The following is a 69355-nucleotide window of genomic DNA, read 5'->3' on the forward strand; positions in this document are numbered from 1 at the left end:
GTTCAGGAAGAGTCCGAAGGAGAAAGAGTTGCCATGTGGGTCCGAAGAGGGCGGAATGGCTGCCAAGCCACACTTTTTAAAGTCCAGATTTCAAAAAGTACCCGTGAGCTCCGCCCCCACCGGCAATTGCAAGAACAATTGGATTGCTGTCCTCCTCAGTGATAGCACAGTCTATTGAAAATCACAAACGGCTGAGACTGCCCTGCCCAGTATGAATGGGCCCCATCGATGTTCCTAATCACCTTACCCGGGGCTTACAGATTGCTTTCCCATCATGGAGATGGGTTCCTCCTTACTGCTGGATAGCCCCGTTATCGAGTCCATTGTTGGTATCGATTTTCCAATCTCGATGCGGGTCTGGTCTGGTGATGTCATCTGCTCCCTTTGTGTTTCGGTTAATCTAATCAGCAGCCTGCCTGGGCTCTTGACCATTTGTGGATTCGACTGGGGGGGCGGGGGGCCGCTGAGCCTGCTGGGAGAAACAGCCAGTTTTGTGCAGCCAAATATGGCCGCTTCTACCATTTAAAATGGCCAATGTACGTTTCACAGTCCTGATCGGTGTTGGTGTTGCCCGAGAAACTTGCAGCTCGCTGCGGGAACAGCTTTCACTCCCTCCTCTTTGCCTCCTTTGACCAATCACTTTAAACCCATGCACTTTCATTCTCAATCCTTTCGAACGGGGGGAACACCACTCCCCCCCCCCCCTCCCCCCACCCCCTCACCCCACCTTCCACTCCGGGCAGAAGTCCTTCCCTCCCCGCCCCCCCCCCCCCCCTGGCCCCCGAGGTTCGAATCACCTCGATCGAATCTGCTCTCGCCCTCCCCCTCTCCGAGGAAAACAGTCCTGACTTCCCCAGCTCACCTTTCTGACCGAATCTCCTCAGCCCCCGGAACCATATGAACGGTCTTTAGAATTCTGAAAGGCCTCGGTACAGATGGATAGCGAGAGAGAACGTTTGCCCTATTTCGGGGGGGGTAGGGGGGGGGGGGTGCATAACTAGGGGCTGTCGATATCACATAGATCCCCCCCCGACAAACCGCACAGGTCATCAGAAGAAGGAGGTGTCAGGGTTGTTAGCGCTGCTGCCTCACCGCGCCAGGGTCTCGGGTTCAATTCTGGCCTTGGGTCGCTGTCTGTGCGGAGTCTGCACGTGAGTTTCTGCTTGAGTGAGTTTCCTCCGGGTGCTCCGGTTTCCTCCCACAAGCCCAAAGAAGTGCGGGTTAGGTGGACTGGCCGTGATAAATTGCCCCCTTTGCTCTCCAGGGATGTGTAGACTGCGTGGAACTCGCCATCTCAGGAAGCTGCTGAGGCGATTTGTAGAGGTGGGTTTCAGGGGCTAGTAACCAAGCACTTGAGGGAAAGGGGAATGAATGTTCGGAAGGGGTGATTTCGTGGAAGCTGGATGGGTGCGCAAATGGACTTTCTGGGCGAAAGAGTCTCTTTCTGCACCATTTATTCTGTGTGACCCTAGCTTCTATTGTGGTTCATTGTTACCGTCCCAGATGCTGTTAGAACAGGTCAGGAAGGTCCCAGCTCTGGCTCTAAAGATCGGAACTTTTACTTCATCTTAAAGCATGGATGAACAGTCATAGGACTGCTAACAACAAAAACAATTATTAAACATCAAAAGTTTGAGTATCATACAATACCCCTTCACAAATGTTCTCAGATTTTAATGATAATACAGGTTACAAAATATAATTTCTGTCATAATGTTCACGGCCAACACACACAGTCCCTTTAAACCCATGGGTTGGCTGTAGTCAGAAGCACTCCACTTTGGAACCAGGTGGCAGATGTCACTCCATCGATCTTCCGTGGATTTCTCCTCTTCCTCCCAGACGGTCCCACGAGCGTCTCCAAATTCCACCCTCAAAAGAGTTGCTTTAAAATCTTATTTCAAACAATGCTTTCCCTCAGCTGCTTTCACCAAGGAACCACCTCCAGGTTTGCCAACTCTCCTTTCAAGCAAGGTTTTCTCCCAGTGGTTTTAGCAAGAATCCGCTTCTAGGTTTTCCAACTCTCCTTTTAGCATTCCCTTTCTCTTGAATCGCCCCAGCACCCGACCCTCTGCACAAAAGTCCAGGTACTCGGTCCCCAACAGAAGATTAATGTTTCCAAAAGCTGAAAATAAGGACACCAAACTCATGACTGCTTCGATCTCTGGCTTTTCTCTAGCCGATTTCACCCAGTTGGTCCTTTCTGGGTTTGTCTTTTGTCATGTGAGAGTACCTTTAAGAAATGGATGTTTATCAAATAGCTGCAGTGATGTCAGAGTGTGGGTGGAGCTGGGCTCGCTGTCTTCCACTTTTGTTTTCGATCAGGCAGCTACAGGGTGTGTTTTAGTTTCGTTTTGAGAGCGGGATAGCTGCAGGCAAAGCAAGAAGCTGCATACGGATCTCTGCAATCTAGGGGCTTTCCATAGCAACTTCATTGAAGCCTGCTTGTGACAATAAGCGATTATTATTATTAAAGTGTCTCCAGATCATTTGAGACCTGCTTCTGTAGAGAATTTAAACCTGCTGTCTTTCTGTAAAAAGGGTCCTTTGGTCTTATGGATGTTGCTCGGAAAGTTATGAAGGGTTACTAATAGAATATTGTATCTGAGGGGATTATTGGTGTTGATTGTTGCTAGGATGTTCACTGTAGGTTTATAAAGTGTTAACTGGATTCATAAATAAACATGGTTTTATTTAAAAGTACTTTAGATCTCTGCTGCATCGCACCTGTAAAGTGGACCGTGTGCTCCCCATAACCACAATCTATTAAAAGTCGTGGGTCAGATGAACTCCATGATACACTTTGGTGCTCTCTGAACCCTGCTCCATAACACTTTAACTTCAGCACCCTGTTCCAATGGTTGTTCCTCTTTGTTCCATTAACTTCCTGGTTTCTTTTCTTTTCCTGGGTTTCTAGAACCAACTGCCCTTTCGCCTCTCAGGAGCTTGCTTTCATGCACGATACTCCACTGTGTGGCCTTTCTTGCAACAAAGCTGCAAGAGATGTTCCCTTTTTCCCTACTAAGCTCCTTCTACCCTGGTTCCCAATTGAAAACTAAACTCAAAAGGGTATTTTCCCTTTTGCTAAGCAACATCCCATTCTGTCCCCAATCTCTGATTTACTTTCCCCACAGTAAACTCTCTCTGAGCATGATAGAAACCCCCATACAGGCAAAACACCCTTGTTTGGCATGAATTCAACACAATCTGAATAAAAAAAATTAAACCCACTCAAATATGTACATTATTTCTAATATTTTGCTGATATTATTACGTGAAGGCGCGTTGAGATGTGACAGATGTTTCTCTCTCTCTTTCTCTCTCTTCCGACTAGGAAGGTGTGTTGAGCCTTTGGTTGCGCTACAGTGACGGAACGACGTCGCCCCTCCAACGTCACAGCTCCGAGGACTACTCGCTGACGGTCCGGTCTCTGGATGAGCACGTTGTGTCTGTGCGCGGGCAGGGGGCCGCTGCTGAACCCGTGGCGGTGGTGGCGGAGGGCGGAGGTAGCGGCCAGCTGCTCCAGGTGAAAATGGCCGTCCCCACGGTCTGTCAGAAGGCCAAACGGAAAAGCGGCCTAGTTCTGGCGTCAGCGCAGGCCGGGGTTGACGTCCATTTTGAGCGGGAGGAGGAGGAGGAGGACGGCAGCCGGCAAGCTGAGGCCGAGGGCACGTGGATCTTCCCGGACTGGGAACACCATGACACCCGGATATCTGAGCGGGAGGAGGGTGCCGTCCGGGTGGAGAGCACAACCCGCCGGCTTCACCCCGAGAGGCGTGGCGGAAAGTGGGCCCCTCGGGATTCGGTGTTGGCTGCTCTCGATCCAAGGCTCCGTGACCACCCACCGAAGACGGAGGCCCCCACCCCCCCGGACCCCCTCCCGGGCTTCGGAGGGGAAGAGTTCTCGTTGACTTTCAAAGGCGTGACGGACTTGGAGATTGGCATGTACGCGCTGCTGGGGATCTTCTGCCTGGCCATTCTGGTCTTCTTCATCAACTGCGTCACCTTCGTGCTCAAGTACAGGCGGAAGGAGCTTCCACGCGCCGAGCCCGGCCTTCCACCCCACTGGGTGTGGTCGGGGAGCGAGCGGCATGGGCCGGCCCAGCAGGTAGACATCTCGCCCCACAGGAGGGAGCAGGCCTTCAGCTTGAGGGCCGGGTGCCATGGTAACGGGGCCTCGATCGAGGGGGGCAGTGAGCAGCCGGGCGACAGCTTGATCTCCCGGACCAATCTGCAGGGGTTCATCGAAGGGGTCTCTCTGTCCAATCAGCAGGGGTTAACTCAAGGGGTCTCCCTGTCCAATCAGCAGGGGTTCATCAAAGGGGTCTCCCTGTCCAATCAGCAGGGGTTAACTGAAGGGGTCTCCCTGTCCAATCAGCAGGGGTTAACTCAAGGGGTCTCCCTGGCCAATGAGCAGGAGTTCACTGAAGGGGTCTCCCTGGCCAATCAGCAGGGGTCCATTGAAGGGGTCTCCCGGGCCAATCTGCAGGGGTTTGATGAGGGGTTTTCCCTGCCCAATGTGCAGGGTTTCCATGAGGGGGTCACCCTGGACAATCCGCAGGGGTTCGCTGAGGGGGTCTCCATGGCCAACACGCAGGGGTTCACCGACACGGTCTCCCTGGCCAATGCGCAGGGGTTCAACGAGGGGGTCTTCCTAGCCAACGCGCAGGGGTTCACTCAAGGGGTCTCCCTGGCCAGCGCGCAGGGATTCACTCAAGGGGTCTCCCTGGCCAACGCGCAGGGGTTCACTCAAGGGGTCTCCCTGGCCAGCGCGCAGGGGTTCACTCAAGGGGTCTCCCTGGCCAGCGCGCAGGGTTTCACCGACAGGGTGTCAGAGCCGGATACAGGGAGGTGCCCGGACGGGGTTTCCCGGCCTGACCCTGGGGGGCGGCTCACGGGGCCAAACCTCCAGAAGCAGGGAGCCCCGGGGCAGCGCCGCGCTCTCGCCGGCGAATCACGAGCCGGTGGCGGCTGGTTGCACCAGACGGGCCAGGCGGGCCGCACGGCCTTGCAGGGTGGAGGGTCGGGGCCGGTCGATGACATGCGGGGGGCCGGGACCCGTGGCACGGCCAGGCGGCGGGGCGCCTCACCCCGCCCGGGCGGCGGAGGGGAGGGGAGCTGGGTGCCCCGCGCACGCGGGCAGGGCTTCATGGATGGGTACTGCACGATCCAGGGCTTTTCCCGCAGGCAGCGGCAGGAATTCCGGCCCGGAACGCTGCAGGACTTCAGGCCCAAGAGGGTACAGTTGTCCACTTTTGTGACGGCCGCCCCGGGGAAGCCAGTGCAGCCGCCATTGCCAGCCACGCAGTCCATCATCGTGGCCGACGAGGAGGACATCAGGTGGGTCTGCCAGGACATGGGGCTGCAGGACCCCGACGAACTGCGGAGCTACATGGAGAGGATCAGGGAGGCCTCTTAAAAAGGACAACACACCGGCCCTAACTGGTGGGGCCCACCTTGTGTGACATTTCTCCTTTAAGACATGATTTATACTTTTTTTCTATTATCTGATTGCACGCTCAGTGCACAGTGGGCTGGGTATTGACATAACATCAAGCTGCTGCTCCCTTGACCGTCAACACGTGAAGGAGATACCGAGGGGAGGAAATTTAAAGATAGGATAGCAGCAGGCTCAAGGGGCGGAACAGCCTACTCCTGTTCCTATTTCTCATGGTCTAGGGGTCGGCCACTCGGCCCCTCCAGCCTGCTGCTGCCCCATTCGATAAAATCGTGACCGATCAGATTGTGACCTGGACCCCCACATTCCTGCCGACCCCCCGATGACCTTTCACCCCCCCCCAACTCGTCAATCAGGAACCCATCTCCGCTCGGCCTTAAGAATATTTCGCGATTCTGCTCCCGCTGCCTTTTGAGGAAGAGAGTTCCAGAGACTCGGGACCCTCTGAGGGAAGAATTCTCCTCATCTCTGACCTCTCTGACCTTTCCTCGTAAGACAACCCGCCCCTTCCTGGTGTTAATCTGGTCTGAACTGCTTCCAATATGTTTACATCATTGAGGGAGGGAGAACATCTTACTCCTCCTCTACGGCTACCTCGCCAACAACTGTTTGCATTTGTATAGCCCCCACTGAACAGAGGAGAACATCCCAAAATCCGTCGCAGGAGCTGTTAATCGACGCCAGCTGGAAACAAGAGCTGGGGTTCGAGGCCTGCCCACTAGGCCGAGAGTTTCAGAAAGCAATGCCAGAGCGTGGGAGGCCCACGAAACTGAACGCAGCACCACCCACCAGGAACGGTACGCTCAAAAAGGGCAGAATTAGAGTAATTAAAGGAACACCGAGATTCCAGAGGGTGGAGGATGTTACATAGGGAGGGTTGTAGTGACTGGAGGAGGTTACAGAGATAGGGAGGGTTGTGGGGAGTGGAGGGGGTTACAGAGATAGGGAGGATTGTAGGGGACTGGAGGGGGTTACAGAGATAGGGAGGGTTGTAGGGGCTGGAGGAGGTTACAGAGATAGGGAGGGTTGTGGGGAGTGGAGGGGGTTACAGAGATAGGGAGGGTTGTAGGGGACTGGAGGGGGTTACAGAGATAGGGAGGGCTGTAGGGGCTGAAGGGGGTTACAGAGATAGGGCTGCAGGGGCTGGAGGAGGTTACAGAGATAGGGAGGGTTGTAGGGGCTGGAGGGGGTTACAGAGATAGGGAGGGTTGTAGGGGCTGGAGGAGGTTACAGAGATAGGGAGGGTTGTTGGGGCTGGAGGAGGTTACAGAGATAGGGAGGGTTGTAGTGACTGGAGGAGGTTACCGAGATAGGGAGGGTTGTGGGGAGTGGAGGGGGTTACAGAGATAGGGAGGGTTGTAGGGGACTGGAGGGGGTTACAGAGATAGGGAGGGCTGTAGGGGCTGAAGGGGGTTACAGAGATAGGGCTGCAGGGGCTGGAGGAGGTTACAGAGATAGGGAGGGTTGTAGGGGCTGGAGGGGGTTACAGAGATAGGGAGGGTTGTAGGGGCTGGAGGAGGTTAAAGAGATAGGGAGGGTTGTCGGGGCTGGAGGAGGTTGCAGAGATAGGGAGGGTTGAATGGGCAGGAGGAGGTTACAGAGATAGAGAGGGTTGTAGGGGCTGAAGGAGGTTGCAGAGATAGGGAGGGTTGTAGGGGACTGGAGGTTACAGAGAAAGGGAGGGTTGAAGGGGCTGGAGGAGGTTACAGAGATCGGGAGGATTGTCGGGGCTGGAGGTTACTGAGATGGGGAGGTATTTAGGGGCTGGAGGAAGTTACAGAGATAGGGAGGGTTGAAGGGTCTGGAGGACTTACAGAGATAGGGAGGGTTGTAGGGACTGGAGGAGGTTACAGATGTGGGGAGGTTGGTAGGATCTGGAGGAGGTTACAGAGATAGGGAGGGTTGTAGGGTCTGGAGGTTACAGAGATAGGGAGGGTTGTAGGTGCTGGAGGAGGTTACAGAGATAGGGAGGGTTGTAGGGCTGGATGAGGTTACAGAGATAGGGAGGGATGTAGGGCTGGAGGTGGTTACAGAGATAGGGAGGGTTGTCAGGGCTGGAGGAGGTTACAGAGATAGGGAGGGTTGTAGGGGAGTGGAGGAGGTTACAGAGAAATGGAGGATTGTAGGGGCTGGAGGAGGTTACGGAGATGGGGAGGGTTGTAGGGTCTGGAGGAGATACAGAGATGGGGAGGTTTGTAGGATCTGGAGGAGGTTACAGAGATAGGGAGGGTTGTAGGGGCTGGAGGAGGTTACAGAGATAGGGAGGGTTGTAGGGGACTGGTTACAGAAAAAGGGAGGGTTCAAGGAGCTGGAGGAGGTTACAGAGATGGGGAGGGTTGAAGGGGCTGGAGGAAGATACAGAGATGGGGAGGGTTGAAGGGTCTGGAGGACTTACAGAGATAGGGAGGGTCGTAGGGTCTGGAGGAGATACAGAGATGGGGAGGTTTGTAGGATCTGGAGGAGGTTACAGAGATAGGGAGGGTTGTAGGTCTGGAGGTTACAGAGATAGGGAGGGTTGTAGGTCTGGAGGTTACAGAGATAGGGAGGGTTGTAGGGCTGGAGGAGGTTACAGAGGTAGGAAGGGGTGTAGGGGCTGGAGGTTACAGAGATAGGGAGGGTTGTAGGTGCTGGAGGAGGTTACAGAGATAGGGAGGGTTGTAGGGCTGGAGGAGATTACAGAGATAGTGAGGGTTGCAGGGGCTGGAGGAGGTTACAGAGATAGGGAGGGCTGTAGTAGCTGCAGGAAGTTACGAGATAGGGATGGTTGTGGGGGCTGGAGGAGGTTACAGAGATAGGGAGGGTTGTAGGGGCTGGAGGAGGTTACAGAGATAGGGAGGGTTGTAGGGGCTGGAGGAGGTTACAGAGAACGGAGGGTTGTTGGGGCTGGAGGAGGTTACAGAGATAGGGAGGGTTGTCGGGGCTGGAGGAGGTTACAGAGAATGGATAGGGGATAATGGTAAAGGGAAACTTACACAGGATGGAGGATTTTCGCTGTCTGCAGTGTGTGGTGAATGTAACTAATAATTCACACTGTTTTTCCAATACCATTGTAAGCGTAGTAGCGTTATCCGACCACTAGGGAGAGTAGCTCTGGGAATGCTCAGGAGTTTGTACAGGCCTCCACCCTTGGCTCCGCCCACAACTCCTCCCCCTGGAGTGCTGTATGAATACCCTTGTCCAGAGCCAGCCTGCATTTCATCGAGAGTTCATCAACGGGTAACAGGCTGGCTCTGTAGTAAGTAGATTAAAACCAGTGTTCATATCTTAAAGCACGTGTCTAGTGAATTGATGGTTCCATCACAGTGTTGGACGACGAGCTGAGCGTCACAGACTGGTGTCCAGGGATATTGTTCCACGAGATATAGCTGCAATGTGCAAGCATCTGTCACTCCGGATACACTGCAAGAATAAAACTCAACTGTGGAAGCATTTCAATCATGCCTGATGCCCCCGCCTCTCCCAGGCCAGCATTCAGACACTTTGTAAACCATTCAATAAAACAGAATTTGTATCTTGTGTTCTCTCTCTTTCCTGTGATTGGTTGGAGCCTGGTGGCAGTGTACAGTGAGGGCAAGCTAGTCAGAGTCTGACTGAATTACAGAGGGACGTGCAGGGGGCTGACTGTAATAGGCTGGAGAAGGGGCTGAATGGCCTCCCTCAGCTTCTGCGATAGGCCCACGAGAGGCGCGTTCACAATCCAACGACTCCCCAACGTAAACCCAGTGTGAAACATGTACGTTCAGAAGCCCCTGGGACCAGTCCGCACTCATTTTCTAACTGGCTGCAAATGTCTGTCACGACGATTCCGATGCGGCTCTGGCGACTCCCAAGGGCCGGTACGCTCGGACTGGCCAGAGGATATCGCTCGGGGGTGATGCCCCTGTGGCCGATCAGCTGCCTCTTCCAGGTGCAGGCCAGGGTCTGGGCCGACTGCGACCCGGCGAGGGCTGACTTTGGCTTGGCTGCGAGGCGACGCCCCTCACAGTCGATTGGCCCGAGCCCGCAATCGCTAAATCTTCAAACCAGCATCGATCGTTTACCCGGCGGGGGGGTTTGGTGTTCTCAGCCGAAGTATTCAGAAACTGCCCTCAGAAGAACCCATTGAAGTTAAAAAAGGGGTTGACCGAGGTTTTGGGAAGATCCCGGTTTGTGGAACTCTACCCCAGTGCGAGCGAATCAGCACCTTCACTGACTGGTGCCAAGGGAGATGTCGTCTGACCTTCAACATTAAAGTCACACACAAGACAGGAACTTATTCACTAGCTGCACGATGTTCCATGTGGCACACTGCACGGCTCAATGTTTATTGGCAAACAACGTCTTCTCCACTCACACAAAGATTGTCACTCGATGCGCAGTTTCCTGCACGGTTTGGAGCTCGACCCGGCCCTCTGTACTGAACTGGTTTCTCCACAACCTGCGAAAGTGGAGATGAACAGAATGTCAAGGTGCTGTACATTAACGTGTGCAGGCCCATTCAGCCCCTTCTCCAGCCTGTTACACAGGAACAGGAGGCCCCATTCAGACCCTTCTACAGCCTGTTACACAGGAACAGGAGGCCCCATTCAGCCCCTTCTCCAGCCTGTTACACAGGAACAGGAGGAGGCCCCATTCAGCCCCTTCTCCAGCCTGTTACACAGAAACAGGAGGAGGCCCCATTCAGCCCCTTCTCCAGCCTGTTACACAGGAACAGGAGGCCCCATTCAGCCCCTTCTCCAGCCTGTTACACAGGAACAGGAGGCCCCATTCAGCCCCTTCTCCAGCCTGTTACACAGGAACAGGAGGGGGCCCCATTCAGCCCCTTCTCCAGCCTGTTACACAGGAACAGGAGGCCCCATTCAGCCCCTTCTCCAGCCTGTTACACAGGAACAGGAGGCCCCATTCAGCCCCTTCTCCAGCCTGTTACACAGGAACAGGAGGCCCCATTCAGCCCCTTCTCCAGCCTGTTACACAGGAACAGGAGGCCCCATTCAACCCCTTCTCCAGCCTGTTACACAGGAACAGGAGGCCCCATTCAGCCTCTTCTCCAGCCTGTTACACAGGAACAGGAGGCCCCATTCAGCCCCTTCTCCAGCCTGTTACACAGGAACAGGAGGCCCCATTCAGCCCCTTCTCCAGCCTGTTACACAGGAACAGGAGGCCCCATTCAGCCCCTTCTCCAGCCTGTTACACAGGAACAGGAGGCCCCATTCAGCCCCTTCTCCAGCCTGTTACACAGGAACAGGAGGCCCCATTCAGCCCCTTCTCCAGCCTGTTACACAGGAACAGGAGGCCCCATTCAGCCCCTTCTCCAGCCTGTTACATAGGAACAGGAGGCCCCATCCAGCCCCTTCTCCAGCCTGACACAGGAACAGGAGAAGGCCCCATTCAGCCCCTTCTCCAGCCTGTTACACAGGAACAGGAGGGGGCCCCATTCAGCCCCTTCTCCAGCCTGTTACACAGGAACAGGAGGATGCCCCATTCAGCCCCTTCTCCAGCCTGTTACACAGGAACAGGAGGCCTCATTCAGCCCCTTCTCCAGCCTGTTACACAGGAACAGGAGGAGGCCCCATTCAGCCCCTTCTCCGGCCTGTTACACAGGAACAGGAGGCCCCATTCAGCCCCTTCTCCGGCCTGTTACACAGGAACAGGAGGCCCCATTCAGCCCCTTCTCCAGCCTGTTACACAGGAACAGGAGGCCCATTCAGCCCCTTCTCCAGCCTGTTACACAGGAACAGGGGGCTCCATTCAGCCCCTTCTCCAGCCTGTTACACAGGAACAGGAGGCCCAATTCAGCCCCTTCTCCAGCCTGTTACACAGGAACAGAAGGAGGCCCCATTCAGCCCCTTCTCCAGCCTGTTACACAGGAACAGGAGGAGGCCCCATTCAGCCCCTTCTCCGGCCTGTTACACAGGAACAGGAGGCCCCATTCAGCCCCTTCTCCAGCCTGTTACACAGGAACAGGTGGAGGCCCCATTCAGCCCCTTCTCCAGCCTGTTAGACAGGAACAGGAGGCCCCATTCAGCCCCTTCTCCAGCCTGTTAGACAGGAACAGGAGGCCCCATTCAGCCCCTTCTCCAGCCTGTTACACAGGAACAGGAGGAGGCCCCATTCAGCCCCTTCTCCAGCCTGTTAGACAGGAACAGGAGGCCCCATTCAGCCCCTTCTCCAGCCTGTTACACAGGAACAGGAGGAGGCCCCATTCAGCCCCTTCTCCGGCCTGTTACACAGGAACAGGAGGATCGGCCTTCAGCCCCTCGTTCGATGAAGCAGGGTTTTGTATGAGAGGAATGTTAACAAGAATGCACGCACCAGAGGTACCTCAGACTCCTGCAGCCCGTGGCGAGGCGTTGAAAGGCGGGGATGGAGCGGTCAGTGAAGCAGTTCCTGTTTAAGTACAGTCCCTTCAGCCAGCGATTCTCGCTGAGCGCTGCGGCCAGATCCTCAGCACAGGAATCCCGGAGACCATTTTCATCCAACCTGTGAAGACATCAAAGCGACACCACAAGTGACACATTCTCGGGATAGAGACAATCCCAACCACCCACTTAAACATTCACTCCCTCCCCCACCGACGCACAGTGACAGCCGTGTGTCCCATCTACAGGCTTCACTGCAGCAACTCACCAAGGCTCCTTAGGCAGCACCTTCCAAACCCACGGCCTCTACCATCTAGAGGGACAAGAGCAGCAGATACCTGGGAACCCCACCACCTGGAGGCTCCCCTCCAAGTCTCACACACACACACACACACATATCTCTCCCTCGTTCTGACCGTGATTCTCACCTCTCTCCATTTCCCTGCCCTACGCTTTTCACAGGAAGAAGTAAGAAGCAGGGGTAGGCCACTCGGCCCCTCCACCGTCCTGCCCCGTTCAATCAGACCGTGACCGATCTGATTGTGACCTCGACCCCGCATTCCTGCCGACCTCCCGATGACCTTTAACCCTCCCCCGCCCCCACGTTAATCAGGAATCCATCTCGCTCGACCTTGACAACATTCCCGAGATTCTGCTCCCGCTGCCTTTTGAGGAAGGGAGTTGCAGAGACTCGGCACCCTCTGGGGGAAAAGAATTATCCTCATCTGCAAATGGGCCGCCCCACTTATTTTTAAACAGCGACCCCCCCCCCCCCCCCCACACCCCCTCATTCTAGATTCTCCCACAAGAGGAAACATCCTCTCCACCTCCACCCCGTTAATACCCCATGGAGATCAAAGGCCCAAACCCTCCGAAGCAGGCAGGCATCAGCCTCGATATAAATGTTGGTCGGCAGGGAGAATGTGCTAATGAGAGAATAAAGGTCAGCCCTGTCTGATAGTGAAAGAGCAGATCCCCTCCCCCCAGCCAGGTCCCTTTAACCTTTCCCCTTGAACAGGACAGGGAAATCCAGCTCTCGGTGCACGGTGACAGACTTACTCCAGTTTCTGTATCCGACAGGCTGCTCCTTTCAAAGCCGTGGACAGTCTGCGCAGGCCCGGGACGCCCAGCCGGTTGTAGTTCAGGCTCAGCTGCCTGAGGGAACGGTTGGTGTTGAGGGCGCGGGTCAGCTGCAGCGTGCACAGGGCTGTGAGCCGGTTGCTGCCCAGCCTGGGGAAAAGGACATACAGGCCGTCAGGCCGAGCGCACACCGGCCACAGGGTCTTCCCAGGTGTCAGGTTCCATTCCCGGCTTGGGCCGGCGCGGGTTCGCGCGTCCGCGTGTGTTCCCGTCTCCGCGGCCCCCCCCCCCCCCGGGCAATATGGCGGAGTCCTACACGGGCCCGTCGCGGAGGAACATAGGCCCCCACGGAACCAGCCCGCCCGCCGATGGGCAGGCCCCGATCGCGGGCCAGGCCACCGTGGGGGCCCCCAGCTCTGCTGACCTCCCGATGACCTTTCCCCCCCCTCGTTAATCAGGAATCCATCTCGCTCGGCCTTAACAATATTCCGAGGTTCTGCTCCCGCTGCCTTTTGAGGAAGAGAGCGGAGGGTGCAGAGGACCTGTTGCCTGGGGTGGAACATTTGAATTATGAAGAGAGGTTGGACAGGCTCGGGTTGTTTCCCCTGGAGCAGAGCAGGCTGGGGGGGGCGAACTGATGGAGGCGGACTAGGTTATGAGGGGCGTGGAAGGGTGGACAGGGAGTAACTGTCCCCCTTAGATGAAGGGTCAGGTATGAGGGGATTAGGTGGGCTGGCCAGGTGTCTCTCATGCGTTGGTGCAGATTCGATGGGCCGAAGAAGTGCTTCTTCTGCTCTGTGATTCTGTGGTTCTGAAATCGGTTCCCGATCGTTGGCAGGTGGGGGTAAATATCTCCGCAAGGGCGCTGCAATCGGGAGCCTCAGGCTTCAGTGGGAACTTGGGAAAGGAAATGGGACTGGACGGATTGGGGGGGTTACGGGGTAAAGGTGGAGGGGTGGGGCCAAACTCAGGGCCGACACAGGCATGATGGGCCGAGTGGCCACCTTCTGTGCGAGAGGATTCGATGATGCGATATGAGAGCCCAAAGAATAATCTTAGATCAGGGATCAATAGGTTTGTGCTCCAGGGAATCCAGGGCAAGGAGTCAAGGCTGGTGGCTGGGGTTTGGATACAGATCGGCCATGTTCTCATAGAATTGTGGAGTTGGCTCAAGGGGCTGAATGGGGCCTCCTCCTGTTCCTGTGTAACAGGCTGGAGAAGGGGCTGAATGGCCTCCTCCTGTTCCTGTGTAACAGGCTGGAGAAGAGGCTGATTGGGGCCTCCTGTTCCTGTGTAACAGGCTGGAGAAGGGGCTGAATGGAGCCACCTCCTGTTCCTGTGTAACAGGCTGGAGAAGGGGCTGAATGGGGCCTCCTCCTGTTCCTGGAAAACAGGCTGGAGAAGGGGCTGAATGGGGCCTCCTGTTGCTGTGGAACAGGCTGGACAAGGGGCTGAATGGGGCCTCCTCCTGTTCCTGGGAAACAGGCTGGAGAAGGGGCTGAATGGGGCCTCCTCCTGTTCTTGGGTAACAGGCTGGAGAAGGGGCTGAATGGGGCCTCCTCCTGTTCCTGTATAACAGGCTGGAGAAGGGGCTGAATGGGGCCTCCTCCTGTTCCTGTGTAACAGGCTGGAGAAGGGGCTGAATGGGGCCTCCTCCTGTTCCTGTGTATCAGGCTGGAGAAGGGGCTGAATGGGGCCTCCTCCTGTTCCTGTGTAACAGGCTGGAGAAGGGGCTGAATGGGGCCTCCTGTTTCTGTGTAACAGGCTGGAGAAGAGGCTGATTGGGGCCTCCTCCTGTTCTGTGTAACAGGCTGGAGAAGGGGCTGAATGGGGCCTCCTGTTGCTGTGTAACAGGCTGCAGCAGGGGCTGAATGGGGCCTCCTCCTGTTCCTGTGTATCAGGCTGGAGAAGGGGCTGAATGGGGCCTCCTCCTGTTCCTGTGTAACAGGCTGGAGAAGGGGCTGAATGGGGCCTCCTGTCCCTGTGTAACAGGCTGGAGAAGGGGCTGAATGGGGCCTCCTGTTCCTGTGTAACAGGCTGCAGAAGGGGCTGAATGGGGCCTCCTCCTGTTCCTGTATAACAGGCTGGAGAAGGGGCTGAATGGGGCCTCCTCCTGTTCCTGTGTAACAGGCTGGAGAAGAGGCTGATTGGGGCCTCCTCCTGTTCCTGTGTAACAGGCTGGAGAAGGGGCTGAATGGGGCCTCCTGTTGCTGTGTAACAGGCTGCAGAAGGGGCTGAATGGGGCCTCCTGTTCCTGTGTAACAGGCTGGAGAAGGGGCTGAATGGGGCCTCCTCCTGTTCTTGGGTAACAGGCTGGAGAAGGGGCTGAATGGGGCCTCCTCCTGTTCCTGTATAACAGGCTGGAGAAGGGGCTGAATGGGGCCTCCTCCTGTTCCTGTGTAACAGGCTGGAGAAGGGGCTGAATGGGGCCTCCTCCTGTTCCTGTGTATCAGGCTGGAGAAGGGGCTGAATGGGGCCTCCTCCTGTTCCTGTGTAACAGGCTGGAGAAGGGGCTGAATGGGACCTCCTGTTTCTGTGTAACAGGCTGGAGAAGAGGCTGATTGGGGCCTCCTCCTGTTCCTGTGTAACAGGCTGCAGGACGGGCTGAATGGGGCCTCCTCCTGTTCCTGTGTATCAGGCTGGAGAAGGGGCTGAATGGGGCCTCCTCCTGTTCCTGTGTAACAGGCTGGAGAAGGGGCTGAATGGGGCCTCCTGTCCCTGTGTAACAGGCTGGAGAAGGGGCTGAATGGGGCCTCCTGTTCCTGTGTAACAGGCTGCAGAAGGGGCTGAATGGGGCCTCCTCCTGTTCCTGTATAACAGGCTGGAGAAGGGGCTGAATGGGGCCTCCTCCTGTTCCTGTGTAACAGGCTGGAGAAGAGGCTGATTGGGGCCTCCTCCTGTTCCTGTGTAACAGGCTGGAGAAGGGGCTGAATGGGGCCTCCTGTTGCTGTGTAACAGGCTGCAGAAGGGGCTGAATGGGGCCTCCTGTTCCTGTGTAACAGGCTGGAGAAGGGGCTGAATTGGGCCTCCTGTTCCTGTGTATCAGGCTGGAGAAGGGGCTGAATGGGGCCTCCTGTTCCTGTGTATCAGGCTGGAGAAGGGGCTGAATGGGGCCTCCTCCTGTTCCTGTGTAACAGGCTGGAGAAGGGGCTGAATGGGGCCTCCTGTCCCTGTGTAACAGGCTGGAGAAGGGGCTGAATGGGGCCTCCTCCTGTTCCTGTGTAACAGGCTGCAGAAGGGGCTGAATGGTGCCCCCTCCTGTTCCTGTGTAACAGGCTGGAGAAGGGGCTGAATGGGGCCTCCTCCTGTTCCTGTGTAACAGGCTGGAGAAGGGGCTGAATGGGGCCTCCTGTTCCTGTGTAACAGGCTGGAGAAGGGGCTGAATGGGGCCTGCTCCTGTTCCTGTGTAACAGGCTGGAGAAGGGGCTGAGTGGGGTCTCCTGTTCCTGTGTAACAGGCTCGAGGGGCTAAATGGCCAACATTCAATTTGCTACACTGTGCCTTGAGATACCCTGTTCACTTACCGGAGAGTTTGTATCTTGCAGTCTGGCTTCATCAATGCCCCACACAAGTGTGAGACTCCGGAATCTCCCAGCTGATTATTGTCCAAATCCAGCGCGGTGAGGGAGAGGTTCGTGGTGAGGGCCCAGGCTAGCTGTCTGCAGTATGTGCTGGTGATACCGGTGCCACACAGTCTGAGGGAGAGAACACCTTACCAAAGGGAAAACAAGGAGGTGCTGGAAATACCCAGCGTTAGTGCCACAGAGAGAGAGAGAGAGAGAAACTGAGGCAAGGATTCAGGACGATGGCCTTTCATCAGAACTGGGAAATGTTTGGGATGGTGTCCCGGGGTGATCACGGCGCAGATAGGGGCCATTTCGAATCCATGTCGCCTGCCTGGAGAGCCACGCAGTCCGTCCCATTTCCCTGAGGCCTCGGGCCTACTGCGACACCCCAGCGAGGCCCCAGGCAAACTGGAGGAACGCCACCTCATCTTCTGACGGGCCACTTCACAGCCTGCTGGGCCGAACATCGAGTTCAATAGCTTGAGACCGTGAACTTTCGCCTCCATCCTGATCATTTCCCCAACTCTCCCTCGCCCACAAGGAGCAGTCTGTCACGTGTTCTGCTTTCACAGAGTGCTGACCCTTCTTCTGCTATTGGCACGTTCTGCCAACTGACCTTCGCACCTCTATTAACACCTGCTTTCGTCTTTAACTCTACCATGATCGCCCCCCTTTGTCACGTGTCCATGGATTTCTTTGTCAAATCTTTCCTGAACGTCTGTTTCGCTCCACTTGATCTACCTCCGCCCCCCCCCCCCCCCCCCCCCCCCAAAACCCCGCTCAGCATTATGAAGCCCATCAGACTTCCCCCTCGCTTCAACCTCTGAGGAAGAGTCGCACGGACTCCAAACATTGGGCAGTGGTTAGCACTGCTGCCTCACAGCTCCAGGGTCCCGGGTTCAATTCCGCCCTCTGGTCACTGTCCGTGTGGAGTTAAACTTTCTCCCATATTGGCAGCACGGTGGCTCAGTGGGTTAGCCCCCTGCAGCCTCACTGCGCCGGGGTCCCAGGTTCGATCCCGGCTCTGGGTTGCTGTCCGTGCGGAGTTTTCACATTCTCCCCGTGTTTGCGTGGATTTCGCCCCCAGAACCCAAAGATGTGCAGGGTAGGTGGATTGGCCATGCTAAATTGCCCCTTAATTGGAAAAAATGAATTGGGTACGCTAACTTTATTTAAAAAAAACTTTCTCCTGTATTTGTGTGGGTTTCCTCCGGGTGCTCCGGTTTCCTCCCACACTCCAAAGATGTGCAGGTTAGGTGGATTGGCCGTGATAAATTGTTCCTTAGCGCCCAAAAGATGAGGTGGGGTTTGGAGGGATAGGGCGGGTGTGCGGGCCCAGGTAGGCTGCACATTTGAAGGGCTGGTGCGGGCTCGATGGGCCGAATGGGCTGCTTCTGCACTGTCAATTCCATGATTCTGTGAATCGCTTGAAATCAGCGTCTCCGACTCATATGGACAGCCAATAGGAAGCGTCTGAGAAGCCGAGGAAAGAGTAGTGCGATGGTTCGAAGAGGATTCAATAATTAACATCCTTTGGACGTCCGAAACAGGAGACGCGTACCGGGGACTCTTCCCCTTCACGACCAAGTGTGAGGATACACAGGACAGCTTGGGACCAACGACGTGGAGACAGAAATTTAAGAGATTGCCCAAAGAGCTCTGGGAGATTGGAGCTAAATCTACAAAGGAAAAACCTCCAGGATTCTTAATCTCTGGTTTAGAGACCAGGATGAATGGTTGGAAACACTATTCCAACTATGACATGATTCTATGATATAGGAAAGTGTGAAAGAGAGTGAAAATGATAGTGAACAATTATATGCTGGGCACAGTGTGACAACACCAGGTTAGAGTCGAACAGGGTTGTTTCGAATCACCGGCTTTCGGAGCGTAGCTCCTTCATCATTGCTGTTATTAAGGGGGCTGGACCCGGCGTGATTTAGGTGCAGGTCGTTGGGTCATAGAATTTACAGATCATAGAATTTACAGTGCAGAAGGAGTCCATTCGGCCCATCGAACCGGCTCTTGGAAAGAGCACCCAACCCAAGGTCAACACCTCCACCCTATCCCCATAACCCAGTAACCCCACCCAACACTAAGGGCAATTGTGGACACGAAGGGCAATTTATCATGGCCAATCCACCTAACCTGCACATCTTTGGACTGTGGGAGGAAACCGGAGCACCCGGAGGAAACCCACGCACACACAGGGAGGACGTGCAGACTCCGCACAGACAGTGACCCAGCCGGGAATCGAACCTGGGACCCTGGAGCTGTGCTAGATTGTGCTGACCACCATGCTACCGTGCTGATGATTCATGGGGTTGAGGTTGTGGTTAGTGTAGGCGGGAATGGGAAGTGTCAATGCAGGGGGCAGAGCTCCCTGAGGGGAGCGGACAGGAGTGTTAGCACTCCGAGTCATCGGCGGTGCCCACACTGGATCACCCACTTACCGCAAGTCCTGAATTGTACAGCAGCGTCTCTTCAGAGCATCACACAGGTACTTCACCGCGGCCTCTCCAAATCTGTTGTAGCTCAAGCTCAACAGCACCACAGACTGATTCTTAACCATGCAATAGGCCAGGTCCTTGGTCCCGACTCCCGAGAGGCCATTGGAATCCACCCTGATCGGAGAAAAGGTGGTAACTGCGTTCAAAACAGAGAATAAACGGTATGAATTTGCAGCGCAGTCTGGGGTCTCGCCATTGAGCAGCAAGGCTCCAGCTTGATGTTGGCCTCGGAAGCGATGCAGAGGAGATTATCCTGAATTATACTGGGCACAAAAGGGTTAGACTATGAGGACAGGTCGCACGGATGGCCTGTCTGACCCCCAACACCACTGTACTTGGCATTTCAGTTCAACACCTTATATTTCTGTCCTCGCCTCAATGTCACAGACGACAGGTAGGTCCGCAGTACAGGTTCCGATTCAGCACTTTACAGCCATCTGCACCTTAACATTGAGTTTGACAACGCCACACCATGATATCTGAGCAGCATTTTGACAATTCACCCTCCCACACCAAGTGCCAGCGCATTTCCTGGATCTCACGTTTTTTTCTTTCATACAATGCTGACCTTTATTCTGTCATTAACACATTCTGCTCTTTCACTATCAGAGAGTGCTGACCTTTATTCTGTTATTAACACATTCTGCTCTTTCACTTTCAGACAGTGCTTACCTTTATTCTGTTATTAACACATTCTGCTCTTTCACTATCAGACAGTGCTGACCTTTATTCAGTTATGAACACATTCTGCTCTTTCACTATCAGACAGAGCTGACCTTTATTCTGTTATTAACACATTCTGCCTTTTTAACTTTCAGACAGGGCTGACCTTTATTCTGTTATTAACACATTCTGCACTTACACTATCAGACAGGGCTGACCTTTATTCTGTTATTAACACATTCTGCTCATTCACTATCAGACAGGGCTGACCTTTATTGTGTTATTAACACATTCTGCTCTTTCACTATCAGACAGTGCTGACCTTTATTCTGTTATTAACACATTCTGCTCTTTCACTTTCAGACAGGGCTGACCTTTATTCTGTTATTAACACATTCTGCTCTTTCACTATCAGACAGTGCTGACCTTTATTCTGTTATGAACACATTCTGCTCTTTCACCATGAGACAGGGCTGACCTTTATTATGTTATTAACACATTCTGCTCATTCACTTTCAGACAGGGCTGACCTTTATTCTGTTATTAACACTTTCTGCTCTTTCACTTTCAGACAGGGCTGACCTTTATTCTGTTATTAACACATTCTGCTCTTTCACTATCAGACAGGGCTGACCTTTATTCTGTTATTAACAAATTCTGCTCTTTCACTTTCAGACAGGGCTGACCATTATTCTGTTATTAACACATTCTGCGCTTTCACTAACAGACAGTGCTGACCTTTATTCTGTAATTAACACATTTTGTTCTTTCACTATCAGACAGTGCTGACCTTTATTCTGTTACTATCACATTCTGCTCTTTCACTTTCTGACAGGGCTGACCTTTATTCTGTTATTAACACATTCTGCTCTTTCACTTTCAGACAGGGCTGACCTTTATTCTGTTATTAACACAATCTGCTCTTTCACTTTCAGACAGTACTGAACTTTATTCTGTTATTAACACATTCTGCTCTTTCACTTTCAGACAGTGCTGACCTTTATTCTGTTATTAACACATTCTGCTCTTTCACTTTCAGACAGGATGACCTTTATTTTGTTATTAACACATTCTGCTCTTTCACTATCAGACTGTGCTGACCTTTATTCTGTTATTAACACATTCTGCTTATTCACTATCAGACAGGGCTGATCTTTATTCTGTTATTAACACATTCTGCTATTTCACTTTCAGATAGTGCTGACCTTTATTCTGTTATTAATACATTCTGCTGTTTCACTTTCAGATAGTGCTGACCTTTATTCTGTTATTAGAAAGGGCTCACCATTATTCTCTTAACACCTGCTATAATATCTAACAATGTAAACACTTCCCGCCATGTTCCATGGTGCCTTGCCATTTTTATTTCACCAGATTGGAATTCTGGCAAAACTTTCATCAAAAAAGGTCATGAGCCACAGAGTGAATGGAAAATGGAACGATACTTCTGTTTGCTAACGATAACAAGGCTGGCAGAATGTGGCGGCCAGAAAAGATCAAATTGAAAAGATGAAGGGACTCAATGGAGCTCGGGAAGGAGCTGTCCGGGCATCCTCCTGTTCCTGCGTAACAGGCTGGAGAAGGGACTCAATGGGGCCTCCTGTTCCTGTGTAACAGGCTGGAGAAGGGGCTGAATGGGTCTCCTGTTCCTGCGTAACAGGCTGGAGAAGGGGCTGAATGGGGCCTCCTCCTGTTCCTGTGTAATAGGCTGGAGAAGGGGCTGAATGGGACCTCCTGTTCCTGTGTAACAGGCTGGAGAAGGGACTCAATGGTGCCTCCTCCTGACCCTGTGTAACAGGCTGGAGAATGGGCTGAATGGGGCCTCCTGTACCTGTGTAACAGGCTGGAGAAGGGGCTGAATAGGGCCTCCTGTTCCTGTGTAACAGGCTGGAGAAGGGGCTGAATGGGGCCTCCTCCTGTTCCTGTGTAACAGGCTGGAGAAGGGGCTGAATGAGGCCTCCTCCTGTTCCTGTGTAACAGGCTGGAGAAGGGGCTGAATGGGGCCTCCTGTTCCTGTGTAACAGGCTGGAGAAGGGGCTGAATGGGACCTCCTCCTGTTCCTGTGTAACAGGCTGGAGAAGGTGCTGAATGGGGCCTCCTATTCCTGTGTAACAGGCTGGAGAAAGGGCTGAATGGGGCCTCCTCATGTTCCTGTGTAACAGGCTGGAGAAGGGGTTGAAAGGGGCCGCCTCCTGTTCCTGTGTAACAGGCTGGAGAAGGGGCTGAATGGGCCTCCTGTTCCTGCGTAACAGGCTGGAGAAGGGGCTGAATGGGGCCTACTCCTGTTCCTGTGTAACAGGCTGGAGAAGGGGCTGAACGGGGCCGCCTCCTGTTCCTGTGTAACAGGCTAGAGAAGGGGCTGAATGGGGCACCCTCCTGTTCCTGTGTAACAGGCTGGAGAAGGGGCTGAATGGGGCCTCCTCCTGTTCCTGTGTAACAGGCTGGAGAAGGGGCTGAACGGGGCCTCCTGTCCCTGTGTAACAGGCTGGAGAAGGGTCTGAATGGGGCCTCCTGTTCCTGTGTAACAGGCTGGAGAAGGGGCTGAATGGGGCCTCCTCCTGTTCCTGTGTAATAGGCTGGAGAAGGGGCTGAATGGGGCCTCCTGTTCCTGTGTAACAGGCTGGAGAAGGGGCTGAATGGGGCCTCCTGTTCCTGTGTAACAGGCTGGAGAAGGGGCTGAATGGGACCTCCTGTTCCTGTGTAACAGGCTGGAGAAGGGACTCAATGGTGCCTCCTCCTGACCCTGTGTAACAGGCTGGAGAAGGGGCTGAATGGGGCCTCCTGTTCCTGTGTAACAGGCTGGAGAAGGGGCTGAATAGGGCCTCCTGTTCCTGTGTAACAGGCTGGAGAAGGGGCTGAATGGGGCCTCCTCCTGTTCCTGTGTAACAGGCTTGAGAAGGGGCTGAATGAGGCCTCCTCCTGTTCCTGTGTAACAGGCTGGAGAAGGGGCTGAATGGGGCCTCCTGTTCCTGTGTAACAGGCTGGAGAAGGGGCTGAATGGGACCTCCTCCTGTTCCTGTGTAACAGGCTGGAGAAGGTGCTGAATGGGGCCTCCTATTCCTGTGTAACAGGCTGGAGAAAGGGCTGAATGGGGCCTCCTCATGTTCCTGTGTAACAGGCTGGAGAAGGGGTTGAAAGGGGCCGCCTCCTGTTCCTGTGTAACAGGCTGGAGAAGGGGCTGAATGGGCCTCCTGTTCCTGCGTAACAGGCTGGAGAAGGGGCTGAATGGGGCCTACTCCTGTTCCTGTGTAACAGGCTGGAGAAGGGGCTGAACGGGGCCGCCTCCTGTTCCTGTGTAACAGGCTAGAGAAGGGGCTGAATGGGGCACCCTCCTGTTCCTGTGTAACAGGCTGGAGAAGGGGCTGAATGGGGCCTCCTCCTGTTCCTGTGTAACAGGCTGGAGAAGGGGCTGAACGGGGCCTCCTGTCCCTGTGTAACAGGCTGGAGAAGGGTCTGAATGGGGCCTCCTGTTCCTGTGTAACAGGCTGGAGAAGGGGCTGAATGGGGCCTCCTGTTCCTGTGTAACAGGCTGGAGAAGGGGCTGAATGGGGCCTCCTGTTCCTGTGTAACAGGCTGGAGAAGGGGCTGAATGGGGTCTCCTCCTGTTCCTGTGTAACAGGCTGGAGAAGGGGCTGAATGGGGCCTCCTCCTGTTCCTGTGTAACAGGCTGGAGAAAGGGCTGAATGGGGCCTCCTGTTCCTGTGTAACAGGCTGGAGAAGGGGCTGAATGGGGCCTCCTCCTGTTCCTGTGTAACAGGCTGGAGAAGGGGCTGAATGGGGCCCCTCCTGTTCCTGTGTAACAGGCTGGAGAAGGGGCTGAATGGGGCCGCCTCCTGTTCCTGTGTAACAGGCTGGAGAAGGGGCTGAATGGGGCCGCCTCCTGTTCCTGTGTGACAGGCTGGAGAAGGGGCTGAATGACCTCCTCCTGTTCCTGTGTAACAGGCTGGAGACGGGGCTGAGTGGGGCCTCCTGTTCCTGTGTAACAGGCTGGATAAGGGGCTGAATGGGGCCTCCACCTGTCCCTGTGTAACAGGCTGGAGAAGGGGCTGAATGGGACCCCGTCCTGTTCCTGTGTAACAGGCTGGAGAAGGGGCTGAATGGGATCTCCTGTTCCTGTGTAACAGGCTGGAGAAGGGGCTGAATGGGGCCTCCTGTTCCTGTGTAACAGGCTGGAGAAGGGGCTGAATGGGGCCTCCTGTTCCTGTGTAACAGGCTGGAGAAGGGGCTGAATGGCCTCCTCCTGTTCCTGTGTAACAGGCTGGAGAAGGGGCTGAATGGCCTCCTCCTGTCCCTGTGTAACAGGCTGGAGAAGGGGCTGAATGGGGCCTCCTGTTCGTGTGTAACAGGCTGGAGAAGGGGCTGAATGGGGCCTCCTGTTCCTGTGTAACAGGCTGGAGAAGGGGCTGAATGGGGCCTCCTCCTGTTCCTGTGTAACAGGCTGGAGAAGGGGCTGAATGGGGCCTCCTCCTGTTCCTGTGTAACAGGCTGGAGAAGGGGCTGAATGGGGCCTCCTCCTGTTCCTGTGTAACAGGCTGGAGATGGGGCTGAATGGGGTCTCCTCCTGTTCCTGTGTATCAGTCTGGAGAAGGGGCTGAATGGGGCCTCCTCCTGTTCCTGTGTAACAGGCTGGAGAAGGGGCTGAATGGGGCCTCCTGTTCCTGTGTAACAGGCTGGAGAAGGGGCTGAATGGGGCCTCCTCCTGTTCCTGTGTAACAGGCTGGAGAAGGGGCTGAATGGGGCCTCCTGTCCCTGTGTAACAGGCTGGAGAAGGGGCTGAATGGGGCCTCCTCCTGTTCCTGTGTAACAGGCTGGAGAAGGGGCTGAATGGGGCCTCCTCCTGTTCCTGTGTAACAGGCTGCAGAAGGGGCTGAATGGGGCCTCCTCCTGTTCCTGTGTCTGATTTGAAATGAATTATGTGTCTCCTGGGACAGGAAAGATCCGAATCACTCACCACAGCTCTTGGATTTTACACTGAGGTTCCCGCAGGGATAAACACAGAATTTTCACTCCCAAATCTCCAAGGTTGTTCCAACTGAGCCTATGGAGAAACAGATGCCAATTAAATTAAATCCAATCAGAAATACTTTGCTGAACAAATAGGTGCAGGTATCAGTGGAGACCGGTGGCTGCACTGTCAGAGGGTCAGTACTGAGGGAGTGCTGCACTGTCAGAGGGTCAGTACTGAGGGAGTGCTGCACTGTCAGTGGGTCAGTACTGAGGGAGTGCCGCACTGTCAGAGGGTCAGTACTGAGGGAGTGCTGCACTGTCAGAGGGTCAGTACTGAGGGAGTGCCGCACTGTCAGAGGGTCAGTACTGAGGGAGCGCTGCACTGTCAGAGGGTCAGTACTGAGGGAGTGCTGCACTGTCAGAGGGTCAGTACTGAGGGAGTGCTGCGCTGTCAGAGGGTCAGTACTGAGGGAGTGCCGCACTGTCAGAGGGTCAGTACTGAGGGAGTGCTGCACTGTCAGAGGGTCAGTACTGAGGGAGTGCTGCACTGTCAGAGGGTCAGTACTGAGGGAGCGCTGCACTGTCAGAGGGTCAGTACTGAGGGAATGCTGCACTGTCAGACGGTCAGTACTGAGGGAGTGCTGCACTGTCAGAGGGTCAGTACTGAGGGAGTGCTGCACTGTCAGAGGGTCAGTACTGAGGGAGTGCCGCACTGTCAGTGGGTCAGTACTGAGGGAGTGCTACACTGTCAGAGGGTCAGTACTGAGGGAGTGCCGCACTGTCAGAGGGTCAGTACTGAGGGAGTGCTGCACTGTCAGTGGGTCAGTACTGAGGGAGTGCCGCACTGTCAGAGGGTCAGTACTGAGGGAGTGCTGCACTGTCAGAGGGTCAGTACTGAGGGAGTGCTGCACTGTCAGAGGGTCAGTACTGAGGGAGTGCTACACTGTCAGATGGTCAGTACTTAGGGAGCGCTGCACTGTCAGAGGTCAGCACTGAGGGAGTGCTGCACTGTCAGAGGGTCAGTACTGAGGGAGTGCCGCACTGTCAGTGGGTCAGTAATGAGGGAGTGCTGCACTGTCAGAGGGTCAGTACTGAGGGTGTGCCGCACTGTCAGAGGGTCAGTACTGAGGGAATGCTGCACTGTCAGAGGGTCAGTACTGAGGCAGTGCTGCACTGTCAGAGGGTCAGTACTGAGGGAATGCTGCACTGTCAGTGGGTCAGTACTGAGGGAGCGCTGCACTGTCAGCGGGTCAGTACTGAGTGTGTGCTGCACTGTCAGAGGGTCAGTACTGAGGGAATGCTGCGCTGTCAGAGGGTCAGTACTGAGGGAATGCTGCACTGTCAGAGGGTCAGTACTGAGGCAGTGCTGCACTGTCAGAGGGTCAGTACTGAGGGAGTGCTGCACTGTCAGCGGGTCAGTACTGAGGGTGTGCTGCACTGTCAGAGGATCAGTACTGAGGGAGTGCTGCACTGTCAGAGGGTCAGTACTGAGGGAGTGCTGCGCTGTCAGAGGGTCAGTACTGAGGGAGTGCTGCACTGTCAGAGGGTCAGTACTGAGGGAGTGCTGCACTGTCAGAGGGTCAGTACTGAGGGAGTGCCGCACTGTCAGAGGGTCAGTGCTGAGGGAGTGCCGCACTGTCAGAGGGTCAGTGTTCGGGAGTGCTGCACTGTCAGAGGGTCAGTACTGAGGGAGTGCTGCACTGTCAGAGGGTCAGTGCTGAGGGTGTGCTGCACTGCCAGAGGGTCAGTACTGAGGGAGTGCTGCACTGTCAGAGGGTCAGTACTGAGGGAGTGCTGCACTGTCAGAGGGTCAGTGCTGAGGGTGTGCTGCACTGCCAGAGGGTCAGTACTGAGGGAGTGCTGCACTGTCAGAGGGTCAGTACTGAGGGAGTGCCGCACTGTCAGAGGGTCAGTACTGAGGGAGAGCTGCACTGTCAGAGGGTCAGTGCTGAGGGAGTGCTGCACTGTCAGAGGGTCAGTACTGAGGGAATGCTGCACTGTCAGAGGGTCAGTACTGAGGGAGTGCCGCACTGTCAGAGGGTCAGTACTGAGGGAGTGCTGCACTGTCAGAGGGTCAGTACTGAGGGAGTGCCGCACTGTCAGAGGGTCAGTGCTGAGAGTGTGCTGCACTGTCAGATGGCCCTTAAGTCTTAGATGCTTCCAGCAAGGAAACAGGCCCTTCGGCCCAGCTTCTCCATGCCACCCAGTTTCTATCACTGAACTAGTCCCATTTGCCTACATTTGGCCCATTGTCATGGGCAAGTTCCTTTAAGAAATGGGTGTTGTTCAGTGATTTCAGAGAGTGGGTGGAGCTGGGCTGTCTGTCTGCCTTTACTTTCACCTTAGACTGTATGCTCCAGGGTATGTTTTTGTTTTGTTTATGAGAGCTGTTTTGCTGCAGTCACAGCCAGAAGGTGCATTAATCTCTGCAATCTAAAGACTGTCTCCGCATCCTTTGGTGGTATAAAACTGATACCTATTTCTGTAGTGGAGTTAAACCTGATGTCTGTCTGTATTAAAGGGTTCCTTTTGTCTTATGGATGTTGCAAGAAAAGATTAAGAGTTACTTATAGAGTACTGTATACATTGGGGGATTTTTTGGTGTTGATAGTTGTTAAGATGTTTACTGTGGGTTTATAAACTATTAACTGGTCTCAGAAATAAACAGTGTTTTAGTTTAAAAGTACTGTAGATCGCTGGTGCACCACACCTGTAGAATGGGCCGTGTGCTCCCCATACCACAACCTATTCAAAGTTGTGGGTCAGGTGAACTCCATGATACACTTTGGGGTTCGCTAAACCCTGGCCCATAACACCCATATCCTTCTGTACCCACCCTTCCCGTGTCACTGTCTGTTTTTGAAAGGGAACAATTGTACTCACCTCTACCACTGCCTCTGGGCAGCTCGTTCCAAACACTCACCCCCCCCTCTGTATGACAACATTTCCCCCCCCCCCCCCCCCCCCCCCCCCGCCCGGCCTCTTTTGTATCTCTCTCACATTCAACCTATGCCCTCTAGTTCTAGACTCCCCTACCTTTGGGAAAAGATGTTGACTGTCTACCTTATCGATGCTCCTCATTATTTTATTGACCTCTAGAAGATCACTCCTAAGCCTCCAACGCTCCAGGGAAAGAAGTCCCGGCCTATCCAGCCTCTCCTTATAACTCAGACCATCAAGCCCTGGTCGCATCCTCGTAAATCCCTTCTGCACTCTTTCTCGTTTAACATTATCCTTCCTATAATAGGGTGACCAGAACGGAACACAGTATTCCATGTGTAGTCTTACCAATGTCTTGTACAACTTCAACAGGACGTCCCAACACCTGTATTCAATATTCTGACCAATAAAGCCTAGCATGCTGAATGCCTTCTTCATCACCCTGTCCACCTTGGCTCCAACTTCAAGGAACTGTGAACCTGTACCCCTCGATCTCTTTGTCATATAGCTCTCCTCAACTCCCTACCATTAACTGAGTAGGTCCTGCCCTGATTTGATCTACCAAAATGCATCACCTCACATTCATCCAAATTAATCTCCATCTGCCATTCATCGGCCCATCGGCCCAATTGGTCAAGATCCTGTTGTAATCTTATATAACCTTCACTGTCCACTATCCCACCAATCTTGGTGTCATCTGCAAACTTGCTAACCATGCCTCCTACATTCTCATCCAAATCATTTACATATATAACAAATAACAGTGGACCCAGCACCGATCCCTGAGGCACACCGCTGGTCACAAGCCTCCAGTTTGAAAAACAACCCCCCACAACCACCCTTTGGCTTCGGTCGCCAAGCCAATTTGGTCTCCAATTGGCTACCTCACCCTGCATTCTGTGAGATTTAACCTTTTGCAACAACCTACCATGCAGTATCTTGTCAAAGGCCTTGCTAAAGTCCATGTAGACAACGTCGACTGCACTGCCCTCATCTACCTTCTGGGTTACCCCTTCAAAAAACCCAAATCAAATTAGTGAGACCTGACGTTCCCCTTACAAAGCCATGCTGACTTTCCCTAATTAGTCCTGGCCAGTCAAAATGCCTGTAGATCCTGTCCCTCAGAATACCTTCTAACAACTTACCCACTACAGAAGTCAGGCTAACTGGTCGGTAGTTCCAACCTTATCCCTACAGCCCTTCTTAAACAAGGGCACAACATTTGCTGATCTCCAATCTTCAGGCACCTCTCCTGTGGCTGTCGATGACTCGAATATCTCAGCTCGGGGGCCGCCAATTTCCTCCCTCGCCTCCCACAACGTCCTGGGATACATTTCATCAGGTCCCGGGGATTTATCCACCTTGATCCGCTTTAATACCTCCAGCACCTCCTTCTCTATAATACGTCCACTCCTCAAGACATCACTTTTTATTTCCCCAATTTCCCTACCGATCGAACCTTTCTCAACAGTAAATACTGATGAGAAATATTCATTTAGGACCTCTCCCATCCCTTGTGAATCTGCACATGGATATCCTTGTTTATCCTTACGATAAACAAGAGCAGCACGGTAGCACAAGTGGCTTCACTGCGCCAGGGTCCCAGGTTCGATTCCCCGCTGGGTCTCTGTCTGTGTGGAGTCTGCACGTTCTCCCCGTGTCTGTGTTTCCTCCGGGTGCTCCGGTTTCCTCCCACAGACGAAGGACTTGCAGGTTAGGTGGATTGGCCGTGATAAATTGCCCTAAGTGATGGAAAGGGTAGAAGGGGTTATTGGGTTATGGGGATAGAGTGGAAGTGAGGGCTTAAGTGGGTTGATGCAGACTCGATGGGCCGAATGGCCTCCTTCTGCACTGTATTTTCTTAAGAGGCCCGACTCTCTCCCTCAGCACCCTTTTATCCTTTATGTATCTGTAAAAGCTCTTTAGATTTTCCCTTACCTCTGATGTGCGAAAACAAGTGAGGTGACAGAATCTTGGGGAATATTCCATTGGTGCACTGTCCAGTGATGAAGTGTTTCTCTATAATCTCCTTGCTTCAATTCTCCCCATCTGTGTATAAAGCCCATGTTGCCAGTCACCTTGATGATCAGTATGTGTGTTCTGTGAACTGTGCGTTACCTGAGGCCCGGGCTGTGGTGTAAGGTGGACTGTGGGTTACCTGAGGCCCCGGCAGTGGTGTAAGGTGGACTGTGGGTTACCTGAGGCTCCGGCTGTGGTGTAAGGTGGACTGTGGGTTACCTGAGGCCGGGCTGTGTGTAAGGTGGACTGTGGGTTACCTGAGGCTCGGGCTGTGGTGTAAGGTGGGCTATGGGTTACCTGAGGCTCGGGCTGTGGTGTAAGGTGGACTGTAGGTTCCCTGAGGCTCGGCAGTGGTGTAAGGTGGACTTGGTTACCTGAGTCTCCGGCAGTGGTGTAAGGTGGATTGTAGGTTACCTGAGGCTCGGGCTGTAGGTGGACTGTGGGTTACCTGAGGCCTTCGTGGACGTGGGTTACCTGAGTGCTCGGGCTGTGGTGTAAGGTGGACTGTGGGTTACCTGAGGCTCGGCTGTGGTGTAAGGTGGCTGTGGTTACCTGAGGCTCCGGCGGTGGTGTAAGGTGGACTGTAGGTTTACCTGAGGCTCCGGCAGTGGTGTAAGGTGGACTATGGTTACCTGAGGCTCCGGCTGTGTGTAAGGTGGCTGTGGGTTACCTGAGGCTCGGCTGTGGTGTAAGGTGGACTGTGGGTTACCTGAGGCTCCGGCAGTGGTGTAAGGTGGACTGTGGGTTACCTGAGGCCCCGGCTGTGGTGTAGGTGGACTGTGGTTACCTGAGGCCCGGGCTGTGGTGGAAGGTGGACTGTGGGTTACCTGAGGCTCCGGCTGTGGTGTAAGGTGGACTGTGGGTTACCTGGGGCCTCGGCAGTAGTGCAAGGTGGACTATGGGTTACTGAGGCTCGGCTGTGGTGTAAGGTGGACTGTGGGTTACATGAGGCTCCGGCTGTGGTGTAAGGTGGACTGTGGGTTACCTGAGGCTCCGGCTGTGGTGTAAGGTGGACTGTGGGTTACCTGAGGCCCCGGCTGTGGTGTAAGGTGGACTGTGGGTTACCTGAGGCCCCGGCTGTGGTGTAAGGTGGACTATGGGTTACCTGAGGCTCCGGCTGTGGTGTAAGGTGGACTGTGGGTTACCTGAGGCCCGGCAGTAGTGCAAGGTGGACTGCGGGTTACCTGAGGCCCCGGCAGTGGTGTAAGGTGGGCTATGGGTTACCTGAGGCTCCGGCTGTGGTGTAAGGTGGGCTATGGGTTACCTGAGGCTCGGGCAGTGGTGTAAGGTGGGACTGTGGTTACCTGAGGCCCCGGCAGTGGTGTAAGGTGGATTGTGGGTTACCTGAGGCCCCGGCAGTAGTGCAAGGTTGGACTGCGGGTTACCTGAGGCTCCGGCTGTGGTGTAGGTGGACTGGTGGGTTACCTGAGGCCCCGGCAGTAGTGCAAGGTGGACTGCGGGTTACCTGAGGCCCCGGCAGTGGTGTAAGGTGGGCTATGGGTTACCTGAGGCTCCGGCTGTGGTGTAAGGTGGGCTATGGGTTACCTGAGGCTCGGGCAGTGGTGTAAGGTGGACTGAGGGTTCCCTGAGGCTCCGGCAGTGGTGTAAGGTGGACTGTGGGTTACCTGAGGCCCCGGCAGTGGTGTAAGGTGGACTGTGGGTTACCTGAGGCCCCGGCAGTGGTGTAAGGTGGATTGTGGGTTACCTGAGGCTCCGGCTGTGGTGTAAGGTGGTCTATGGGTTACCTGAGGCCCCGGCTGTGGTGTAAGGTGGACTGTGGGTTACCTGAGGCCCCAGCAGTGGTGTAAGGTGGGCTGTGGGTTACCTGAGGCTCGGGCAGTGGTGTAAGGTGGATTGTGGGTTACCTGAGGCTCGGGCAGTGGTGTAAGTTGGACTGTAGGTTACCTGAGGCTCCGGCAGTGGTGTAAGGTGGACTATGGCTTACCTGAGGCCCCGGCTGTGGTGTAAGGTGGACTATGGCTTACCTGAGGCCCCGGCTATGGTGTAAGGTGGACTATGGGTTACCTGAGGCTCGGGCTGTGGTGTAAGGTGGACTGTGGGTTACCTGAGGTTCCGGCTGTGGTGTAAGGTGGGACTGTGGGTTACCTGAGGCTCGAGCTGTGGTGTAAGGTGGACTGTGGGTTACCTGAGGCTCGGGCTGTGGTGTAAGGTGGGCTATGGGTTCCCTGAGGCCCCGGCAGTGGTGTAAGGTGGGCTATGGGTTCCCTGAGGCCCCGGCAGTGGTGTAAGGTGGACTGTAGGTTACCTGAGACTCGGGCAGTGGTGTAAGGTGGGCTGTGGGTTACCTGAGGCTCGGGCTGTGGTGTAAGGTGGGCTGTGGGTTACCTGAGGCCCCGGCAGTGGTGTAAGGTGGACTGTTGGTTACCTGAGGCTCCGGCTGTGGTGTAAGGTGGGCTGTGGGTTACCTGAGGCTCCGGCTGTGGTGTAAGGTGGACTATGGGTTACCTGAGGCCTCGGGCAGTGGTGTTAGGTGGATTGTAGGTTACCTGAGGCCCCGGCTGTGGTGAAAGGTGGACTGTGGGTTACCTGAGGCCCCGGCAGTGGTGTAAGGTGGACTGTGGGTTACCTGAGGCCCCGGCTGTGGTGTCAGGTGGACTGTGGGTTACCTGAGGCTCCGGCTGCGGTGTAAGGTGGACTGTGGGTTACTTGAGGCTCCGGCAGTGGTGTAAGTTGGACTGTGGGTTACCGGAGGCCTCAGGCAGTGGTGTAAGGTGGATTGTAGGTTACCTGAGGCCCCGGCTGTGGTGAAAGGTGGACTGTGGTTTACCTGAGGCTCCGGCTGTGGTGTAAGGTGGACTGTGGGTTACCTGAGGCTCCGGCTGTGGTGTAAGGTGGACTGTAGGTTACATGAGGCCCCGGCAGTGGTGTGAGGTGGACTGTGGGTTACCTGTGGCCCCGGCAGTGGTGTAAGGTGGACTGTGGGTTACCTGAGGCCCCGGCTGTGGTGTAAGGTGGACTATGGGTTACCTGAGGCTCGGGCTGTGGTGTAAGGTGGATTATGGGTTACCTGAGGCTCGGGCAGTGGTGTAAGGTGGACTGTAGGTTACCTGAGGCTCCGGCAGTGGTGTAAGGTGGACTGTGGGTTCCCTGAGGCCCCGGCAGTGGTGTAAGGTGGACTGTAGGTTACCTGAGGCTCCGGCAGTGGTGTAAGGTGGGCTGTGGGTTACCTGAGGCTCCGGCAGTGGTGTAAGGTGGACTGTGGGTTTCCTGAGGCTCGGGCTGTGGTGTTAGATGGACTATGGGTTACCTGAGGCTCCGGCTGTGGTGTAAGGTGGACTGTGGGTTCCCTGAGGCCCCGGCAGTGGTGTAAGGTGGACTGTGGGTTACCTGAGGCCCCGGCAGTGGTGTAAGGTGGACTGTGGGTTACCTGAGGCCCCGGCAGTGGTGTAAGGTGGACTATGGGTTACCGGAGGCTCGGGCTTTGGTGTAAGGTGGACTGTGGGTTACCTGAGGCCCGGGCTTTGGTGTAAGGTGGGCTGTGGGTTACCTGAGGCTCCGGCTGTGGTGTAAGGTGGACTGTGGGTTACCTGAGGCCCCGGCAGTGGTGTAAGGTGGACTATGGGTTACCTGAGGCTCCGGCTGTGGTGTAAGGTGGACTGTGGGTTACCTGAGGCTCCGGCCGTGGTGTAAGGTGGACTGTGGGGTACCTGAGGCCCCGGCAGTGGTGTAAGGTGGACTGTGGGTTACCTGAGGCCCTGGCTGTGGTGTAAGGTGGACTATGGGTTACCTGAGGCTCGGGCAGTGGTGTAAGGTGGATTGTGGGTTACCTGAGGCTCGGGCAGTGGTGTAAGTTGGACTGTAGGTTACCTGAGGCTCCGGCAGTGGTGTAAGGTGGACTATGGCTTACCTGAGGCCCCGGCTGTGGTGTAAGGTGGACTATGGCTTACCTGAGGCCCCGGCTGTGGTGTAAGGTGGACTATGGGTTACCTGAGGCTCGGTCTGTGGTGTAAGCTGGACTGTGGATTACCTGAGGTTCCGGCTGTGGTGTAAGGTGGACTGTGGGTTACCTGAGGCTCGAGCTGTGGTGTAAGGTGGACTGTGGGTTACCTGAGGCTCGGGCTGTGGTGTAAGGTGGGCTATGGGTTCCCTGAGGCCCCGGCAGTGGTGTAAGGTGGACTGTAGGTTACCTGAGGCTCGGGCAGTGGTGTAAGGTGGGCTGTGGGTTACCTGAGGCTCGGGCTGTGGTGTAAGGTGGGCTGTGGGTTACCTGAGGCCCCGGCAGTGGTGTAAGGTGGACTGTGGGTTACCTGAGGCTCCGGCTGTGGTGTAAGATGGGCTGTGGGTTACCTGAGGCTCCGGCTGTGGTGTAAGGTGGACTATGGGTTACCTGAGGCCTCGGGCAGTGGTGTATGGTGGATTGTAGGTTACCTGAGGCCCCGGCTGTGGTGAAAGGTGGACTGTGGGTTACCTGAGGCCCCGGCAGTGGTGTAAGGTGGACTGTAGGTTACCTGAGGCTCGGGCTGTGGTGTAAGGTGGACTGTGGGTTACCTGAGGCCCCGGCTGTGGTGTAAGGTGGACCGTGGGTTACCTGAGGCTCCGGCTGTGGTGTAAGGTGGACTGTGGGTTACCTGAGGCTCGGGCTGTGGTGTAAGGTGGACTGTGGGTTACCTGAGGCTCGGGCTGTGGTGTAAGGTGGACTGTGGGTTACATGAGGCTCCGGCAGTGGTGTAAGGTGGACTGTGGGTTACCTGAGGCCTCAGGCAGTGGTGTAAGGTGGATTGTAGGTTACCTGAGGCCCCGGCTGTGGTGAAAGGTGGACTGTGGGTTACCTGAGGCTCCGGCTATGGTGTAAGGTGGACTGTGGGTTACCTGAGGCCCCGGCAGTGGTGTGAGGTGGACTGTGGGTTACCTGAGGCCCCGGCAGTGGTGTAAGGTGGATTATGGGTTACCTGAGGCTCCGGCTGTGGTGTAAGGTGGACTGTAGGTTACCTGAGGCCCCGGCAGTGGTGTAAGGTGGACTGTGGGTTACCTGAGGCCCCGGCTGTGGTGTAAGGTGGACTATGGGTTACCTGAGGCTCCGGCTGTGGTGTAAGGTGGACTGTGGGTTCCCTGAGGCCCCGGCAGTGGTTTAAGTTGGACTGTGGGTTACCTGAGGGCCCGGCAGTGGTGTAAGGTGGGCTGTGGGTTACCTGAGGCCCCGGCAGTAGTGTAAGGTGGACTGTGGGTTACCTGAGGCTCCGGCTGTGGTGTCAGGTGGACTGTAGGTTACCTGAGGCTCGGGCTGTGGTGTAAGGTGGACTGTGGGTTACCTGAGGCCCCGGCAGTGGTGTAAGGTGGACTGTGGGTTACCGGAGGCTCGGGCTGTGGTGTAAGGTGGACTGTGGGTTACCTGAGGCCCGGGCAGTGGTGTAAGGTGGGCTGTGGGTTACCTGAGGCTCCGGCTGTGGTGTAAGGTGGACTCTAGGTTACCTGAGGCCCCGGCAGTGGTGTAAGGTGGACTATGGGTTACCTGAGGCTCCGGATGTGGTGTGAGGTGGACTGTGGGTTACCTGAGGCTCCGGCCGTGGTGTAAGGTGGACTGTGGGTTACCTGAGGCCCCGGCAGTGGTGTAAGGTGGACTGTGGGGTACCTGAGGCCCCGGCAGTGGTGTAAGGTGGACTGTGGGTTACCTGAGGCCCTGGCTGTGGTGTAGGTGGACTGTGGGTTACCTGAGTCTCCGGCAGTGGTGTAAGGTGGACTGTGGGTTACCTGAGGCCCCGGCAGTGGTGTAAGGTGGACTGTGGGTTACCTGAGGCCCCGGCAGTGGTGTAAGGTGGACTGTGGGTTTCCTGAGGCTCGGGCTGTGGTGTAAGGTGGACTGTGGGTTACCTGAGGCCCCGGCAGTGGTGTAAGGTGGACTGCGGTTTACCTGAGGCCCCGGCAGTGGTGTAAGGTGGATTATGGGTTACCTGAGGCTCCGGCTGTGGTGTAAGGTGGTCTGTGGTTTACCTGAGGCTCCGGCTGTGGTGTAAGGTGGACTGTGGGTTACCTGAGGCCCCGGCAGTGGTGTAAGGTGGACTGTGGGTTACCTGAGGCCCCGGCAGTGGTGTAAGGTGGATTATGGGTTACCTGAAGCCCCGGCAGTAGTGTGAGGTGGGCTGTGGGTTACCTGAGGCTCCGGCAGTGGTGTAAGGTGGACTGTGGGTTCCCTGAGGCCCTGGCTGTGGTGGAAGGTGGACTGTGGGTTACCTGAGGCTCCGGCAGTGGTGTAAGGTGGACTGTGGGTTACCTGAGGCCCCGGCAGTGGTGTAAGGTGGACTGTGGGTTACCTGAGGCTCCGGCAGTGGTGTAGGTGGACTATGGGTTACCTGAGGCCCCGGCCGTGGTGTAAGGTGGACTATGGGTTACCTGAGGCTCCGGCAGTGGTGTAAGGTGGACTGTGGGTTCCCTGAGGCTCCGGCAGTGGTGTAAGGTGGACTGCGGGTTACCTGAGGCCCTGGCTGTGGTGTAAGGTGGACTGTAGGTTACCTGAGGCTCCGGCAGTGATGTAGGACCGTAGCGAGCTCCTGGAGGCCCTCAGGCCCAATGCAGCAATGGCTGATGTTAACCTCCTCGATGCCACCCAGGGGTGTGAGGGCGGTGGCCAAGGTGGAGCAATCCACTGGACAGAGTCGGAGAGCATTGCCCGGCTCCTTGGAGTCACCCAGGGTGATTCTGCTCATCTGCAACAAGTTGGTGTTGTGGGTCTCTGACATCAGATACATGGTGTCCAGCAGCCTCCTCTTGGCAACGACAGACTCAATGTTCCTGAGCTGCCGACCGCCCGTACCCACGGAGATAATGTCCGTCTGACTGGTGCTGGGATGACCGGCTGATCCACCAGGGGCTCCGCAGAATACCTCTGCTGAGGGAAGAATAAAACATCCTCACACCGAGAACATCTCTGAACTCATGTCGACAAACATCTTCAAAGACAACTCCTATCATGACAACCCTCCCTGTCTCTGTAACCTCTTCCAGTGCCTAAAACCCTCCCTATCTCTGTAATCTCCAGCCCCTACAACCCACCCTATCTCTGTAACATCCTCCAGCCCCTACAACCCTCTCTATCTCTGTAACCTCCTCCAGCCCCGACACCCCTCCCTATCTCTGTAACCTCCTCCAGCCCCTACACCCCTCCCTATCTCTGTAACCTCCTCCAGCCCCTACAACCCTGCCTATCTCTGTAACCTCCTCCAGCCCCTACAACCCTCCCTATCTCTGTAACCTCCTCCAGCCCCAATAACCCTCCCTATCTCTGTAACCTCCTCCAGCCCCTACAACCCTCCCAATCTCTGTAACCTCCTCTAGTCCCTACAACCCTCCCTATCTCTGTAACCTCCTCCAGCCCCTACACCCCTCCCTATCTCTGTAACATCCTCCAGCCCCCTACAATCCTCCCTATCTCTGTAACCTCCTCCAGCCTGACAACCCTCCCTATCACTGTAACCTCCTCCAGTCCTAACAACCCTCCCTATCTCTGTAACATCCTGCTGCCCCTACAACCCTCTCTATCTCTAATTGCGTTACTGCAATTAGTTCCCTTTTTTGGCCTTGGCGACTTTCAGAAACCCTCCAGGATGTTGAACGCCTCGTCTGAACGCCCCTTGAACCTTCTCTTCGCCCAGAACTGGCCCTCGGGGGCTGGGGGGAGGGGGGGGGGGGCACGGTGGTTTCGTGATCACTGATCTAATAATTCAGACACCCAGGGTCATGTTGTCGGGTACCTGGGTTTGAATCCCACCATGGGCAGATAGGTAACAAACGCTGACGTAGCCAGCGGCGCCCACAAATAAGTTTAAAAATCCTCCGTGTTTTTCTCTTTCTGCGCTAACTATGTTTGACCGCTGAGTCTATGGACTAGACGCAGAGACTGGGACAAGCAGCAACCTGCAAGATCCCCCTCCAAGTCACTCACCGCCCCGACTTGGAAATATATCGGGGGTCTCTTCACAGATTACTGTGTGAAGTTAAAGCATCTTTCGCTTTAGCAAGTCGTGTCTTGAGCTGGATAGAAAGCTGATTAGCAGACAAGAAGCAAAAGGTTGGGATAAATGGGTCTTTTTATATTTGGCAGACAGTGACTAGTGGGGTACCACGGGGATCTGTGCCGGACCCCAGCTGTTCACATTATAGATTAATGATTTAGATGAGGGAACTAAATGTGTTATTTCCAAATTTGCTAATCAGACAAAGTTGGGTGGGAGGGTGAGCTGTGAGGAGGATGCAGAGATGCTTTAGAGGGATTTGGACCGGCTGAATGAGTGGGCGCATGCATGGCAGATGCAGCATAATGTGGATAAATGTGAGGTTATCCACTTGGGTCGCAAAAATAGGAAGGCGGATTATTATTTGAATGGGTGTAAATTGAGAGAGGTGGCTACGCAGCGAGACCTTGGTGTCCTCGTGCATCAGTCGCTGAAAGTGAGCGCGCAGGTACAGCAGGCAGTGAAGAAGGCAAACGGGATGTTGGCCATCATAGCCAAGGGGCGCGATTCTCTCATATGGGGAGAAATCGTAAGGCTGGCGTCAAATTCGGGCGGGTTTGACGCCAGCCCCCCCCCTTCCCGACCGGATACCGATTCTGGTCCCCGATCGGGGCTAGCAGCCCGCTGCCGTAAACTCCGGCATCGCGGGCTTAACGAATTTCGTTAAGCCCGCTTGCCCGAGTTAGCGCCGGCTGACGTATCATATGACGTCAGCCGCGCATGCGCGGATTGGAAGACTCCAACCCGCGCATACGCGGATGATGTCATCGCACATTTGCGCGAAACCCGCGCATGCGCGGGCCGGGATGCCCCTCAGTCGCCCCGCAAAGTGATACAGCGGGGTGGCGGAGGGACAAAGAGTGCGCGGGCATCGGACCCGCTGCCCGCGATCGGTGGGCACCGATCGCGGGCCCATGGCACCCTTGGCACGGCCGTGGTACTGCCGTGTCAATCGGTGCCATGGTTTTAAAAATCGGGACTTTACGGCCGTTTTTATGAACGGCCAGACCAGGTGTGTTTGCCGTTCGTAAAAACAGCCGTAAAGGGCTGGGAACTCGGCCCATCGAACAGCTGAGAATCGCTGCCGGCCGTAAAAAAACGGCGGCAGCGATTCGTATCGGTAGTCAGGCGTGGGGGGAGGGAGAATAGCGGGAGGGCGTCGGACTAGCGTGGCCGTAAAATTTTACAAGCCACGCTATTCTCCGCACCGTCGGGAGTGTGGAGAATCGCGCCCAAAGGATTAGAGTACAGGAATAGGGATGTTTTACTGCAATTGTATAGAGCATTGGTGAGATCACACCTGGAGTATTGTGCGCCGGTTTGGTGTCCTTATCTGAGGAAGGATATTCTTGCTCTCGAGGGAGTGAAGGTTTACCAGGCTGATTCCTGGGCTGGCGGGACTGTCATACGATATATGGTTCGGATTATATTCATTGGAGTTTAGAAGAGTGAGGGGGGATCTCATAGAAATTGACAAAATTCTAACAGGATTGGACAGGGTAGTTTCAGAAAGAATGTTCCCGTTGGTGGGGGAGTCCAGAACTAGGGGTCATAGAACATAGAACAGTACAGCACAGAACAGGCCCTTCGGCCCTCGATGTTGTGCCGGGCATTGTCCGAAACCAAGATCAAGCTATCCCACTCCCTGTCGTTCTGGCTCCATTTGCCTATCCAATAACCGCTTGAAAGTTCCTAAAGTGTCCGACTCCACTATCACAGCAGGCAGTCCATTCCACACCCTAACCACTCTCTGAGTAAAGAACCTACCTCAGACATCCCTTCTATATCTCCCACCCTGAATCTTATAGTTATGCCCCCTTGTAACAGCTACATCCACCTGAGGAAATAGTCTCTGAACGTCCACTCTATCTATCCCCCTCATCATCTTATAAACCTTGATTAAGTCGCCTCTCATCCTCCTCCGCTCCAAAGAGAAAATCCCTCGCTCCCTCAACCTTTCCTCATAAGACCAATCCTGCAAACCAGGCAGCATCCTGGTAAATCTCCTTTGTACCCTTTCCAATGCTTCCACATCATTCCTACAATGAGGTGACCAGAACTGCACACAATACTCCAAATGTGGTCTCACCAGGGTCATGTATAATTGCAGCGTAACCCCGCGGCTCTTAAACTCAAGCCCCCTGTTAATAAATGCTAACACACTGTAAACCTTCTTCACAGCTCTATCCACTTGAGTGGCAACCTGCAGAGATCTGTGGACATGAACCCCAAGGTCTCTCTGTTCCTCCACATTCCTCAGAACCCTGCTGTTGACCCTGTAATCCGCATTCAAATGTATTCGACCAAAATGAATCACCTCGCACTTTCTGGCTTAAACTCCATCTGCCATTTTCCGGCCAAGCTCTGCATCCTATCAATGTCTCTTTGCCGCCTACAACAGCCCTCCACTTCATCCGCTACTCCACCAATCTTGGTGTCATCAGCAAACTAACTGACCCACCCTTCACCCCCCTCCTCCAAGTCATTGATAAAAATCACAAATAGCAGAGGACCCAGCACTGATCCCTGTGGTACGCCACTGGTGACTGGTCTCCAGTCTGAACATTTTCCATCCACCACCACCCTCTGTCTTCTATGTGACAGCCAGTTACTTATCCAATTGGCCAAATTTCCCTCTATCCCACACCTCCTTACTTTCTTCATGAGCCGACCATGAGGAACCTTATCAAACGCCTTACTAAAATCCATGTATACGAATTTGCGGGTCAGATCAAGGAAAACCCCAAGGCTTTTTATTTTTACGTGAGAAATAAAAGAATGACCAGGGTGAGGGTAGGGCCAGTCAAGGGCAGTAGTGGGAACTTGTGCATGGAGTCAGAAGAAATAGGAGAGGCGTTGAATGAATACTTTTCTTCAGTGTTCACCAAGGAGAGGGGCCTTGTTTTTGAGGATGAGAATGTGATACAGGCGGGTAGGCTGGAAGAAGGAGATGTTCTGAGGAAGGATTTATGAGCAATTTTGAAAAACCTGAGGGTCGAAAAGTTCCCTGGGCCAGATGGGATATATCCAAGGATTCTTTGGGAGGCAAGGGATGAGATTGCAGAGCCTTTGGCTTTGATCTTTGGGTCCTCACTGTCCACGGCGATAGTGCCAGAGGACTGGAGAGAGGTGAATGTTGTTCCTCTGTTCAAGAAAGGGAATAGGAATGACCCTGGTAACTATAGGCCGGTTAGTCTTACTTCGGTGGTCGGTAAGTTAATGGAAAAGGTCCTGAAGGATAGGATTTATGACCGTTTGGAAAGATGCAGCTTAATCCGGGATAGTCAACACGGATTAGTGAAGGGTAAGTCTTGCCTCACGAATTTGATTGAATTCTTTGAGGAGGTAACTAAATGTGTCGATGAAGGTAGAGCAGTTGATGTCGTATACATGGATTTTAGTAAGGTGTTTGGTAAGCTTCCCCATGGTCGGCTCATGAAGAAAGTAAGGAGGTGTGGGATAGAGGGAAATTCGGCCAATTGGGTCATAGTTTGAGGATAAGGGGTAAACCTTTTAGGACTGAGGTGAGAAGAAATGACTTCACCCAGAGAGCGGTGACTCTGTGGAATTTACTGCCACAGAAAGTAGTTCAGGCCAAAACGTTGTGTAATTTACAGATGGAATCAAGATGGTTCTTGGGGCTAAAGGGATCATGGGATATGGGGAGAAGGCGGGATCGGGGTATTGAACTTGATCAGTATAACGAATGGCGGAGCAGGTTCGAAGGGCTGAATGGCCCCTCCTGCTTCTATTTTCTACGTTTCTATGTCACTGGGTCAAAATGCTGGCACTCCCTCCCGAACAGCACCGTGGGTGTCCCTGTGGGACAGCAGCGGTTCACGAAGGTGGCTGACCGCCATCTTCCCGAGGAGCAATTCAGGATGGGCGATTCCATTCTAGTCGAGCCGGCGACACCCACAACCCAAGGTTGAATTTCGCAAAATCGTTCTCCTCAGAGCAGATCAGGGCGAAGGGGAGACGTTCAAAAGCAGGAGGGTTTATCTCGCTGTTGGGGGGGGAGGGGAGGGGAGGAGTGTTTCCAAGAAGGTTCAGTAACCACAGGGACACAGCTTGAAGATAATTAGCAAATCAAGTCCCACCACCTTTTGTGGAGCAAGTTGTTGGGATCTGGGAGGCGTTACTCAAAAGGGCCGAGGAAGCAGTTGCGATGCCAACTTCCGGAATGGGAATTGGAAGGGACTGAAACTTTGGAATACTTGGGAATGGTGAGGGTTATTTAATTACCCCTTTCAACCGTATCCTTCAGCAAGTCCTGCAGATTCTTCTTCACGTCGCACAATCTGGTCAAGAAGTTGCCCATGCTTTCTCCCAGGGTCTTATCCCTTTCCTTCAACATCTTCAGGAGGTTCCTTGAAGGTTCCTCCCTCTCTTTCATCTCCGTCCCCGGCTGCAATTCCTGAAAGCACAGAGGATGACATTGAGCCTGCAGCGCAGAGGCCGACCACTCGGCCCGTCTACTGGTCTTCCTGCTCCAAACCGAGCCTCTTCGTCGCACGCCACCGACATCACCTCCAATCCCGCTCTTCCGACTTCCCCCACCCCGGTAAACGTACATCCGCGCTGTTCACCCCTCAACCACTCCCAGTGGGAACGAGTTCCACTTACTCACCGCCCTCTGGCTGGGTGAAGAACTTGAAATTGAATATGTTCGCGATTCCAGTGCACTCAAAACTGCCCCCCCCCCCCCCCCCCCCCCCCCCCCCCCCCCCCCCCATCCTCCGCGGGGATCACGTCCGCGCCGAGCCTCCTACCGTTTCATTTTTCGGGTCAACCGGTTCGGGCCCAGGGTTGACCCCGATTGGGGTCGGGAGGGGCAGGGGTCAAGGGGCACTCAGGCTACTAGTGTGGGGAAAGTAACCACGGGCGAAACAGCTAACTGGCACTACGTGCCACCCCGCCACCCACTACCTGGTCGAGCAAGCCACTTTTTTTACCCACTTGATTAGAAATAAAAATGATTGCGGGGCAGCACCGACATCGACAATTCGGACACCTCAGTTTTTCGAGGGAAGCAGGCACCTGCCTCTTACATCGATGGCAGTTTTGGGCTCAACGACAAGTTCTTTGTCAAATTATTTCACCAGTCTTGTGGGCGCCGCTGTTTGGGCCCAGCTCTTGTTGACCATGCCTGATTGGCCTTTGAACTGAGCGTCTTGTCTGGGCCATTTCAGGCTGGCTGTTAATGGTCAACCCCATCGAGGTGTGGGTTCTGGAGTCACGTGTAGGCCAGACCTGGGGGTAAGGACGGCAGATTTCCCTCCCTGGTGAACCAGATGGGTCTGACAACAATCGACGATGATTTCAGAGTTGATTCCAGATTTTATTGATTTGAATCTGATCTCCCCCCCTGGCTCTTCGAATTGCAAATTAGCACTGCTAATTCGAACCCAAAAAAATGACATAACTGAGCGCCGCTTGTCACGTTCATGATCTCGATCCAGCATTGGCTAACTATGCCTTGCCCAATTCATCGAATTATCTCAATTCCAGACCACAAGGATCTGTTCTGGGGCCGTTGCTGTTTGTCATTTTTATAAATGACCTAGAGGAGGGCGCAGAAGGATGGGTGAGTAAATTTGTAGACGACACTAAAGTCGGTGGAGTTGTAGACAGTGCGGAAGGATGTTGCAGGTTACAGAGGGACATAGATAAGCTGCAGAGCTGGGCTGAGAGGTGGCAAATGGAGTTTAATGTGGAGAAGTGTGAGGTGATTCACTTTGGAAAGAATAACAGGAATGCGGAATATTTGGCTAATGGTAAAATTCTTGGTAGTGTGGATGAGCAGAGGGATCTCAGTGTCCATGTACATAGATCCCTGAAAGTTGGCACCAAGGTTGATACGGTTGTGAAGAAGGCCTATGGTGTGTTGGCCTTTATTGGTAGAGGGATTGAGTTCCTGAGCCATGAGGTCATGTTGCAGTTGTACAAAACTCTGGTACGGCCGCATTTGGAGTATTGCGTACAGTTCTGGTCGCCTCATTATAGGAAGGACGTGGAAGCTTTGGAACGGGTGCAGAGGAGATTTACCAGGATGTTGCCTGGTATGGAGGAAAAATCTTATGAGGAAAGGCTGATGGACTTGAGGTTGTTTTCGTTAGAGAGAAGAAGGTTAAGAGGTGACTTAATAGAGGCATACAAAATGATCAGAGGGTTAGATAGGGTGGACAGCGAGAGCCTTCTCCCGCGGATGGAGGTGGATAGCACGAGGGGACATAGCTTTAAATTGAGGGGTAATAGATATAGGACAGAGGTCAGAGGTGGGTTTTTTACGCAAAGAGTGGTGAGGCCGTGGAATGCCCTACCTGCAACAGTAGTGAACTCGCCAACATTGAGGGCATTTAAAAGTTTATTGGATAAGCATATGGATGATAAGGGCATAGTGTAGGTTAGATGGCCTTTAGTACAGGCCGAAGGGCCTGTACTGCGCTGTATCGTTCTATGTTCTATGTTCTAATTTTCACGTTTTACCTATTTGTTTTATTCTTCAGTTACGGAAAGTGGGTGTCGCTGCCCATTCCTAATTGCCCCTTGAGAAGGTGGGGGTGAGCCGTCTTCTTGACCCGCTGCAGTCCCTGACGTGTAGGTACACCCACTGTGCTGTTAGGGAGGGAGTTCCAGGATTTTGCCGCCAGCGACAGTGAAGGAACGGCCGATATATTTCCCAGTCAGGGTGGGGAGTGACTTGGAGGGGAACTTCCAGGTGGTGGGGGTTCCCAGGTATCTGCTGCTCTTGTCCCTCTAGATGGTAGAGGTCGTGCGTTTGGAAGGTGCTGCCTGAGGAGCCTTGGTGACATTGCCGTCAATGATCCAAACTTAGCATTGTCATGAAATGCCAACCCACAATAACAATAAATTAATAATTAATAACAATAGTTAATAATGTGGGCAGCACGGTAGCACAGTGGTTAGCACTGCTGCCTCACAGCGCCAGGGTCCCAGGTTCGGTTCCCCGCTTGGGTCACTGTCTGTGCGGAGTCTGCACGTTGTCACCGTGTCTGCGTGGGTTTCCTCCGGGGGCTCCGGTTTCCTCCCACAGACCAAAGATGTGCAGGTTGGCTGGATTGGCCAAAGGTTGGATGGGGTTACAGGGTTATGAGGATAGAATGGAGCAGTGGGCCTAAGTCCAGTGGTCTTTCAGGGGGTCGATGCAGACTCGATGGGCTGAATGGCCTCCCCCTGCACTTCTATTGGCATTCTATGGTTCTATTCTGCATTGTCAAATCTGTCTTGACCATCATGCTAATTATCGCATCCAAGGCTGAACTGATTTGCATATCAATGTCACAGAGTTTCACAGCGCAGAAAGAGGCCGCTTGGCCCATCGTGTCTGTGCTGGCCATCAAGCCGGCCTATCTATTCTAATCTCATTTTCCAGCACTTGGTCAGCAGCCTTGTGCTCTATGGTTAATTCACCAAATTGCAGGGCAGCACCGTAGCAGAGTGGTTAGCACGGTTGCTTCACAGTTCCAGGGTTCCCAGGTTCGATTCCCGGCTCGGGTCACTGTCTGTGCGGAGTCTGCACGTTCTCCCCGTGTGTGCGTGGGTTTCCTCCGGGTGCTCCGGTTTCCTCCCACAGTCCAAAGATGTGCAGGTTAGGTGGATTGCCCATGCTAAATTGCCCTGAGCGTCCAAAAAGGTTGGATGGGGTTACTGGGTTACGGGGATAGGGTGGAGGTGTGGGCTTAATTTGTGCGCTCTTTCCAAGGGCCGGTGCAAACTCGATGGGCCGAATGGCCTCCTTCTGCACTGTAAATTCTATGTTCTATGATATGAATGCCAAATTAGCCAGATCATCAATGTCCTGAATGTATGAAGCTGCTCTATAATGCTAACTATCTCCATTCAGTGGTGCAAGGGAAGTGAATGTGCTATTGCCAAGTTTGCAGATGACAATAATAGGTGCGAAGAAAAGTGGTGAGGAAGGGTCTACAGAGAGGTAAAGACGGGTTAGGTGGGTGGGCAAAACGTGGCAGAGAGAAGGTAATGTAGTGAAATGTGAAGTGATGCACTTTGGTAGGAAGAATAAAGAAGCTGAATATTATTTAAATGGAGGGTACTTGCAGAAAGCTGCAAGCTGCAGAGTCTGAGAGGATGTTTCCCCGTGTGGGAGAGTCTGGGCCCAGAGGACAGAATCTCAGAGTGAGGGGAGATTCTGAGAGGATGTTTCCCCCGTGTGGGAGAGTCTGGGAGCAGAGGACAGAATCTCAGAGTGAGGGGAGATTCTGAGAGGATGTTTCCCCGTGTGGGAGAGTCTGGGACCAGAGGACAGAATCTCAGAGTGAGGGGAGATTCTGAGAGGATGTTTCCCCGTGTGGGAGAGTCTGGGAGCAGAGGGCAGAATCTCAGAGTGAGGGGAGATTCTGAGAGGATGTTTCCCCGTGTGGGAGAGTCTGGGCCCAGAGGGCAGTATCTCAGAGTGAGGGGAGATTCTGAGAGGATGTTTCCCCGTGTGGGAGAGTCTGGGCCCAGAGGACAGAATCTCAGAGTGAGGGGAGATTCTGAGAGGATGTTACCCCGTGTGGGAGGGTCTGGGAGCAGAGGACAGAATCTCAGAGTGAGGGGAGATTCTGAGAGGATGTTTCCCTGTGTGGGAGAGTCTGGGAGCAGAGGGCAGAATCTCAGAGTGAGGGGAGATTCTGAGAGGATGTTTCCCCGTGTGGGAGAGTCTGGGACCAGGGGACAGAATCTCAGAGTGAGGGGAGATTCTGAGAGGATGTTTCCCCGTGTGGGAGAGTCTGGGCCCAGAGGACAGAATCTCAGAGTGAGGGGAGATTCTGAGAGGATGTTTCCCCGTGTGGGAGAGTCTGGGAGCAGAGGGCAGAATCTCAGAGTGAGGGGAGATTCTGAGAGGATGTTTCCCCGTGTGGGAGAGTCTGGGAGCAGAGGACAGAATCTCAGAGTGAGGGGTCGCCCATTTCAGACAGAGATGAGGAGGAATTTCTTCTCTCAGAGGGGAGTGAATCTGTGGAATTCTTCACCGCAGAGAGCTGTAGAGGCTGGGCCATTAAGTAGGTTCAAGGCCGAGAGAGACAGATTGTTAATCAGTGAGGGGATCAAGGGTTATGGAGGGGAAAGTGGATTGAGGATTATCACATCAGATCAGTCATGATCCCATTGAATGGCGGAGCAGATTCGATGGGCCGAATAGCCTGTTTCTGCTCCTATGTCTGACGGCTTTATGCACAGCATACATTCAATTGTTTAAATGCAGCACGGCAGACCGTGCTGATGATCTCAGTCCAGAATGTTAGGTGTGTGAATGCATCGCTGCTCACTGTCCCAGGCGTGCGCACTGCTTACCTCCTGCTCCTGCCTGTGGAGTAACGCCTCCTCCAGCGGGGCACTGGTCAGTCTCTCCACGAAGCCGTCAGTGGCCAACAGGAGGCGCTGGCAGTAGAACCTGCTCACTCTGTACAGGTGCATGTCGGAGGAGCAGTCGTCAGTCCCTATTCCCTCGCCGATAAGATCTAGGGGGGGGGGGGGGGGAGATAAGCAGAAGAGTACAGTATAAAGCACGTTGCGGGGAGAATACAGTACAGGCAATACTCCCGAACCTTCAGACAGGACCCAGGCAGCACTTGGAGTGGGAAGCCAGAGTCAGCCTTGCTTGACGGAGACACAGGCTTCTGTAACGTTTAAGTCCTTTTGCTGTCGATTTAAATTCATTGGATCAAGGACTTCAAATTTCCACTGATTGCTTCCAAGTCTGACGTGCCAAAGGATAACTTGCATTTATATGGTGACTGTCATAACTTCATACCAGAGTATATCTCAGGCAACGAGTGGGTGTTGCTGGAAAGTTGCAGCCAATTTGCACGCGGGCAGATCGGAAACGCTGCAACGTGATAAACGAGAGGGTAGTCAATTTTCATTTATCGAAGTTGCTTCAACGTACCAACTGGTCAGGGCCCCAGGGGTAACTCACCTGGAATATTTCCCAGTGAGGCCTTCATTTTTCAGGGGACGGACAAGGCCTCAATTTATCACCTGGGGTGGGATTCACCGGCTGATCGAGGGTGGCAGAATTCTGTGCTCCACTGACAGCACAGACTTTCCCGTGGGTTTTCCGAAGGCAGAGGGCAGTTTCCATGGGAAATATGATTGGCAAGTGGCAGGAGTAGAGACTCCCGCCTCCAGAGAACGGCACGGCCAAATTCTCCGTTCTCACTACCAGCTGGACCAGAGCAGGCCAGAAACGGAGAGTCCCCGCCAATCTCGAATGAGGAAACTACGGCAGTGCAGCACTCCCTCAGTACTGACCCTCTGACAGTGCGGCACTCCCTCAGTACTGACCCTCTGACAGTGTAGCACTCCCTCAGTACTGACCCTCTGACAGTGCAGCTGTCCCTCAGTACTGACCCTCTGACAGTGCGGCACTCCCTCAGTACTGGCCCTCTGACAGTGCAGCGCTCCCTCAGTACTGACCCTCTGACAGTGCAGCACTCCCTCAGTACTGACCCTCTGACAGTGCGGCACTCCCTCAGTACTGGCCCTCTGACAGTGCAGCACTCCCTCAGTACTGACCCTCTGACAGTGCAGCACTCCCTCAGTACTGACCCTCTGACAGTGCAGCACTCCCTCAGTACTGACCCTCTGACAGTGCGGCACTCCCTCAGTATTGGCCCTCTGACAGTGCAGCACTCCCTCAGTACTGACCCTCTGACAGTGCAGCACTCCCTCAGTACTGACCCTCTGACAGTGCAGCGCTCCCTCAGTACTGACCCTCTGACAGTGCGGCACTCCCTCTGTACTGAATTGTGTCTGGAATGTTGCCCTACATTCCCGGTGGGGTATAAATGTAAGTTATTGCTCTCTGACCTTCCTGTGGTGGACGCGTGTCTGTGTTCCGCTCCCCCATGGGTAGGTCCTCTTCCTTGACCTCACAGCATAGAAGTTGTCTCGTCTCATCACCAAACTCTGCTCCAGGTCCATCGTTGTCTCTGTGGCTGATGGGAAGTACCCTGAGACTGGTCAATCCATCTTCCATTTGATCTCCACCACCTGAAATAATACAAATACAATACAAATATACCAACAAGTATAATACAAATATACCAACTGGAATCAGGAGGAGGCCATTCGGCCCATCAAGTCTGCTTCCATTCATTGAGTCCATGACCTCTCTCATTTGATAATCCTCAGTTCCCCTTTCCTGCCTTATCGCCACGACCAAAGACCGCAACTCCTCTCATTTTTAAACCGTGAAACTAGTTCTGGATTCTCCCAGAATCAGGGCCTCACAGGGCCCAGGGCCTCACGGTAGCATGGTGGTTAGCATCAATGCTTCACAGCTCCAGGGTCCCAGGTTCGATTCCCGGCTGGGTCACTGTCTGTGCGGAGTCTGCACGTCCTCCCCGTGTGTGCGTGGGTTTCCTCCGGGTGCTCCGGTTTCCTCCCACAGTCCAAAGATGTGTGGGTTAGGTGGATTGGCCATGCTAAATTGCCCGTAGTGTAAGATTAAGGGGGGGATTGTTGGGTTACGGGTATACGGGTTACGTGGGTTTAAGTAGGGTGATCATTGCTCGGCACAACATCGAGGGCCGAAGGGCCTGTTCTGTGCTGTACTGTTCTATGTACATGATTTGGAGTTGGGGACCAAGGGCAATGTGTCCAAGTTTGCAGACGACACTAAGATGAGTGGTCAAGCGAAAAGTGCAGAGGATACTGGAAGTCTGAAGAGGGATTTGGATAGGTTAAGTGAATGGGCTAGGGTCTGGCAGATGGAATACAATGTTGACAAATGTGAGGTTATCCGTTTTGGTAGGAATAACTGCAAACGGGATTATTATTTAAATGGTAAAATATTAAAACATGCCGCTGTGCAGAGAGACCTGGGTGTGATCGTGCTGAGTCACAGAAAGTTGGTTTACAGGTGCAACAGGTGATTAAGAAGGCGAATGGAATTTTGTCCTTCATTGCTAGAGGGATGGAGTTTAAGACTAGGGAGGTTATGCTGCAATTGTGTAAGGTGTTAGTGAGGCCACACCTGGAGTATTGTGTTCAGATTTGGTCTCCTTACCTGAGAAAGGACGTACTGGCACTGGAGGGTGTGCAGAGGAGATTCACTAGGTTAATCCCAGAGCTGAAAGGGTTGGATTACGAGGAGAGGTTGAGTAGACTGGGACTGTACTCATTGGAATTTAGAAAGATGATGGGGGATCTTATGGAAACATATAAAATTATGAAGGGAATAGATAGGATAGATGCGGGCAGGTTGTTTCCATTGGCGGGTGAAAGCAGAACTAGGGGGCATAGCCTCAAAATAAGGGGAAGTAGATTTAGGACTGAGTTTAGGAGGAACTTCTTCACCCAAAGGGTTGTGAATCTATGGAATTCCTTGCCCAGTGAAGCAGTTGAGGCTCCTTCATTAAATGTTTTCAAGGTAAAGATAGATAGTTTTTTGAAGAATAAAGGGATTAAGGGTTATGGTGTTCGGGCCGGAAAGTGGAGCTGAGTCCACAAAAGATCAGCCATGATCTCATTGAATGGCGGAGCAGGCTCGAGGGGCCAGATGGCCTACTCCTGCTCCTAGTTCTTATGTTCTTCAGAGCGATCATCGTTCCACATACAACCGCTACCAGGAAATATTAGATACATTGATGGTCGTCATCCAAAATTGTACAGACTCTGGAGCAGTTCCTGAAGGCTGGTGGGTCGCAAATGTAACCCCCTGGTTTGAAAAGCGAGCTGGTATGAATAAAGGGGGGATTCCAGACCAGTCAGCCTGACATCAAGTGTGGGGAGGACGCTGGAGTCAATTATAAAAGGTGTGATAACAGGACATTTGGAAAGAATTAATGGGATTGGACAAAGCCAGCATGGGTTGATGAAAGACAAATCTACTGGGGTTTATTAAATTTTTATTATAATCTTTATTATTGACACAAGTCAGCTTACATTAACACTGCAATGAAGTTACTGTGAAAATCCCCTAGCCGCCACATTCCGGTGCCTGTTTGGGTACACCGAGGAAGAATTCAGAATGTCTAATTTACCTTTCTGGACTTGTGGGAGGAAACCGGAGCCCCTGGAGGAAACCCACGCAGACACGGGGAGAATGTGAAGATTCCGTGTCATGTTAGTTACACTGGTCTAACACTGGCTGCAACTGGATGCAGTTTAGATCAGAAAGATGCTCCAGACCTTGAAGTTAGTTCAATCAGGTTGATTGAACTAATAGCACAGTTAGCACAGTTCTCTGTGAGTTCGACTCTCTGCTAACCTAAGTGTGGTTACTCTGTCTGACTGAACCAGACTAGCTCTTAGCCACGTGCTGGAGGTGTGAGATTGTAACAACACCCTTGTCTGACTCTCTCGATGTTCATCAGTGGAAAGAGGTGGAGTGTGAGCGCCTCGTGTCATTTATAGTCAGATCCCACCCCTAAGTGTCCTGTCTGCTTATTGGCCATGTCCTGTTCTCCGTGTCCATGAGCCGTTTGTCTGTGTACCATTATGTGTGTGTCTGCATATCATGACATCTCCGCACAGACAGTGACCCAAGCCGGGAATCGAACCGGGGACCCTGGATCTGTGAAGCAACTGTGCTGCCCCATGGAGATGTAAATAGCGTAATAGATAAGGGAGAACCAGTGGATGCCGTCTATTTGGTCTTTCAGAGGCTTTTGATAAGATCCCTCGTAAGAGGTTAACTCACATGGGATAGCGGATCGAGGTTCCGTTGACAGACAGGAAACAGAGAGTGGGAATAAATGGGTCTTTTTTCAAATGGTAGGCAGTGACGAGTGGGTCCCACAGGGATCAGTACTGGGGCCCCAGCCATTCACAATATATAAATTTATATATAATTGACCTAAATGTGGGAGCCAAATGTAACATTACCAGGTTTGCTGACAACACAAAACTCGGCAGAATTATGAGTTGTGAGGAGGATTCAAGGTGATTGAGGCAAGTTGAGTGCGTGGGCAAGCGCATGGCAGATACAGTTCAACGTAGCTCAATGGGAAGGCATACCCTTTAGTGTGAAAACAGAAATGTCGAGTATTATTGAATTGGGGATGAAATGAAAATGAAAATGAAAATGGCTTATTGTCACGAGTAGGCCTCAATGAAGTTTACTGTGAAAAGCCCCTAGTCGCCACATTCCGGCACCTGTTCGGGGAGGCTGGTACGGGAATTGAACCCATGCTGCTGGCCTGCCTTGGTCTGCTTTAAAAGCCAGCGATTTAGCCCAATGTGCTAAACTAGCCCCTGGATATATTGGGAAGTACGGATGTACAGAGGGATTTGGGCGCCCTTGTGAAGCAGGAGAGGAAGGTGGCAAGCGCAATTAGGAAGGAAACTGGGGCGGAATTCTCTGACCCCCCGGGGTGTCGGAGAATCGCCCGGGTCCGGCGTCGATCCCGCCCCCGCCGTGTCCCAAATTCTCCGCCCCCCCCACCCGAGATTTGGCGGGGGAGGGAATCGCGCTGCGCTGGGAGTCGGGCCCCCCCGCGTCGATTTTCCAGCCCAAGATGGGCCGAAGTCCCGCCGCTGACAGGCCTTCCCCGCCGGCGGGAATCAAAGCACCTCTGGTACCGGTGGGATTGGCGGCACGGGTGGGCTCCGGGGTCCTGAAGGGGGGGGGGGGCGTGGGGCAATCTGACCCCGGGGGTGCCCCCACGGTGGCCTGGCCCGCGATCGGGGCCCACCAAGGAATATGGCATTGAGAATTCCGCACCTTTGGGGAGGCCTGACGCCGGAGTGGTTGACGCCACTCTGCTACGCCGGGACCCCTCGCCCCGCCGGGTAGGGAAGAATCCCGGCCCCGTTTCGTTGTCCTTCAAGGATAGGATTGGTTTGTTGTCGCGTGTACCAGGTTACAGCGGAAAGTATTGTTCTGCGTGGAGCTCAGAGAGATCATTTCGTAGTTGAAAAGAAAGAAAATACATAATAGGGCAAACAGGATTTGAGTTGGGAAGTAGGGATGTCTTACTGCAGCTATACAAGACCTTGGTGAGACCACAGCTGGAGTATTATGGGTAGTTCTGTTCTCCCGACCCAAGAAAGGACATAGTTGCCATCGAGGGAGTACAGCGGAGGTTCACTGGGCACATATCAGGGTTGGCGGAGCTGTCCTACGCTGAGAGCTTTGTTCGTCTGGGCTCGTCTTCACTAGAGTTTGGAAGGGTGAAAGGAGATCTGCTTGAACCATCTCGAACTCTAAACAGGGCTGGACAGACTAGACGGAGGGAGGATGTTTTTCCTGGGAATCTCGAACCAGGGGACCCAGTCTCAGGATACGGGATAGACCATTCAGGACTGGGATTGGGAGGTCCCGCGTCCGTTCACGACGGCGCGAACACTCTGCCTCCATTTCATAGAATCCCGCCCAAGGAATATGGCATTGAGATATGGGGTGGGTTTCCTCCGGGTGCTCCGGTTCCCTCCCACAGTCCAAAGATGTGCAGGTGGGGTGGATTGGCCGTGATCAATTGCTCCTTAGGGTCCAAAGAAATGCAGGTGAGGTGGGATTACGGGGACAGGGCGGAGGAGTGGGCCTAGGAAGAGTATTCTTTCGGAGGGCCGGTGCAGACACGATGGGCTGAATGGCCTCCTCCTGCTCCCATTTCCTACGATTCCATAGGAGCCCAGAGTGTCCAGCCTTTCCTCAGATGATAACCCGCCCATTCCTGGCAATTCCCGTCGTATTGACAACATTCCAAAGACCTGGATACAATTTACAGTTTAAAAGAAAAATAATCAGGCCAGCACTTATGGCCCGTCCCTAATTGCCGGATGAGAAGGAGGAGGGTGAGCCCCTCCCTGAACCGCTGCAGTCACTGAGTTGTAGGTACACCCGCAGTGCTGTTAGGGAGGGTGTTCCTTGTGGAGCACGGCAGCTTCAAGGGCCGTGTGAAACATTAGAATTAGAACATAGAACAGTACAGCACAGAACAGGCCCTTCAGCCCTCGATGTTGTGCCGAGCCATGATCACCCCACTCAAGCCCACATATCCACCCTATACCAGTAACCCAACAACCCCCCCCCCCCCCCATTAATCTTATTTTTTTAGGACACTAAGGGCCAATTTAGCATGGCCAATCCACCTAACCTGCACGTCTCTGGACTGTGGGAGGAAACCGGAGCACCCGGAGGAAACCCACGCACACACGGGGAGGACGTGCAGACTCCACACAGACAGTGACCCAAGCCGGGAATCGAACCTGGGACCCTGGAGCTGTGAAGCATTGATGCTAACCACAATGCTACCGTGCTGCCCCAAAACATTCTGCTGTGCCTCTCGAGTGGGCGAGGACTGCGGGGTTTCCACTCTCGGGGGGGGGGGGGGGGGGGGGGGGGGGGGGAAGCGATGAACCGCGTACGTTTATTTTTGCGAGAGCGGCCCAGTTTTGTGCTCAGCCGCAACACGGGTCGAGAAATCCGTCCGCAATTCTGACAGCTGAACCGCTCCAAAAGCCGCACGTCCCTTGACCCCCATCGGCCTCAGTAGCGGGAGGTCGATGGCGTCTCTGCACGCTTTCACGTGCGGTTATATTGGGGTGAACGTTTCCAACGGAAAGCAGGTACCCCAGGACGTATTATTCAGAGATACAGATCACTTCTCCATCCATCTTATTTCAGTTCGACTCTTGCTGGCCCAGGCTGTCTTATTGTGACGTTAATTTATGCGCAGCATACCAAAGCTAAAGTTCTCCGAAAGTTCCTCAATCCCGAGAGTTTCTGATAATCGACCGTCGGCCTCTCGTGGTTGTTTTTGCTCCAGTTTTGATCGAATGGACTGAATTTAAACTCTGACTCCGAAGGGATGGCATGGTGGCATTGTGGTCAACACTGCGCCCTCACAGCTCCCCGTGTCTGCGTGGGTTTCCTCCGGGTTATCTGGTTTCCTCCCACAGTCCAAACATGTGCAGGTTAGGTGAATAGGCCATGATCAATTGCCCCTTAGTGTTCAGGGATTTGCAGGTGAGGTAGGGTTAAAGGGATACGGTGAGGGATTGGGCCTAGTTACGGTGCCCACTCAGAAAGTCGGTGCAGACTCAATGTGCCTTTCACTATCTAGGGCACACCTCACAGCAGAGGATGAGGAGCCCAGGCCCGCCCAGTCTTATCTTCAAACCCCACAAGTTCCAGACTGAGGAACCTCCTTGGCCTCTGAGTAAGGCTTTCGGCATTCAGCATCACCATGCCAACCAACAGGCTAAAAGCTCACTGAATCTTCAGCTTCATTTTTAAATCCTCTGGAGATTCAAATCCCCAACAACATCCAACATGCCCACAGAAAGTTTCCACACAGGAGCGAGGCGAAAGTTAACTATTTTTCATTCAGTCATGTTCGGAGAGAAATAAATATTGGATCACAAGTCAAAACACAGAGACATGTACTGACCCTCTGACAGTGCAGCACTCCCTCAGTACTGACCCTCTGACAGTGCGGCACTCCCTCAGTACTGACCCTCTGACAGTGCAGCACTCCCTCAGTACTGACCCTCTGACAGTGCGGCACTCCCTCAGTACTGACCCTCTGACAGTGCAGCACTCCTTCAGTACTGACCCTCTCACAGTGCGGCACTCCCTCAGTACTGGCCCTCTGATAGTGCAGCACTCCCTTAGTGTTGACCCTCTGACAGTGCAGCACTATCTCAGTACTGACCCTCTGACAGTGCGGCACACCCTCAGTACTGACCCTCTGACAGTGCAGCACTCCCTCAGTACTGACCCTTCACAGTGCGGCACTCCCTCAGTACTGACCCTCTGACAGTGCAGCACTCCCTCAGTGTTGACCCTCTGACAGTGCAGCACTCCCTCAGCACTGACCCTCTGACAGTGCAGTACTCCCACAGTACTGACCCTCTGACAGTGCAGCACTCCCTCAGCACTGACACTCTGACAGTGCAGCACTCCCTCAGTACTGACCCTCTGACAGGGCAGCACTCCCTCAGTACTGAACCTCTGACGGTGCAGCACTCCCTCAGTACTGACCCTCTGACAGTGCAGCACTCCCTCAGTACTGACCCCCTGACAGTGCAGCACTCCCTCAGTACTGACCCTCTGACAGTGCAGCACTCCCTCAGTACTGACCCTCTGACAGTGCAGCCCTCCCTCATTACTGACACTCTGACAGGGCAGCACTCCCTCAGTACTGACCCTCTGACAGTGCGGCACTCCCTCAGTACTGACTCACTGACAGTGCAGTGCCCCCTCAGTACTGACCCTGTGACAGTGCAGCATTCCCTCAGTACTGACCCTCTGACAGCGCAGCACTCCCTCAGCACTGACCCTCTCACAGTGCAGCACTCCCTCAGTACTGACCCTCTGACAGTGCAGCACTTCCTCAGTACTGACCCTCTGACAGCGCAGCACTCCCTCAGCACTGACCCTCTCACAGTGCAGCACTCCCTCAGTACTGACCCTCTGACAGCGCAGCACTCCCTCAGCACTGACCCTCTCACAGTGCAGCCCTCCCTCAGTACTGACACTCTGACAGGGCAGCACTCCCTCAGTACTGACCCTCTGACAGCGCAGCACTCCCTCAGCACTGACCCTCTCACAGTGCAGCACTCCCTCAGTACTGACCCTCTGACAGCGCAGCACTCCCTCAGCACTGACCCTCTCACAGTGCAGCCCTCCCTCAGTACTGACACTCTGACAGGGCAGCACTCCCTCAGTACTGACCCTCTGACAGTGCAGCACTCCCTCAGTACTGACCCTCTGACAGTGCGGCACTCCCTCAGTACTGACCCTCTGACAGTTCAGCACCCCCTCAGTACTGACCCTCTGACAGTGCAGCACTCCCTCAGTACTGACCCTCTGATAGTGCAGCACTCCCTCAGTACTGACCCTCTGACAGCGCAGCACTCCCTCAGTACTGACCCTCTGACAGTGCAGCACTCTCTCAGTACTGACCCTCTGACAGTGCGGCACTTCCTCAGCACTAACCCTCTGACAGTGCGGCACTCCCTCAGTACTGACCCTCTGACAGTGCAGCACTCCCTCAGTACTGACCCTCTGACAGTGCGGCATTCCCTCAGTACTGACCCTCTGACTGCAGCACTCCCTCAGTACTGACCCTCTGACAGTGCAGCACTCCCTCAGTACTGACCCTCTGACAGTGCAGCGCTCCCTCAGTACTGACCCTCTGACAGTTCAGCACTCCCTCAGTACTGACCCTCTGACAGTGCAGCACTCCCTCAGTACTGACCCTCTGACAGTGCAGCACTCCCTCAGTACTGACCCTCTGACAGTGCAGCACTCCCTCAGTACTGACCCTCTGACAGTGCAGCATTCCCTCTGTACTGACCCTGTGACAGTGCAGCACTCCCTCAGTACTGACCCTCTGACAGTGCAGCACTCCCTCAGTACTGACACTCTGATAGTGCAGCACTCCCTCAGTACTGAACTCTGTCAGTGCAGCACTCCCTCAGTACTGACCCTCTGACAGTGCAGCACTCCCTCAGTACTGACCCTCTGACAGTGCAGCACTCCCTCAGTACTGACCCTCTGACAGTGCAGCACTCCCTCAGTTATATCAGTAGTGAGTGCTGCAGTGTTATGGGTTATAATTGTGCCGTGTGAATTCTGCTATGCGGCTCCGAGTTATTAATGCTGAGCTGGGGCTCACTCTGTGTCAGGGAACATCGGTAATCTAATTTCATCTCTCGCCTCTCCAGCAGTCCTATAAACTCAAACCTGTTTGATCCGTTAGTCCCTCGTCGCTCTGTGGTTGCTGGAAGCCACAATAACGATTGAACCACCCGACGATTCCCTGTTCCTAAGTATCTCTCTGGGCCAGGAAGCGAATGTGCCAGTTAGTCGCCGACAGTTCATCTGTAAGGTGCGGGCCTGTCGGAGGATTATCTGGCCCAGTACTGACACTCCTCAAATTTGGGATCTGTCCCAGGAGAGATAAGCAGCCGGCTCCCCTCCCTCACCGAGGCGCGGAGCACCCACTCGTTTGTGCATTGGAAATTTACCCATCGACTTGCAGCGTAGAAACTGGCCACTCGGCCCATCTACCCCGTGCTGAGGCCCATCGAGTCCACACCGGCCCCCAGAACGTAATAATAATAACCTTTTATCGTCACAAGTATGAAGGGGCAGCACGGTAGCCTTGTGGTTAGCACAGTGGCTTCACAGCTCCAGGGTCCCAGGTTCGATTCCCGGCTTGGGTCACTGTCTGTGCGGAGTCTGCGCGTCCTCCCCGTGTCTGCGTGGGTTTCCTCCGGGTGCTCCGGTTTCCTCCCACAGTCCAAAGATGTGCAGGTTAGGTGGGTTAGCCATGATAAATTGCCCTAAGTGTCCAAAATTGCCCTCAGTGTAGAGTGGGGTTACTGGGTTATGGGGATAGGGTGGAGGTGTTGATCTTGGGTGGGGTGCTCATTTCAAGAGCCGGTGCAGAATCGATGGGCCGAATGGCCTCCTTCTGCACTGTAAATTCTATAATTCTACTGTGAACAGCCCCTCGTCGCCCACATTCAAGCGCCTGTTCGGGGAGGCCGATACGTGAATTGAACCCGCGCTGCCGGCCTTGTTCTGCATTACAAGCCAGCTGTTTAGCCCACTGAGCTAAACCAGCCCTCTATCTCCTTCTGTTCCCTTCGCTCCATCATGTGTTGAGCCTGCTTCCCTCCCCCTGAGACACGTCCACACTATTCTCCCCCAGCCACTCCCACAGCATATTTTTTCGGCCGGGAGGGGGTGGCCGAGTGGTCTTGTCATTGGGCTCGTCGCCGTGCGACTCCGGGGTGATGCCTTTTGAGGAAAAGAAACAGAAGGCGGTGCAGAGAACTTTCTGACAGCACCTGGAGGGAGAGAAGAAAATTAAATTAACCTTTCGAGTCCGTGTGGCTCTTCCTCAGAGCTAAAGAGAGGGAGCAACGTCCTGGACAGGAGGAGCAGAGGAGAAGGTCACCAATGCTGGGAGCCGGCGGGGATTGCCATAAAACTGTCGCAATATCTCACTGGCAGAGTGAAGATCGATGCTCGGTGAGGGGACAACTTGGGAATGAGTGACAGATGGCCCAGTGGGAAGAGGAGGTGGTTGCATTGGGGGGAAAGATGTTGGGGATAGAAGTAAAGAAGGGTCAAGATGGACATCTGGTTGGGGCATTTCGTCGGAGGTCGCATGTTTGGTGGCTCCTGCCAGACTTGTCTTTCTAAGACTCTTTTCAACCAGTTTTGGGGGAACATTCTGATGTGAGAAGGAGGTCTGAGGCTGTTCAGGAATGTCCGAACCGGAATGTGGAACCCAGGGAGAAAGGGGGCGGGCGAAAGTCCGCCCGTCAAACGTGGCGAGGAGTTCAGCGGGAGGAAAGACAGCCCCCATCACGGAGGAGACGATATAAGGGCCGAGGTTGTCCTCAAAGCATTTTGAAAGGCGTCGGACGGAGATCATGTCCTCGTTTAAGGAGTGGGTGGGTGAGGCCCTTGCCCCAATTGAGAGAGGAGTTGGTGAGGACGGCGACAGCAGTGAGGAGGAGCAAGGAGAGAAAGTGAAGGGGGTGGAGGAGGCATGGCCCAACACAGCGAGCGGTTCACCTCGATGGGAGGGGATTTGCAGAAGTTGGCAGGGACCAATAGAGGGCTCAGAGCCTCAGTGGAGGACCTGGAGAGCAGATGGCAGAATCTGAGGACCACGGTTGGGCCTGAGCGGGTAGAGGGCCAGAGTACTTAGCTGAGATGCTGGCGACGTTGATGGGGGGGGAGTCCGAATTGAACCCGGGTCCCTGGCAATGTAGCCATCTGGGATGGCCACTTCCAACTAGGTACAGAGAAACTCGCAAAGCCTGATGGGTAAAATGGACAAGCCAAGCCTCAGGCAGCTGAGACCCTGAAATGTATATTTGTCAGCAGGAAGCCCAGACGGTATCGAATCTCCGTCGCATTAGCATTTTAATGGGGCCGATTAGCCTGTGATGGCCCAGCTTCACCAAAACAAAGGGCTGGTACTCCAGCATCCGGGACAGTCCCAGACATTTCGGCGCCACTCCCTATCCAAGGGAAACGCAAACAACGGGGTCAGTGCCCGCTTGGGCCACGCCCAGCCATCCAGATCCCCGCCCACTTATTGGCTAAGGAATCGAACGGAGTGATCAGGGATCACCCAATTAGTGAGGCCCAAATCGAAGGACCGCCCAAAAGGAGCGCGTTAACCCCCCAGTATAAGAAAAGAGTCCGCCATGTGTTCGATCTCTCTTGGACCGGGTACCCCGGCCATGACCATCTCCAATCGCAGCAACACCAGAAGCGAGTCAAAGTTCAACGCTCGCTACCAGACGGATGAGCCCAGCCGAGCAGCAGCTACTCCTTCGGACTCGATAGATCCAAATCCGAACAGCGGCCACTGTTTTCTGACCTAAGCCGGGTGCCTGAAGTTAAGTACAGGTTGTCTTAGTCGATAGGTGTAGTTAACTAATAGTGTTTATGTTGCATGATTAATTGTGTGTAAATAAAGTACCCTTGACCTTAAACTAACTAACTGGTGTTTGGCTCTTTGATCGATAGCCGGTTGAACATTGTGGTGGTATCATTGATACCTGGCGACTCTGAGCAATAGAACATAGATATCAAACGAAAGAAGGGCGAACTCACTGATTGCCGTAGGAAACAGAGCCACAGGAAAAGACAGGCAACAAGCGGCAGGGACCGGTACTTTGAGAGGGGAGAGAAAGTATTCGTGAAGGCAGAAGGCCTGGAAGTGGACCGAGTTTAGACTTTGATGGTTTGGGGCCTAGTTTGACCTCTATGTTGTTCTTTCCCGTTATCGATGTTATGGTCAACAGTTTAGTGCACAAGATGTTTGAGCTGGTGGGGGGGGGGGGGGGGTGTTTGGGGAGGACAGCCAGGATTGGTGGTTGGTTGGGGTTTGTTTGGAGGTGGGGTGTTGAGAATTTGGAGGGGGAGGGGGTGGGTGTGGGGGGTTTTGGAGTTGGTGGTGGTGTGTTATTCGATGGGTGGGGCTCTGGCAGGGGCCACCGTGCTGGCAAACGCCATGGTGGCTGGTGAACGGGAGCGAGGCGGGGGGGGGGGGGGGAGGAGGGGGGTGGCGGTCGATGGAACCTGCTTCGGCGGGTCGGGAGGGGTGAATGGAGTGGGGATGGGGGCGATACTGAGTGAGGCGTTTTCGAGAAGAAGTGGTTGAGGGTTGATGGGCAGGTAGGGAGGGGGGGAGGGGTGGTAGTTGTGTCTAGGCCCGGGGCTGGGTCTGCGAGGCAGGGTCTGGAATGATGGTCATGGTGAGTAGGAAGGGGGAGGGGGGGGGGGAGTGAGAGACCCTCGGTCAGAGTGATGATTTGGAATCTGGTGTTGGACCCGAAGGTGGACAGGTCCTGGCTACTCCCGTTGGCCCCTTTGGAGGTGTGGGGAGGGGGGCGGGGGATGGGAGAGGGGTTCAAAGCTGTTGGCTGAATTTATGAAGGAGACGGTAGAGGTGGACCTGTGGAGGTTTTTGCATCCGCTTCTTGTTGTTATTTTCGCCGGTGTGCGTGTGGTGGAATCGAGAATCAACCTTTTTGTGGCCGGGTTGAGCTGTGGTGAAGAAGGCAGAGTATTCGGCGATCGTGATACCAGACCTTGCTCCCCACTGGGTAGATGCGGTCTTTGAGAAGGATTCACCCCAGAGTCCGGATTGGAGCCTGGATGTGGGTTTATTGATTAACCCAAACCTTTGCAGTAAAATGGGGAAGGTGATTGAGGAGAATGTGGGGTTTAACTGGAGCGTGTCCGGCGGAGATTCACACGGATGATCCCTGGAATGGCGGGTCTAACATATGAGGAACGGCTGAGGATCCTGGGATTGTATTCATTGGAGTTTAGAAGGTTAAGGGGAGATCTAATAGAAACTTACAAGATAATACATGGCTTAGAAAGGGTGGACGCAAAGAAACTGTTTCCGTTAGGCGAGGAGACGAGGACCCGTGGGCACAGCCTTAGAATTAGAGGGGGTAAATTCAGAACAGAAATGCGGAGACATTTCTTCAGCCAGAGAGTGGTGGGCCTATGGAATTCATTGCCGCAGAGTGCAGTGGAGGCCGGGACGCGAAATGGCTTCAAGGCAGAGATAGATAAATTCTTGATGTTGCGAGGAATTAAGGGCTACGGGGAGAATGCTGGTAGGTGGAGTTGATATGCCCATCAGCCATGATTGAATGGCGGAGTGGACTCGATGGGCTGAATGGCCTTACTTCCACTCCTATGTCTTATGGTCTTATGGAATGGGGAGGACTCATTGTCAGTGGGTCTGGGAGGCGTTAAGGAGGTCATTTCATTCAAGGCGAAGGTGGATAGGGAAATGCGGGAGGAGTGGCAATTGTCGATGGAGGGGATTTTGGAGGTAGACGGGATATATTAGGGGGACTCGGAGCCAGGACTGTTGGTTAGGAGGAAGGAGTTACGGCGAAGTTTGATCTTCTATCTACGGCAGGGCGGTTCAGCAGCTGAGCCGAGCCGAGGGGGGTGCGGGTTGGCATGAGTACGGTGAAAAGGCCAGTCGATTGCTGGCGAGCCAGCCCTGCCAGCAGGTGGCAGCGAGGGAGATGGTGAGGATTAGCGTAGGTTGGTGGTGACTCCGGAGCAGGTGAATAAGGCGTGTGGAGGTTTTCAGAGGGACTTGTGTAAGTGGGAGCTGCCAGAGGATATGTGGGATATGAGGGAGTTTCTGGAGTATCTGGAGGTGGGGGGAGGAGAGGGTGGAATTGGAGGACCCAATGCGGGTGGAGGAAGTGCAGGCGGCGATAGGAAAGATAGAATAGGGTAAGGCACCAGGGCCGGATGGATTCCCGGTGGAATTTTATAGAGCGGTTTGGGATTGGGCCGAAGTTTGTGGTGTGGGCGAAATTGTTACACAAGGATGGTACGCCAGTGTGCGAACGAAGGATCCGATGTCGCGGGAGGGTTGGCATTCTGGGTAGCGTCAACTCATTTCGGTATTTGGGGGGGTGCAGATGGCGCGGGAATGGGCACGACTTTGTCAGCTCAGTTTCACGGGCCTGGTGTGGTGGGTGAAGGAGGACTTGGTGCGAAGGGAGTCTGTCCTTGTCCCTGGCTGGAGGAAGTAAAGAAAAAAATCGACATTCTGTCACTGTCCCTGTTTCTGCTCCAGTGTCTGACGGTCTTTTTCAGTTTTTAAGGAGCGGACAGGCTGGTCTCGTTGTTTGCGTGGGCGGGGAAGGTGGCCAAGGTAAGGAAAGTGGCAGTCGTGGTTTGGCCCTTCCGAACTTGTCGTGCTATTATTGGGCGGCGAATGCGGAGAAGGCGCGGGGCCGGAGTAGGGAGATGGAGTCTTTGCGGGTGTGGATGGAGACGGGTTCCTGTAAAGGGTCGGGGTTGCGGGCTCTGTCAACGGCTCCGCTAACATTCGCCCAAGGGAGCTGCTCGGTAAACCTGTGGTGGCAGATTTGGGGGCAATTCGAGGGTGATGCCAATCAGAGGGAACGCTGGGTTAGAGCCGGGGAGGAGGGATGCGAGGTTCCGGGGATGGGAGGAGAGAGGGTGGAAGGGGATGAAGGATTTTGTTTGTGGAGGGGCGGTTTGCAAACTTGGAGGAGCTGGGGGGGAGGTTTGGGCTCCCGCAGGAGGAGGGCTTCAGGTACGTGCAGGTGTGAACTTCGCAAGAAAGGCGTTCCGGAACATTCCGATGGCACTGTCCTCGTTTCGAGAGGAACTGTTATTGGGGGGTGGGGGGGGGGGGGGGGGCTGGAGGGTGGGGTCGATTCGCTGGTTTATGGTAGGATTATGGAGCAGGATTCGGTTTCCATAGAAGGGATCTTTCTCCTTACTGACTTTTATTTCTATCCCATCTTTACTACCCTCTGACTTCCTGCACTGGTTCCCATCCCCCTGCCACATAAGCTTAAACCCTCCCCAACAGCGCTAGCAGACAACCCCCCTCGGACACTGGTTCCAGTCCTGCCCAGTTGTAGACCGTCCGATTTGTACTGGTCCCACCTCCCCCCAGAACCGGTTCCAATGTCCCGAAAGTCTGAATCCCTCCCTCCTGCACCATCCCTCAAGCCACGCATTCATCCTGTCTATCCTGCCGTTCCTACTCTGACTGGCACGTGGCGCTGGTAGCAATCCCGAGATTACTACCTTTGGGAAGGCGAGGATGGGCCGGCTGTTTAAGAGGTTGGAGGATATACCTGCGCGGTGTGGGGGGGCCTAGATTACCATGCCCATATGTTCTGGTCCTGCCCGAAGTCGGGGAAGGTTTGTGGGTAGTTTATCAGCACCGTGTCTGAAATCCCACACGTGGATTCGGAGTCGTGTCACCTGGAGGCCATATTCGGGATGTCAGACTTGCCGGAGCTGCAGACGGGGGCGGGGTCAGAGCCTTTAGCCTTTGCCCTGTTGATTGCTCGCAGGATGGTCCTGTTGGGGCGGAGGTCAGCTCCCCCCCTAGTGCCTCGGTGCGGTACTGCATCCTCGGCGAAGGTGAAACTTGTTCAGGGTGGGGCAGATGAGAGTTCCACAGCAGATGGCGTTTATTTATCTTACACTTACACGTTGGGGACCTGGTTGCCATCGTGGGAGGGGGGGGGGGGTTGGGGGGGTGTTGGGCTTCTGTTTATTTGTTGTACGAAATGTTGAATTTCGTTGAATAAAATGTCGAAACGTTGAATAAAAATACTTTTTACTCGGGGCAGCAGGGTAGCATTGTGGATAGCACAATTGCTTCACAGCTCCATGGTCCCAGGTTCGATTCCCGGCTTGGGTCACTGCCTGTGTGGAGTCTGCACATCCTCCCCCGTGTGTGCGTGGGTTTCCTCCGGGTGCTCCGGTTTCCTCCCACAGTCCAAAGATGTGCAGGTTAGGTGGATTGGCCATGATAAATTGCCCTTAGTGTTGGGTGGGGCTACTGGGTTGTGGTAATGGAGTAGGGGTGTGGGCTTGGGTAGGGTGCTCTTTCCAAGAGCCGGTGCAGACCCCCACGTGCCGAAATCACGTTCGGCGGGGAGCATGTGGAGAATCCGGCACCCAGTCCATGTCATGTCGGCGATTGACATTTGGAGAATTAAAAAAAACCCCATCTGGTTCACTAACGCCCCCGTGTCGCTTCATTTCCAAGGGTCCTATCGTCCTTGCCTGTTAAAGGACGGGTCCTGGGGGTCTCCGGCGACATCGCCAGCCTCTGAGAGAAGGGGTTTCTCCTCACCTCAGTTCCACAGCGGCCAACCCCCCTCCATGTGAGACCGTGACCCTCGGTCGAAGCGGAGTCCCAGCCTGCCCCGACGGCAGCTTCCCGGCACGCCCCTCGTCCCAACACCTCCGTCGTTCCTCCGGTGCGGAGAACCTGGGCCCAATTACACCCCCACCTCTGCTTGGGGGGGGGGGGGGGTGTGGTGGGGGCAGGTCCGCCCTCCCGGTAACCCACCCGGTCAACCTTCGTCGCCCTCCCTCCAGGGCAGGTCTGTCCTCAAACAGGCACCACCACCCCTGCCGGTATTTAGTGAAGCCTTAGCGACCGGGCCTGAATTTCTGGCCCGTCGGGAGCAACCGTCCCGGTAGGCCCGGATGTGGCGGGGCCTGGGAGTGCGATTTAACACTGCCCCCCGCCCCCTCCTCTCCCGATTTATGTCCACTGCGAAAGACTGAGGGCTTCCCAAGGGAGGGCGGGAAGAGGGTGTGCTCCGAGGATAGGCTGGGCTCCGGGGATAGTGGGGGGGTGGGGAGTGGGCCTAGGTGGGCCGGCTCTTTCCCTCCCAAGTTTGCTGGAGCAGCAGTGGTCCTTCAGTGAAGCAAGGTGAAGCTAAAGGAGGCTATTCGGCCCTTTGAACCAGCACTCACCCTTTGAAAGAGCAGACCAATCTGTCCCAGCCACCACAGGACGTTCCCTGGAGCACATGCAATTCCCTCTTCACTACCCCCGCCCCAACTCCACCCTCCCCCATCCCCAAATTTATTTTTGATCCGAGCCCCTATTTGAAAGTGATGGTTGAATCTGCTTCCACCGTCCCTTCAGGTAGAACATTCCGGATCAGAAAAATCAAGTTCACCCTGGTGTCCGGGGCATTTACCCCCCCCCCCCCTCTCCCCACCCCCGCCATCGCCCCCGAAGCCAACATCAGCGGAATAGATTGTCAGTTCCTGGATGGCAACGCTGTTTGTGGAAGCTTTCTGTGCACTGAATTCCTCCGTTACCGTGGCGATTACCCTACACAGTGTCGTTGATCAGCCGCAAAGTGCTTTGGGTGTGCCCAAAAGTGGGGAAAGGTGGCGTTTAATTGCTCATCTCTTTCCTTCATACTTTCCTTTCTCTCTCTCTCTCTCAATCACTTTCTTTTTCTCTTTCTCTCTGTCTGCTGGGACGATGTTTTTGCCGCCTGATCATTTCTCCCATTATTCGGAAGTGCGTGGCGTGATATATTACCCAGAAATCCCACCCTGACGCACGTTTCTATTTATTTACAGAGTCTCACAGTACAAGCGAACACCTCCACACCCGGCAGCCGCAGTTTCTGGTGGTGCCTATTTCTCGTGCCTCAGGTGAATGCCCGGTTAATAACCATCACCCCCAAAATACAATTGAACACAATTTATAGACAATTAACACACAGCGCATTGCCTGTCAGAAGGAGCCCCTGAATTGGGCCATGTCGCTTATCCAATCAATTGGTCAGGCTAAAGTATGGCGTTTTGAAGATTAGATCCAGATTTCCAAACAAGATAGGATGCACTCAAATGCTGGGAACGCTGGGAGGACTGAGCAGAAACCACAGGGAGGGAAATAGTTCCTCATCAGAACTACAAGATGATCAGAGGATTAGATAAGGTGGACAGTGAGAGCCTTTTTCCTCGGATGGTGATGTCCAGCACGAGGGGACATAGCTTTAAATTGAGGGGAGATAGATGCAGGACAGATGTCAGAGGTAGGTTCTTTACTCAGAGAGTAGTAAGGGCGTGGAATGCCCTGCCTGCAACAGTAGTAGACTCGCCAACACTAAACGCATTCAAATGGTCATTGGATAGGCATATGGACGATAAGGGAATAGTGTAGATGGGCTTTAGAGGGGTTTCACAGGTCGGCGCAACATCGAGGGCCGAAGGGCCTGCACTGCGCTGTAATGTTCTATCTTCTAAATGTGTTAGATGCGAAACCGTAGCTGGGAGAGATTGCAACATGGTGTACAGAAAGAGAGAGATGGCCCAGTGTGGGGGAAGGGAGGGTTTTTACATTGACGAAATAAAGGTACGGGATGTTTGGAAATGGGCTGAACGTGGAGGAAAGTTCGCAGTCTAAAGTTGGATGCAGTCAAATTTGAATGAGCATAAATATAGTTTGGGCTGAGTTATCCAGTGCTTACTGAACGGGCACAGTGTATCTTAAGTTTGAGTGAAGCTGACGCAATCACCTTAAAGATTTAATTAACCCTCAATGTTTGATCGTACAGGGAATAAGGCTAGTCTGCACATTCTTCTCACCACAGACTCTCTTCCGCCCCTCGTAATTGAGTGCACTATTCTGAGCTGTCTCCCTCTGTGAGTTTTGAATCTTCAACAGGGAGGGTGGGAAGGTATCTTATTGTCCTGGCTGCAGGCGCAGGGCTCCGGACTCTTTTCTGAGAGGTCTGGGCAGGTGGTTTACTCAGGAGTGGCCAGCAAAAAGACCAGTCAACTTTGGGTCGCAGTTCAGTGGGTGTGTGTGCGTGTCTGTGAGAGAGAGAGACAGTGTGTGTGTGTGCTTGTGTGTTTGAGAATGTGTATGTCTTTGTGTGTGTTTCAGTGTGACTGCGCGTCTGTGTTTCTGTGAGAGTTGTGTTTGAGTGTGTGTATGTCTTTGAGTGTGTGTGTTCGAGTGTGTGTGTTTGAGTGTGTGTGAGATTGTGTATGTATGTGTGTTTGAGTGTGTGTGTTTGAGTGTGTGTGTGAGATTGTGTATATGTGTGTGTTTCAGTGCATGTATGTGAGTTTGAGTGTGTAAATTTGTGTGTGAGATTATGTATGTGTGTGTGTTTGAGTGCGTGTATGTGAGTTTGAGTGTGTAAGTTCATGTGTGAGATTGTGCATGTGTGTGTTTGAGTGTGTGTTTGAGTGTGTAAATTTGTGTGTGAGATTATGTATGTGTGTGTTTGAGTGTGTCTTTGTGTATGCGTGTGTTTGAGTGCATGTATGTGAGTTTGAGTGTGTAAGTTCATGTGTGAGATTGTGCATGTGGTGTGTTTGAGTGTGTGTTTGTGTGTTTGAGTGTGTGAGTTTATGTGTGAGATTGTGTATGTATGTGTGTGTTTGAGTGTGTGTTTGAGTGTGTGTGTTTAAGTGTGTGATTGTGTGTGAGTGTGACTTTGTGTGCGCTTGAGAGAATTTGAGTGTCTCAGAGTGTGTTTGAGTTTGAATGTATGTGTTTGAATGTTTGCTTATGATAATAATAATAAGAATAATAAGAATAATAATCTTTATTGTCACAAGTAAGCTGACATTAACACTGCAATGAAGTTACTGTGAAAAGCCCCTAGTTGCCAGACTCCGGCGCCTGTTCGAGTGCATTGAGGGAGAATTCAGAATGTCCAATTCACCTAACAGCACATCTTTCAGGACTGTGGGCGGAAACCGGAGCACCCGGAGGAAACCCACGCAGACACGGGGAGAACGTGCAGACTCCGCACAGACAGTGACCCAAGCTGGGAATCGAACCTGGGTGTGTGTTTATGGGTGTGAGTTTGAGTGTGAGTTTGAATGAATTTGAGTGTGAGGTTGAGTGCATGTGTTTGAGTGTGTGTGTGTTTATGAGTGTGTGTGTGTTTAAGTGTGTGTGTGTTTGAGTGTGTGTGTTTATGAGTGTATGTGTTTGAGTGTATGTGAGAGTTTAAGTGTGTGTGTGTGTGTGTGAGTTTGAGTGTATGTGTTTGAGTGTGCATTTATGTGTGTTTGAGTGTGTGCATTTGAGTGTGTACATTTGAGTGTGCGTGCAGGAGTTTGAGTGTGCATGAAAGTTTGAGTGTGTGTTTGTGAACGTGTGTTTGTGAGTGTGTGAGTGTGTTTGAGGTGAGTGTTTCTGTGTGTGTGTGTGTTTGAGGTGAGTGTTTCTGTGTGTGTGTGTGTGTTTGAGTGTGAGTGTTTCTGAGTGTGTGTGTGTTTGAGGGTGTGTTTGTGAGTGTGAGCGTTTCTGAGTGTGTGTGTGAGTGTGTGTTTGAGTGTGAGTATTTCTGAGTGTGTGTGTGTTTTTGAGTGTGTGAGATTCTGAGTAAGTGTTTGTGTGTGTGTGTTTGAGTGTGTGTTTGTGAGTGTGTGTTTGTGAGTGTGTTTTTGAGTGTGTGAGATTCTGAGTAAGTGTGTGTGTGTGTTTGAGTGTGTGTTTGTGAGTGTGTGTTTGTGAGTGTGAGCGTTTCTGAGTGTGTGTGCGTGTGTGAGTGTGCGAGAGATAGAGAGAGAGAAAATGTCAGTGCAACGTAAGCTGCGTTCATTCGGAAGGGTAGGACAGTCTCGATGGGCCGCATGGCCTGTCCCTGATCCTGTTCATCGCAGTAGCTCAAGTGGTTAGCAATGTTGCTTCACAGCTCCAGGGTCCCAGGTTCGATTCCCGGCTTGGGTCACTGTCTGTGCGGAGTCTGCACGTCCTCCCCGTGTCTGCGTGGGTTTCCTCCGGGTGCTCCGGTTTCCTCCCACAGTCCAAAGATGTGCGGGTTAGGTGGATTGGCCGTGATAAATTGCCCTTAGTGTCCAGAAAGGTTAAGGGGGAAGGGGGGGGGGGGGGGGGGGTTATGGGGATAGGGTGGAGACGTGGGCCTCAGCAGGGTGCTCTTTGTAAGGGCCGGTGCAGACTCGATGGGCCGAATGGCCTCCTCCTGCACTGTAAATTCTCTGATTCTCTTCCTTCAGTTCTTGCTGGGCGGGTGTCTGGTGTTGGCAGGGAGGCCGGGGTGACGGGATGGGTTACCGGGACGTGCCCTCGTC

General features: G+C 53.9%; 3 protein-coding genes across 5 annotated transcripts in view; 1 reads left to right on the forward strand and 2 right to left on the reverse strand.

Annotated features, from left to right (window-relative positions):
* Positions 1 to 6345, forward strand: part of LOC119967873 (transmembrane protein 132C-like) — a 40871-nt gene extending 34526 nt beyond the window's left edge. Inside the window, exons 9-10 of one of the 2 annotated variants that reach the window (XM_038800954.1) lie at positions 3335 to 4294; positions 4331 to 6345. In XM_038800954.1, the coding sequence (XP_038656882.1) occupies positions 3335 to 4294; positions 4331 to 5419 (2049 nt within the window). In that variant the 3' untranslated portion in view covers positions 5420 to 6345. Of the gene's footprint in view, positions 1 to 3334 lie in introns of both variants that reach the window. The other variant, XM_038800953.1, reaches the window with a different exon arrangement.
* A 2782-nt stretch (positions 6346 to 9127) lies between these two features.
* LOC119967874 (ribonuclease inhibitor-like) lies at positions 9128 to 57262 on the reverse strand. Of its 2 annotated transcripts, XM_038800955.1 has the most exons (11): positions 57158 to 57262; positions 48328 to 48510; positions 46810 to 46976; positions 41734 to 41905; positions 35990 to 36362; positions 24567 to 24653; positions 18896 to 19066; positions 16401 to 16571; positions 12856 to 13026; positions 11750 to 11917; positions 9128 to 9875 (listed from the first exon to the last, which is right to left on the reverse strand). In XM_038800955.1, exons 2-11 carry the CDS (start codon positions 48494 to 48496, stop codon positions 9788 to 9790), a joined length of 1737 nt encoding a protein of 578 aa, XP_038656883.1. In that variant the 5' UTR covers positions 48497 to 48510; positions 57158 to 57262; the 3' UTR covers positions 9128 to 9787. The 2 variants fall into 2 exon arrangements, with proteins under 2 accessions (XP_038656883.1, XP_038656884.1); XM_038800956.1 differs by lacking the exon at positions 16401 to 16571.
* An 11945-nt stretch (positions 57263 to 69207) lies between these two features.
* The window catches only part of LOC119967875 (solute carrier family 15 member 4-like), a 27974-nt gene continuing 27826 nt past the window's right edge, over positions 69208 to 69355 (reverse strand). The window contains exon 7 of the mRNA XM_038800957.1: positions 69208 to 69355. This exon is cut by the window's right edge and continues 164 nt beyond it. Coding sequence (XP_038656885.1) covers positions 69335 to 69355 — 21 coding nt within the window. The 3' untranslated portion in view covers positions 69208 to 69334.

The sequence above is a fragment of the Scyliorhinus canicula genome, chromosome 6, assembly GCF_902713615.1.
Source record: "Scyliorhinus canicula chromosome 6, sScyCan1.1, whole genome shotgun sequence".
NCBI classification, from domain to species: Eukaryota; Metazoa; Chordata; class Chondrichthyes; order Carcharhiniformes; family Scyliorhinidae; genus Scyliorhinus; species Scyliorhinus canicula.

Excerpts from the sequence above, each read along its gene's own strand:
- LOC119967874 (XM_038800955.1), bottom strand. The coding sequence starts at position 48,496 with ATGGAAGATGGATTGACCAGTCTCAGGGTACTTCCCATCAGCCACAGA. Across the intron at positions 46,977-48,327 it reads CACGCGTCCACCACAGGAAG|ATCTTATCGGCGAGGGAATA; the intron begins GTCAGAGAGCAA and ends CCCCCCCCCTAG. Across the intron at positions 9,876-11,749 it reads AGGAGTCTGAGGTACCTCTG|GTTGTGGAGAAACCAGTTCA; the intron begins GTGCGTGCATTC and ends CCACTTTCGCAG.